Source organism: Dipteris shenzhenensis, chromosome 6 (assembly GCF_047967505.1).
Source record: "Dipteris shenzhenensis isolate YYH24624 ecotype China chromosome 6, Dip_SZ_1.0, whole genome shotgun sequence".
NCBI classification, from domain to species: Eukaryota; Viridiplantae; Streptophyta; class Polypodiopsida; order Gleicheniales; family Dipteridaceae; genus Dipteris; species Dipteris shenzhenensis.
The window spans coordinates 16,752,767-16,824,855 of NC_141601.1; the positions used below are offsets into that span (position 1 = coordinate 16,752,767).

The following is a 72,089-nucleotide window of genomic DNA, read 5'->3' on the forward strand; positions in this document are numbered from 1 at the left end:
TGTGTCTACTACTACAAATTGCAATTGCATCCAGACTCACTGAGTAGTTTCTTGGACTAATATTCATGCACTCTTTTCTTCTTACTTTAGGCATTTCCTCTTCCTTAGGATCACCATAATAGAGGATATTTTCTCACCAGATCTCTCACTCTCAGACTCCCCTCCAACATTTTTCTGCAACAACAAAGGCTACCTTGATAGGAGCTTCATAGACTCCCCCGCAACCCCTTCTAACTTACAAGCCTTCCATCGTAGAACTCCACCATGGCTTTATCTTTCTTCCCCATTGTCTTCCTTGGCACATCCTTCATTGGATCCAACCGACCAGATAGATGCTTGTGCATGCTGGGAGTCTTAGCACCTCTTGCCAGTGCGGCGTTCTTAGACTTACTTGGATAGTTCCACGTAAATGACTAGTTTCCTTACAAATAAAACATGAGATGAGAAAAGGCACCAGTTGTACAAGCACCACACCATCAGGAAGGCTATTTCCATGAAGTCTAAAATCTCGTGACCTCTATCTTAGAGGCTCTAAGATTTATTAAGGCCAAACTCCTTTGTTAGCACTGGCTCTTCTAGAGACAGTGCTTTAGGATCGAGTTGAGTGGGAGTTTTGTGACTATTCTTAGTTTCTTAGGAGTTTTTATTAGGAATTTCTAAAATTCTTAACCTCACTTTTAGATGGCTCTTGGCTTTTCACCTTTTAGCTTATGTGTGGTTGTTGGATTTTCAACTTTCAGCTTGTGTGTGCTTTTTACCCCCCTCCAACATGGCTACAAATCAATTCAGGGGCTCCACTCTCCCTCCATGCTTGAGCTCTCCCTAGAATAATTGCCTTAGGTTCCTCCAATTGCAAGTGTTAAAGTCACTTCAAGCTTTTTGGTCACTCATATAGGTCTCGCATGTTTGTTTGTGAGGAAGGTGCTAAAGCCGATTTGCCCGCTAACTGTTGAAGCCGTGCCTGGAAAAAAAAATTGCTATCCATAGCCATTTTCCAAAAAAGCAGGTTCACCTATTTTTAAAAAATTTGTTTTCCTAATGAAAGGGCTTTATGCCTGCTAACGGGTTTAATGCCTACTGGTGAAGAGATTGTTGTCTATTGGATCTGTTTAAAAAATAAAGCCAAAAAAACCCCCAGAAAGTTGACATTTACAGGTATCGTAAAACCTTCAAGAAAAAATAATGCCGATTTACCCTTCAGTTTTAAATTATAGTTTTTCTTTTTAAAAAGGCAGTGGCTTTGTAGTTAGTGTGAGAGCATGCAAATAAGTATAGAACCTTAGCAAAGCCTAATGGATCTTGTGAGTCCTCAAAGCATTTCTTTTTTATTATTTCTTACTAACAATCGGTAGTGTCTAAAGACCCGTAAAACCCATAAGTTGGAGCCAAGTGCTTTCATGCATACATGCACCCTTGTTCTAAAATGGAGGAATGGGGAGAACCTTTCCCAAAGAATTCACTAGCCTCACAACAGGCCCAGCTAGCATAACAAGCAAAGAAATTTTATGCACACTAGACAATGATGGAAAGTAAACTCATCCACACTAAAAGGACTCATCCACACTATAAGGACACGATCATGGAAAGTAAACTCATCCACACTAAAACACCAAGACCATCTCTTTGACAAAGAAGAAAGACTTTTTGACCAAACTCATTATGGAGAACTCAACAAAGCAGAAAAAGGGTATGCCCATGACAAGTCGCTTATGTTGGTTGTGGTCTCTAAACGGCCTTAGAGCGCATTTCCACAACATTATGTTTAACATCAGAGAGCTTTTAGCCTTGGAGATAGGACAAAGCATGGGAATGAGACAAACTCTATGAATTTCTTGTGACTCCAGCTAGATTGGAGTTGAAACTCGTTGTATTGTTTGGCTGCAACATCTCGAAAATTGGGCACAGATGTTCGAACATACATTTTAAGCTCATCAATAACTCCGGAACATTGAATTCGGTATCGTGAGAATGCCCTCTTAGAGGTTGTTCTCATGGACCGCCTACACTGGCTTCGCAAGGATGGTCTCGTCACATTATGGGGGTCGTCCCAGTGGCCATCTTATACTTATCCTGTTAGTTCTTAATAATCATTACCTTTACCCAGTGGGTCTTTTACTTATCCTGTTGGTCGCCCTCAAGAGCTGGGCTAGAAAGCTTTGTCAATCTTTGTAGATCCTTTCTATGGGGAGGTCCATCTAGATTGTCAAAAGTGAGGTGGTCATTCTACACTAAACCCAAAGGCAAGGGAGGTTTGGGTATAGTGGATATTGAACAAGCTACCCATAAGCTCTCAGTCTCCTAGATTGTCAAAGCTATTCTTAATCCCTTGAATATTGGGCTCAGCTTTTACTCAGAAATACTATCCATATTAGTCCTCTCAGAGCGCCTAAGTGGAAAATGTTTCCTCTTCTTTTTGCCCTTTGCTGCCTAGAATCATGCACCACAAAAGGGAGCCCTTTATGGAGGTCTCTTTGGTCTATGTTTGAGAAAATTAAGAGCTTTATTGTTTTCTCAAGTAAGGTACCTTTATGGATCTTGATTCTAGTTGGGTCTTGGTTGTTTTCAAAGATAAACCTTTGAATGATGAAGACCTCATTAGAGCCAGCCTCCTTTTCAAAAAGGGATTACAATGCTGGGGTCAGCTTTGGAACAAAGGAAATCTAAAGTGGAAAATATGGCATGAAATCCAAAGGGAATTCTCTCTTGTTAACAACAATCAGCAGGGCCTAGTTATGAACAGACTCGCCCCCTGGAAAGGGGAAATGCTATGGAAGGGTAAGTCTCAATTGGCCCACATGAAAGACTTTAGGTGGGTCATGGACAACTCTTTATTTTTTCCCATCCCTACGCCAAACTTCTACCATTGATGAGGTGTACAAAGAACTTAACAGACCCTGGAAGCTTGGCGATAGTGCGGCAACTTGGAAGAGTAGATTTGAGAATATTTGAACCAAGAGCATACTGCGGCAAAAGTATTCTCTCTTATGGATGATTCTTCACATGGTTGTGTGGAAAAATCCGAGGAGCCTAAGAATTGGGAAAGGGGACGGACTTTGCAAAAGATGCCCAGGGGTGAGAGAAGATATTTCCAATCTCTTTGTGGCTTGTCTTCATGCATGGAAAGTTTGGAAACTTGTTCACTTGGTTATGGAGGAACCCTTAAACTAGAAGGCTATTCTTTTAGGGGATTCAACTGAGGTCAAAAAGGATTTGTGGCACCCAACAAGAGCACATGCTGTCTGGTTTATCTGGATTACTCGAAACAATTTTCAGTTTAATAAAACTATTTTGTTTGCTAATATTTTCTTTGTTGAATGGTGGGACAGGAACAAAAGCGTTTTCACAAGGGAATCAAATTGTACAATGAAGCACACACTCCACTAAACATGGAGTTCAAGTTGCATGCCCTTAGCTATCTTGAAGACTCTCACACTATTGTGGGTAAAGGTGCCTATTCAAGCTGATCAACATGTCTCAACCAAAGGGATTCCTTTGAATGCTACTATTGCCCCAAATTCCTCGACTAAGGCTATAGGGAGCCCTCCCTCTACTAAACCTTTCTTCAGAGTCCCTTGTCTAAGATGACCCTCTACAAGATCTCCCCTCCTCATTGCTCATGGCCCTAGCTTCAAGGAGACAGATACTACTGTGGAGGAGACTGGTAAGTTTATTGTTGCTAATACCCCCAAATCTACTCTCAAGTCTACTGTGCATGATCTCTCCTCGGGAAAAGGAACATGCTACGGTGTTCCTAATGATAACAAGAAAGAACCTGCAGCTGACCAGAAAGTCAAGGATGGAGATGCCTGAAAGACAAATTCCTAAAGTCTTTTGTTTTAGATTCTAAATCTTGGTAACATTTCAGTTGTGAAGGACTTGGTTTTGGCAAATCTTTTATAGATTCCTATGATGTAAGAAGTTGTTATGTAAATAATGTACAACTTTTCTTTGTGCAAAAAAAAAAAACAAGAGCCATATTATGACCAAAATAAAGAGCAGCAGCATAATAAAAAATTGGAGCAAGCAATAGGCAACAACAAGATCACAACCAATGGAAAGTCTAGTAGAGTAGTGTGGAGGAGAGAGAGAGAGAGAGAGAGAGAGAGAGAGAGAGAGAGAGAGAGGGGGGGGGGAGAGAGGGAGAGAGACTTACGTTTTGCTTCTAACACTCTACCAAACCTAAGGAGCATGCAGATGAAATAATGTCATCTCCCTATAGAAATGTTTGCGCCCGCTCAGGCTCACAAGATACCTCAACCTACTGAGAACGCTATCTCAGTGTGATGAATTGGTGTTATCTTAACATGCTAAGCTAACCCTATTCGAACATGGGGGTGTGTACAACTATTTTGGGAAGTTTTTTCTCATATTTGGTTGGTCACACACACGCGCATGCGCACGCACAAACACACGCACATGTGAATGGTAGAGAGAGAGAGAGAGAGAGAGAGAGAGAGAGGGGGGGGGGGGGGGAGGGAGGGAGGGAGGGAGGGAGGGAGGGGGGGAGAGAGAGAGAGAGAGAGAGAGAGAGAGAGAGAGAGAGAGAGAGAAAGAGAGAGAGAGAGAGAGAGAGAGAGAGAGTAAAAGGGAGAGAGAGAGAGAGAGAGAGTAAAAGGGAACAGGGAGACAAAGGAGAGTGGAGAAGAGGAGAGAGAGTACATGTAAAATGAGAGAGCAAAGGAAGGGACATGGAGAGAGAGAGAGAGAGGCCAGAGTACACTCACCATTTTTGTGCAAGCTCACCAAAAGATGTTCACAAAAAAAAATCCCCCTTCTCCATCCAAACAACACACAACATGCCCCAAATTGCAATAATAATCCAGACTTCTAGACATATTGGGGGATATTCTCGCAAAAGTCTCTCCCCTCTCTAAATCCATTCTACTCCAAGTGCACCACTCGCATATACATCACTCTTATTTGCAGCCAAAGCCTTAGCAATTATCTTATAAGAGGATTTCAGTAGGATTATTGGCCACCAATGCCCAACCTTTAATTTGTTTTGGCTCTTAGGAAACACCTTGACTAGAGGTGCATCGACATCTTTGGATAAGTATGCCTTACTTACTATAGTATTTGCCATTACCACCAAATCCCATTCAATACATGTCCGAAGGCAAAAAAAAAAACTCAACATTTAAGCCATCAAGAACTGGGGATCTATCCTTCTCCATCACTAATAACACCTCCCACAATTCCTAAACAATGAAAGCCCTAACTAACCCTTGTTGTTGATCATCTAGTGCTGGCACTTTCACATGCTCCAATACATTTTCCTTCCATGAGACATTCGAGCCTCATGGCCTCCCGCAATGTTGCTCAATTTAATCTTAAAAACCTTTGCTATGTGCTAAAATTCAGTTACTAAGTTTCCCTAACCATCTTGCACTTTGTCCACCACTGTCTCTTTCATGCTTCCTCTTCACTATCTAGAATTTTAACTTGGATGGATAGCCCCACTTGACGATCATAGGTGCCTACTCAAAATCTGAGCTCTTACAAGTCACCAAGCCTAATTTCCTTCTATGTTTCCACCAAAATGATGGAGATGTTGAGATATCGAGCTCCACTCGCGATATGCCAGGGTGACTGTAGTGCATTTATGTCACCGACCTGTTAGCTGGAGATGCGGTTGGTACACCGCCCATGAATAATAGCTGGATGACAGCTATCCTTATCTACACTAGTTCGTGGCTCAGTTAGTATGCCACCTTAGTTAGTTGAGTTTGGTTTGAGACCCACATATAGGGTTCCTCTATTTCTTTGTACTTGAGTTCTTTTGGCTTTCACAACTAAGAAGAGGAAAATTGTTTTCAGCCTCCACCTTTGTGTGTATTCCCCCATTGTGCATGTGAGAAAGCCGCAAGTGAGACTCCTTCCCTCTCTCCCACAATCTTCACAGGAGACACATGGGTCTGTATACTACTAATCTTATAGTATCCCTTACCTTGAAAAGCACCCCATCCTCACATGCCTTTTAGGTTTTGTCTACCTAATACTAGTCTGTAGCCACACACAGCACTCCTCTAAAGGCAAGATCCCACGTGTCGTATGGGTCCCTAATACCAGAAGCACATTCTCTCCAGTTAACCTCAATTAGATCACAAAAAGCATTACTTTGAAGATGATCCTTTCCAAACTTAAAAGGGACATCAGGAGACCTTCCTACCCCAATTGGTAAAGAAAAGCTCCACAACAGTGGAAGATGATTCAAAATGCAGGTATGTAAAACTCATCTACCACCCATGGGGTCTTCCATCCACTACCACTCCTCGAAGGTACAAAACCTATCTATTCTCCCTGTTTCCTAGTTATTCCACAAAAAACCTCCTAACCCCTCAAAGATAAGCTCTATACAGTCCACCAAATCCCAATCTAAGCAAAGCTCACCTTGATCCCCAAACAACCCTCAACCCAAATGAGAATGATCCTCTGCACATTCAGTCATGGTCCAATCGCCACGGTCCAATCGCCACCTAGGATCCAACTGCACCTGGACATTTTTTGGCCTGCCCTTTGGTTAGAGCCTTACTAACGGTTCGAGTTTTGGAAAGCTAAAAATGGTGATTATATCTATTTGTTGGGGTGAGAATTTCCTATCGGTTGCTAGCAACTTTGGTAGGCTGGTATTTATGATTTTGGTACAAAGGTGATTGTTCCAAGTATGCTCCTTGTAAGAGGCTTTAATGCATGCATTTAAATAGTGACTTCATCCTCTCTCTCTCTCTCTCTCTCTCTCTCTCTCTCTCTCTCATTCATCTTGTTGACTTTTGGACCATTTGCATTTACTACTCTTTATACACTCTTTCCTTTTCATGCCTCCAATTTTATGCTCTCTCTTAAGCATTTCACTCACCCACAGCAGGCCTAATGAATGATAGATATATATCATTCACCTTGTTTTCATTTGAATCTTTTTTATTAGGCTAATTTTCATTTGAATCTTTATGATTGGGCTAAGTTGCACTTTTTGGCCTTGCTCTGGGTAGTAGCCTTAGCAATGATGCAATTTTGGGAAAGTCGAAATGAGGCATTTCTTGAACTTTTGGAAGTGCATTTTTCCTATTGGCTCTTCTTCATTGGACTTTAATGCAGACTTTAAAGTGGTTGACTTTCTCTCTCTATCACCTCTCTCTCTCTCTCTCTCTCTCTCTCTCTCTCTCTCTCTCGTTCCTTCTTTATCTCCTAAAGTCTTCTTACACAAGATCTCCACCTTTTCTCCCACACCCTCCCTTCTCTCTCTCTCTATCTCTCTCTCTCCTCCCCTGCCCCCCTTTATCTCCTCAAGTCTTCCTCCACACCATTTCCACTAGATTCCTTTTACTTTTTTGATCTTGGGCAGGCCTTATGATGATTGAATATCATTCACCTTGTTATTAATTTAACCCTTGCTAGCAATCAATCCTTTCTCTAGGACTGTTGGGCGCATAGACATTGACTGCATGGAACACAAAACTGGATACAGACACAAAAGTAGCAATAAAGGCCCCCTCCCTATCTCAACAGCCTTAGAGGGCATTCCCGCAACATTATGTTGAACGTCAGAGAGCTTTTTGCCTTGAAGATAGGAGAGAGCATGAGAATGAGACAAACTATATGAATTTCCTGTCACTCCAGCTAGATTGGAGTTGAAACTCATTGTATTGTTTGGCTGCAACGTCTCGAAAATTGTGCACACACGTTGGAACATACATTTTAAGCTCATCGATAAAACCGGAGCATTGAATTTTGTATTGTGAGAATGCCCTCTTAGAGGCCGTTCCCATGGAGCGCCTACACCGGCTTCACAAGATGGTCTCGTCATTATGGGGTTCGTGACTCGTCCCTATAATCACCTTCCAAAAATAGGATCGCTGTCTTCGGGCCACGGTTCTACCTAGGACCTTCTACAATTGTCTAGTGGTGATGTGGCCGACTCACCATCTTGCAGGCAGTCGAAACTACGCAGCAGTCCAACCCGACGTCGCCACCACTGGCATCCACCACATCCCCTACGTTGTGATCGGAACCTTACGAAGAGGGTGTCGCACCTTGGTTCTTGGCACAATGGGGATGGCCTCTTACTTGTCAAATGGTGAGAAGGCTGCATGCTCCCACCCAAATGGGTGGGAGCATCCATTTGGGAAGAGAACTCAACTTGGCTTTGCATGTTGGACATCATCCATTTGAGCTTGTATATGACCAATGTTGACGTAAACGGGATCATTTGAGCTTGTATACAAGCTCAACATTCAAATAACATAAACGGGACCAAATACAAGCTCGCCTCCGCTATGTTGCGCTATTTTTCGATTGGGCTGCTTCGCCTATTCTAGCAGTTATCGGTCGCAAGGCAGCATGGCGAGAATGATTTTTAGGCTGATTCTATAGCTAAAGGGGAGCATTTAGAAACCCCCGCGTGATGTGCAGAATAGGTTGGGTTTGTAAGTTCTGCTTTCATTAAATGCCAACATGTGTAGCAAATGGGATTTGTAGCAAGCATCTATTTTTTCAAGCCTTAGCATGAACCTCCGCGTGATGTGCATAACAGGTTGGGTTTGTAAGTTCTGCTTTCATTAAATGCCAACATGTGTAGCAAATGGGATAAATGCTCCCTTTTAGCTATAGAATTAGCCCAAAAATCATTCTCGCCATGCTGCCTTGCGATCGGTAACTGCTAGAATGGGCGAAGCAGCCCAATCGAAAAACAACGAAACACAGCGGAGGCGAGCTTTGTCCGCATAAGAGGCCTTTCACCTGGTGAGACACTCGAAGTATCAACCGCTGTGAGACGTCAGCCTAGAGTAGACACATGGGTAGACGAAATTGTAGACAACTACGCTGACGATACCACTAACCAGAGAGTCTAGACAAATGTGAATATATTATTAAATTACAGTCATAGACACCAATAATGGTCCTGTGGCCCAATGGATAAGGCGCCGGTCTACGGAACCGGAGATTCTGGGTTCGATCCCCAGCAGGATCGTTTTGGTAATAGCCAAAAGATGACAGAATGAGATATATTTTCCTTCTCATTTTGCCCGTGTCCATTGGCTTTACATAAATCACATGATACTACCTTACACTTTGCGTGTGTCCCGTTTACGTCAACATTGGTCTTGTACAAGCTCAAATGGATAATAGATCTCAAATCGAAAGAGAACTCGGGGCGCTGCCTGGAAGGTGCAGTAGCGTCCTGAATGTCTTGGCTCATACCGAGTTTAGGCTTCAGCCCCTCTTTGTCATCTTTTGATCGAGCTTGAGCGAGTGATTAAAAGCATCAAGACATGCAATAAAAGTCTGCTTGAACCCAAATGCAAGACTAGCTGGGAGTTCCCGGGAGAACGCTTGATTTTGCAAGTCTTCCATCTAACATACGAAGGGCGAATCCGCAATGGGTACATGGCTATACTGAACGAGGAACAAGTGTATGATATCGAGAGAGAGAGAGAGAGAGCTATTCCAAACTAGAAAAATGGATCTCGAGTTCCAAGTACACATTATTGTTGATTAGTTATGGCGTCACACTTTAGGCCGCCCCTCTGTAGTCATTCCTTCGCCGTGGGCAGAGATGGAGATGCTGTCCACAAGAGGTTCCCTCAGCTGAAGGAGGTTCAGGAAACTCATATTCCTATGGAGGAACGTTTAAGTAAGCTTCCTGTGTTTAAGATAAACAAATTGATACATTTGGACGTGAAGCGTGGGAGGATGGTCGATGCTCGCCATCTGTTTGACAGCATGCCGACGCGCACTGTGGTGTCATGGACCATCATGATACTCGGGTATGCCAAGGAAGCAAAGGGTGCACAGGCTTTGGAATTGTATGCACGGATGCACCAAGAAGGTGCCCAACCGAATGATCGAACCTTTGTTGGTGCATTGAAGGCTTGCAGTAGCCTTGCAGCACTGGAAGAGGGGAAGCAAATTGACGGGAATTCTGTGAAAATAGGGTGCCTGGCAAAAGGAAGAGCCATTCACTCCCAAGTAGTCAACGGTGGATTCGAGTCAGATGTATTCGTGGGAACCACGTTGGTCGATATGTACGCAAATTCTGGGTGCATGGAGGATGCGTGGCATATCTTTGATGCACTGACCCATCGTAATGTAGCTACGTGGAATACCATGATCCTGGGGTATGCTGAGCATGAAGCAAATGTGCTGGCTCTGGAACTGTATGTACAGATTCACCAAGAAGGTCTCAGACCCAATGATCGAACCTTTATTGCAGCATTGAAGGCTTGCAGTAGCCTGACAGCACTGGAACTGGGGAACGGAAATTATCTGAACATAGGGTCTCTTGTGAAAGGTAGAGCCATCCATTCCCAAGTACTAAAAAGTGGTTTTGAGTTGGATGTATTTGTAGGAACCAGCTTGGTGAATATGTACGTGAAATGCGGGAGCATGGAAGATGCACATTGTGTCTTTGCGGCTTTGCCTCATCGTAATGTGGTTACATGGAATACCATGATCCTAGGGTACGCCGAGCGAGAAGAAAATGTGCTGGCTTTGGAAGTGTATGTGCAGATGCAGGAGGGAGCCTATCAACCCGATGATCGAACCTTTGTTGGAGCATTGAAGGCTTGCAGTAGCCTAGCAGAAGGGGAAGAAGTGACGCAAGTTGGCGAGCCAACTGCAAAACTAGGGTGCCTCATGAACGGTAGAGCCATCCACTCTCAAGTAATACACAGTGGTTTTGAGTCAGATTTATTCATTGGAAACACCTTGGTGAATATGTATGCAAAATGTGGGAGCATGGAGGATGCACTGCGTGTCTTTCATGATTTGCCTCACCGTAATGTCGTTTCATGGACTAACATGATTTTGGGGTACGCTGACCAAGAAGACAGTGAAGAGGCTTTCAGACTTTATGCACAAATGCAAGAGCAGGGTCTGTCACCAAACAATGTTACCTTCGTCGCCATCCTGAAAGCATGTGGTAACACAGCAGCTCTGGAAACCGGAAAGGAACTGCATCTTCAAATTAGTATGGTTGGTTTCGAGACTATTGCAAGTGTAGCAAATAGTCTTATTGTTATGTATGCTAAATGTGGGAGCATGGATGATGCCCAACAGTTGTTCGATGCATTGCCTGCAAGGGATCTTGCTGCATGGAATGCATTAATTGCAGGATATGGCCGCCGAGGAGAAAGTGATCTTGTGTTCCATTTGTTTGAGACAATGAGGCAGGAAGGCGTACAGCCAACAGGGTTCACATTACTTAGCATTCTCATTGTTTGCACTCATGTAGGTCTGGTGGATAATGGCCAGGAGTACTTCAAGTTTATGAGCAAACGGTATGGCATTATCCCAAGTATGGAACACTATACTTGCATGGTTGATCTCCTTGGCCGTGCAGGCCAAGTGGATGAGGCAGTGGCAATGGCCACGACAATGCCTTTTCAACCTGATGTTGTTGTATGGTTTTCCATATTGAATGCATGTCAAAAGTGGAAGAATGTGGAGGTTGGGAGGCATGCATTTACAAATGTTGTGAGATTAGATGAAAAATTTGCTGCAGCGTATGTCGTGATGGCAAACATATATGCTGGTGCCCAGATGTGGGAGCATCATGATAAGATCCAGGTAATGAGAAAAACTGCTCGAACATAGAGCGGCCAGGACTGAGCTGGTGGAATAGTGGACAACATTTGTGATATTTATGGTGGAGGATAGGGACCCCCAATCCAAAGATGCATTAATGCCCACTTGCGAGCCTTCAAATGAGGTAGACATTGGGCAGAAAGATTTGGCATTGCATCTAAGGGGCACGTTCCCACCTGTGAGCCCCCACATGAAGAGCATGAGAAGGGAAAGAGGGGAAGCCACGTGGGCAGAAGAGAGTGCTGCCACAGAGGCAGATCTGAGAGAAAAGAAGGGGTATCTATGCAAGGAAGGCTGCCACATGGGCAGCACATAAGAAGCAGCCAACGGGGCTGCAGTGTAGCAGCTGTATGCTGCAGGTGTGGCAGCCAGGTGGGCAGCTATGTATGCTGCCACATGGCTGGAGCCCAGGCCAGCCACATGGGCTGGTGGGTGTTGGCTGTGGGCTGGAGAGCCCTGCAAATAGGCTGAACAGAGGCCTTTCGTAGGGACTCGAGCTGGTCAGCAGAAGGCCCTGACAATGCAGTTGGATAGGGCAGAAAAGGGGTCAGCTGCCCAATGGAGTCGGAAGGGCATGCAGATCGGCCTTTCAGTCAGTGATTCTGGGGGGTTGAGGCTGCCTTGCCCTAGTGGATCCAAGAGGCGTCCTGCAGCCCACTGAAGCTCAAGGAGAAGAGCACGGAGGCTGCCAGACTTCCAAGGTGCCAGGAGGAGGTGGAAAACAGCAGACTGGTCCAAATCAAGGTGGCACCCTGCTGCTTGGTGGTGTGCACCGAGATTGCCATACATTGCCTGGCTGTCTTATTATAATTGAGACCTTTTTGCATTTGTTTTGGTTGCACATTATATCCATCATTTATATCCCCTCTAAATGTGAAACAAGGACTCTTAAAACAACCAATAACTTCCTTTCCATCTTATTCGTTACCAGCCTCTTGCCTGTATCTGGGTATATATATCCAATGTCTTTGATATGTATGATAGGTGTGATGGATATACCCATATGGTGTCCTCCTCTTGCGAGTCTCCATGTTGCCTCTAACCTGGACCTCATTTGCATGTTAAGGATGTGTGTGAGGGATCAAGGAGTGTGATTGTATTCGTTTTCCAGTATAGTGCCGAGGTTCCAACCGTAGCTTCTGTGATTTTCCAGACCTTCATTGTTGGAGAGAGAGAGAAACAGAGTGCAGCACGCATCATAGTCTTGCATAGTTCTGCAGATTCAAGTCTGAAGCCCTTTTCAAGACCTGCACCTTGAGGAGTTCTTCAACAGGCATAGTTCCGAGAAGATGTTCATTTTTGGCGTACTCCCATTTCCAAGATAAGGATGTTTCTCGAGATCTAGCAATTCTCAATTGGCAAACAATTTCTCTGTCTTCTATTTCCGTTTCAGAGGAAAGCAGTGGTTATCTTTTCATCAAGCTTCGACCTTCAACACCGATTATATTCTGTGACATTTGAAGCTATCCGTAGCTGGGCTACATTTTAGGCAGTAACACACGGCCTCAAAGTCCTTCAATGACACCATAGAAAGTATTTTTCAAGCTTCTGTTGTCCCTCCGTGCATAGTTATACAGAGGCTCAGCAGATCTCTGCTCCTCTGCTGCAGAGGATTTCTGGTTAGTATTCTCTCTTTCAGATCTGTACAGCTCTCCCGGTTAGTACATTTCCACTGTTGGTGGGCATGTCGACTGTGCATCTCCATTCCATCGTTCAAGTATTAGTGATCAAGTTCTGTTGCTTTCTTGGTTTCGTTCTGTGTCATTCTTTCGGTAGTCTTTCAGTGTCTCAGTCGCAGCCACAGCTTAAAGTGCTGATTCACTCCATAGCTCCATACATGAGATTTGGTTCTGGTCCGCTCGAAGGCAAATTTTGGCGAAGATTCGGACCCCCGCACTTTATTCCATTCCAGCACAGCTCTGACGCAGCTTTCGGCCACATCATCAAGGCTTTGTCACAAGTACACCATCAAGGCCAGATTCCAGATCCATCATCAATTCAGATCCTCTGTTGTCATGTCAGTAATCCGGATTCTCGGTCCCAGATCCAATTCTGGCAGGCAAATCGCATTCTGGTCCATTCATGATTTTGGATCCCGGCATAGCTCGTAGATCTTGATTGACCTCAGCTCAATTCTGGGTAGTTGTCATTCCGGATCCCGGTCCCATTCCCGATCTTGTTTTCGTAAGCTCTTGTATCCTGCTTTCTATGATACATAGAAGGTCCAATCCGACGTTATATGCAGACCTGCTCATTCCCGATCCAGCGGAGTCCTTGGTACAGATTCAGAGTGACAACTTATGTATTCTGAGGTACATTCCCAGATTTTTGGTTGCCACATCTAAATGCATTTCCCAAATTTGCAGTTTTTGCAACGTTCTTGTTTGGACGTACACGGGACCAAGTGATGATTAATTAACGGTGGGGAGTCGTCGCGGGGATCGGACGGTCGCGTCGATTTGGCTGTCCGGCAGGTTTTTAAATGCTATATACTGTTGAAAACCAGTGATTCTCAACGAACCGCAGGATAATAGGCTAGTGGTTAGATCTTGCCCTCTAATGTAGAAAGTCGCGGGTTGAATACCTAGTTGTGAGTAATTAATTAGGAAGTCAGATGATTAAAAGTTTTAAAGCCCCCCTTAAAAGCTCAACCGCTCAAAATTTCCGACATCTACGGGTCATTGATTAGGGAATCTCCTAGGTCTTGAGAGGCTCTCTGTTCGAGCCCAGCCTTTTCTTTGTGGGAGTGTGCCATCCATAGTTTAAGGTAATTTGCGACAGACTGTTAGTCTATCGCGGCACTGGGTATTTAAAGTAGATCTAACGCTCTTCATCTAACAGTCCATAAATGGCACACAAGGTGAGCCATTGGATCAACTTTGAATATAATAGTTCATAAATGGCAAACCACTAGATCAACTTTAAATCTAACACAAGCCACTAGATCAACATTAATCTTCTAACCACGAGTGACCCCTCCCTCAGGCATTCCACGCGCACGAATAATCTGGTGTCTGGGATTCTAGGTTGAAAAGTGCTCGGAATTCGGCTTGTGGCCGGCGTGGGGGAATAATCCACAAGCTGGCGTGCGGGAATAATCCGGAGTCAGGGATTTAGGGTTAGAAAGGGGGCTCGGAATTCGGCTTGCGGTTGCATTGGCCACTCACCGGACGATTCCCCTATACGTCCATTCTCGATTCCAAGCTTCAATTCCACATCGGCACACTCATACCTTGATCCACATCATCGTACCTAGAGCTTCCATTTTAGATCCCATATTACATCTTGGATTCCATGTCATCAATGTCACACTAGTGCCACATCAGTAAATTCCACACTTGGTGCCATGTTAGCATGGCCGTTGAACAATTTCTGGTGCAATTCCGTTCTATTGACCAAGTGTAGTTTCAATTTTCAGTCCTTTGATCCAATGGTCACAATTTCATGATTCCTAACACACAATGTGCGTGCTTGCGCGCACGTGTGCATGTGTGCATGTGTAATCCTACCTATCCACTGTTACTCTTGCCAACAAGTTCATTCATGTTCTTTCGTAGTACGCAAGGAGAGTGAATAATAGTCCATCCTAAGGCGTAGAAAGGGACTAGTTGCCCTAAAATTCCAAAAAATATATAAAAACAAGTGTACCTACCAATCCTTTTGTTGACCCTTGTCGTATCTATTCATGATCCAAAGAATCGTTTCGTAATGAGCTTCATGATAGTCCTCTTAGAGTATCCCCTTCTTTGGTTGATAATCCAAGTATTTAAACAAGATGAATGTAGATTCAATAGGCCTGTCAATCACAAAATTGAATGCAAGGCACTCCAAATGCAAGAACTCCAGCATGAAGTAGAATGCTAGTGCCCAAAAGATTGGAGGAATTTTTGAAGGTGCATCACAAAAGGTGCGGGCATCAAGGTAGGGATTAGGGGGATGCTTGAGAGACAGAGAGAGAGAGAGAGAGAGAGAGAGAGAGAGAAGAGAAGAAAATTAGGCAAAATAAGTGGTAATGAAAATATTAAGTTGAGCATCATTATAACATATATGGTTGGATACTTAAAAATGGAATCTCATAATAGATCTTGCAAAATACAATTGTGGACAATTAGAATGTGAACATCTAGAGAAGCACGATCACACAAATTATAGCCATTAAGCTTTCATATCTACTTGTAAAAGATATTTTGACCTTATTTTGAATGCTCAAAGGCCCAATTGATAGCCAAGAAGTGTTCCAACTCAAAGAGTCGACCTAATCTTGGCAAAAAGAGAGCAAGCCACACTCAAACCAATAGTCTTAATGCACGGCTGATAAACGACTTTAAATCCTCTAGACAATGGGCTACCCATAGAAGGTAGCTTAGACAATGGACTGCCCATCGAAGGTATAAGAGCACAAAAGTCTAGTTGAGTGCATGTCTCACTATCGAACCGATGCATGGTTTTCGGAATGCTCTTGAAATGGCACAAATGTTCATAGACTCAAAAGTCCTAGCAAAAATAGTTTGTGGTTTGAGAATTCAAGCTAGAGTTACTCAATCTCCTTGTCCTTTAAAACTATCCAAAATCTTGCAAAGGTGTCTTGAGCCTCAATCAAAAAATGAACAATTATCACTGTAATTTTTTGCATTTGATGCTGGGTACTTTATATGAGTATTGTAGTCCAAATATAATTTTGTATATCTAGATTACGCCTCACTAATAGGTCACCTTTAGTTGTTATGTGTACAATGTCTTGTACCTTGAATTTTGTTAGATTTGGAGTACCTAAGCAAATATCAGATTTGTAGAGCAAATTGTAGACTCGCATTATGGTGTGTATAAGCTTGTGTTTCTTGTAGATGGCACAAAAAAGGCTTCTGCCTTCTATGTGCTCGAAAGGTACTAATTTGATTGATAATAGCATCCTTGAATACAATTTTCATGCTATAATATAATAATTGATGCAAGGAAGCATCACTGACAAATACATTGTGTAGCTTTAATCAAAAGCAAGAAGCTATTAGACACAAGATGAAGTTTGGATTATCTAAATGGATGGATCTAAACCAATTTGAAACAAAGTAGCCTTTGAAAATCAATATCAAATTTGTGAGGCTAGCTAGTATTGGATCTACCTAGATCCAATAGGAATGCTCAATGGCTAGCTATTGTGACATTTCTCCTCATTGGCGATACTCTTTCTTGCTATACATTCGTCATGTTTATACCCATGAGTAGGCAGTATGCATGCCGAAGCACTAGAGGTATGTCACAAATGAGAGACAATTGAAGAATGATTTGGGATTAGTATGATAGTTATCAATGATGTTAGGACAAGGAAGTGACAAGGAACACTATTCAACAATGGGAAGTGTGATGCCTGTCATGGATCAAATTCATGATTTTTATGGGCTAATCCCTTTTTCTTTTCTTCTTCAAGGAAGGAAAAAGAATTTGTCAAATTGAAAGTTCCAAGCATGAAAGAAGGCAACAAAATAAAGAAAGAAAGCAAATAAGAAAGGAAGAAACTAAGCAAGGAATCTAGCTGCTAGCAAGAAAGAAGGACACACTCTTATGAGCCAATAACGATACAAGTGACCGAACAATCCTTTAGCCAAAAAAAGCTACATAAATAACTAATGATTTTTAATCATGGGGTTACTTTGTGTAATTGTTTGTAGTTTTTTCAAGTCCTTTCAAACAATATTGTTAAGGTAGAATGAGTTGCTTATTGTTCCATGCTTATATGAATGGTCTCATGCACATTGATATTTGACATAATGGATTTTGATATTGAGATATTGCATGCATACACTGATGCATAAAGCAACACACATGCATGCACAAGCATGAACATTGCAAGCATGCATGTGCCTACACACACGTGCATGGACATGCGTGCATGCATCCATACACACATGCATGTACGTGCACATGCACACAAAATAATTCCATAGTGTCTATACAAAGCAGACATCTATGCATTTATCCATCAAGTATAACACAATTTTATAACATGTATTGGTGATTATTTTGATTGGCTTTCCCCCCCATTTTTTCCTTGTAAAAGGCTTGCAAGAGCCATGATGAGTACCCTTCATTCAGCAAGATTGTACTCCATAGCACCTACACCTACCATGGTGGAGTAAGGTGGACCACATTTAGCCATGAAAGAAAGAGGGTAAGGGAGAGAGTGCTTATGGTGGTTGCCGAAACGGTCAACTGAATATCTAGTGTATTGGGGTAAGGTTCAACCACACCTGCAAGCCAACAAACCTGAAAAAGATTATGTGAGATAATGAGATCTCCAAGTGTTTACTTTTGCAATTTTGGAATCCCAATGCAACTTGCCTTTATATTCATGTGAGGTGCCAATTGTATTGGAGAATTGTACAATGCGTATCTATGCTTTGGGGCCTTTTCTTTGAAAACTTGTATGGAGATGTGAATTAGATGTGTGGGTACTAGAAGCACAACAAGAGAATCAGCTTCAAGTAGGAGGCAAGCTACTACAAATGTAGCTGGTAACAAAAGGGCCTCACTCGATACTGTGCACAATGTGGTTGATAAGACTATGGTTGGAGCTATTGGCGCTAATGCAAGTCAAAATGAATATTCACAACTACAAGTGGATGCAACATCCTCCCCGCATAATGCTCATGAGAATTGGTACAACCAGAGCCTTTATTGAAGCTTCTCAAGAAGCACAAAGGAGAATAGAAAATAGTGGGTGTGAAAAGATAAGCCTAGAATGGGAGTTTGCAATCAATGTGCATGACAATGGTCAATGAAAATCCAAAGTTTTCCATGCAGAAAAGTAGTGTGTATTTATTGCTTTATATCATGTCATACATCAAAAATATAGGACCAAAACTATCTGTTGTGGCTAAAAGAGCCCTTACATCCTAAAGAACAACAAAAGTATAAACTCCTAAAGAAGTAAAGAGTGACATTTCAAGGATGAAATGAAAAGCTGGAGGTTTCTTCCTTGAAATCTGAGGTAGCAATAGCAGAGGTGTCTGAAGAGTGTCCCTGGGAAACAATAGTGTTAGTAGAATGTCCATGAGCAGCATAAAGGCCCTGGAGAGGGTCAATAGACATAGATGACAAAAGGGCCAGAACCATGGATAGGGTCACCTACTTGTCTTTGTGAATAAATCAATTGCACTCTACCACAATCCAAGGGCAAGCATAGTTGCTCAACAATTGAGAGAGAAACTAGAGTCAAGTTGAAAAATACAAAAAAAATTAATTTGGCAATTTATAAGCAATTAGTCTAACATCATATCTACCATTGTTCCAACACAAGCTCAAACTCCAAGCATACATGCTCCCATAAGTAATGAGGCTACTCAATTCCATTTTAGTGGTATTGGTGCAAGCACACCTAAATTAAGAAATCAAGAAATACTGGCATCTACATTTCAATGGTGTTGGTGCAAGCTCATGTCGATAATTGGGGACACCAGAAACACTTTCATCTACACTGTGTAGAACTAGAGTTGCTAGTGGGAGTGCAAATCATAGCATGAGGCAACCATTAATCATAAAGACTATGAGATTCAAGACCTTCACATGGTTGAATATATTTTTGGCTGATTGATTTCGTGTTTTGGTTATCCACCGAGTATGGTCCTAATGTTGACATGCAAAATGCATGAGATTTCATTGTGATATAGTGCAAGTTTCAAACCGCCTACTTATAATACCTTGCAGACAACTATACTAGACAAAGCATACATTGAGCACAAAGATCACACCAAAAATATTATTGCATAACACAAGATGTTCTAGAGAAAGTGATGGAAGAAATATCATTTTCCGCTGCATAGTGTTAGGTATCTCTTTGATTCAGAGTACCTAAAATGGTTGCTAGATTCATGAATGATTTCCATAAGGTGGATTGATCATACTATCCCCACAAGACCGTGCATTCACTAGGTGTTATAATGAGCTAGCCAAGTATTGAATACAAGGAGGGTTTATTTGCATCTATTAATGTACAAGCAGTAGCCAAAACTACAAATGCACAAAAACCATAGATGATCAATCGTGCTAGTTGTAAATTCCTATGTCCACTTGCCATGAGGATTTTGGCACAACATGATCTAACTCAGGTGCTGAAAGGGAATTACATCAACTATAGGTGCATCCATAGTACTATGAGAAACATACTCCTAGAAGATCGAGCTAAGAAGCTTGTATATATTTATTGTGGTCATAAAATGTTAGCTATCTTAGGAGATGTGAGATATGAGGTACAAGCTCCAAAATGAACATATGATGTTGCTTTGGATCCCACCCTTGTGGAGAGGTTCCTCCATCATTGAAATGGCCATTGCAATCCAAACAAATGAGCATAATTGTGAGGTGATTCAAAAACGATAGGTCTGAAACGGGTTTAATGGGTTTTGTAAATTGTATGAGATGTGTTTCATTAAACTGTGAAAATATGCACATTTATACCTAGCTTACGCATCATGTCATCATGGATGTTTTTATCAAAGGTATATATATATATTAATATAAAATCTTGGCGAAAGTTTATCGAGCTATTTTTTTTAGTTTCACAATATTGATAGCATATAGCTCAATTTTGTATATTTTCTTCGAATTTTGAAGTAAAATATGTAAATCTTGGTGAAACTTCCCATTTTTCACTTAAAAGTATCAAATCTTGGGGAATGTTTCAAACATTTTTTTTAAAGGGCATACAAACTTTCGACACCAATATAAAAGGTTCTCTTCTTTATGAAACTAACATGAAAAAATCATCCCTACATGTCATATACAAAAATATGCAAATAAAGATAGTGACTGCATACATGAATAAAGTATTGGTCATAGATGAGTAGAGTTTTGCACGATTACACCGCTACAACTAGCCAGTGTGGTAGCAAAAGTCAAGTGATTGCGTATGACGCACAAGAGTCATCAACGATATCCCAAGGCCTCCATGAAAACAAACAATAACTCTAAAAACATCAAACTATAAATGAAATCCAAATCTCCCCTGTCCTATTATCTACAAGCGACAAATAAAAAGTGAAGCTTCATCATCATCCTTCTCCTCACCTGCATCCATGCCCTCAATGGCCTCTTCCTCGTTGCTACTAGCACTTCTAGGAGACTCCTAATATGCATCTTCATTTGGCTTATTTTTGCACTACTTTCTTAGCAAGCGAACCTAGGGAAAAGTAACTTCATTTGAAATGGGTGTCAAACATATGAGACATTGCCACATTTTGTATGAGTTACTTAAACCCAAGCCCCCAAGTGCCATGATTCCACAAATAGTGCAACTCAATGAGAAGGTCGCCTAGGTCATCGAGGAAGCAACACAAGAACCGACCCTTAGAAAGGGGGTAGTTACACAAGAACCTTACTCCAAGCCCATGCCCATGCCATCAAAGGACATCTTACTCCCGAGAGCACCCATAGTTCTACCCGGACATAACCCGCCTACTATAGCAAGGGTCGTGGTACCATAAGAACCTGTTAACGCATCGATTACAGCCACACAAGAACCTATTTCCACACCTGTTTTCGCACTAGTTATAGCCACACAAGAACCTATGTATCCTACCTCAAGGGAGTTCCATCTGAGTGAACGCCGCCGCGCTAATATACCCCTGACAACCAGGATGAGGCACAAACTCAACACGTGCTCTACTTGGTTGATGTCACGTTATTCGGCCGCTCGACATTCGTCTCCATTGCATCCCACATAAGCATCAAGTCCAGGTCTAGGTGAGTCTGTACGGTAGGCATATCACCACCATGCACCAATAGCTCACAAGTCCCTAGTATGCCAATGCACCCACTCACACGGTCAACAGCATTAGGTGAATATGGCTAGTACATCTCTTGTGCATTATCTTCATGTTTTACATTCTTGCATGCTGACCTCACAAGTCCACGTGATGTCTAGTCCATTCACCTCATGTTTCCCTTTGCACTACACCCTTGACATCCACCACCCCCCTTTTTCCCCTTTTTTCCTTTTGCCCTATTTCCCTTGTCCCTTGCTCTTTTCTCTCTCTCTCTCTCTCTCTCCCCCCCCCCATTCTTCCTTCCCCACAACCCTCCTTATCTCTCTCTCAAATTTTGACAATTGCTATCCCAGTGGCCGTTGCCTTCCTATTATCCCGCCGGCTGTTGCCTTCCTGCTATTCCATCGGCCATTGCCTTCCTACCATCCCACTGACCATTGCCTTTTTGCCATCTCGCCTGTCGTTGCCTTCCTGCCATTCCCACAGCCCGTTGCCCTAGCTTCTATCCTGTCAACCCGTTGCCTTCTTGGGATTCCACCGACCATTGCCATAGTTCCCATTCCACCAACCATCGCTTTAGCTCCTATCCCCACGACTTGTCACCTTACGCCATCCCCCCGATCGTAGGGATACCAAAAACTATAAAAGGACCTCCTATTCCCCCGGGTTGTTGCCTTAGCAAAAACAGTGAAACTCTGTCGAATTTCTACCAGACTTCCCCCAACCTTTTGCCCTCTTCTAGCTTGCATTCTAGCCCCCAGTTAATGTCCTCAGCCTCCTCCTCTTCCATTGATTCTCTTCTCATGCAACTTCCCTCCTTTCCCATGGATCCTAAGAATGAATTTTTCAAATTCGAGATAGAGCTTGGCCTCCATCACCCAATTCCACGGCTCACTGGCCCCTCCGAATCCCAGAGTATGCCCTCAGGGACCATTTGAATGCCCTCCAAAATTCTAGTAGAGGACCTACAAGCGGAGGAAGAGATCTCAACTCAGCAGGCCACTTAGGATCTACCAACAACAAAACTAGCGCCACTCCCTCCAAGTCATCTAAAAAGTGATTTCCAGCCCCAACGCAAGGAGAATACAAGATTGTGTGGTCCCAGATGCACTCGCCACTTGGAGAAGCCTGGCTGCAGCAACTCAACGGATGCGCCATCCACTCCCAATATGCCTACAAGGGACACGACTACACCCTCCACTGCCACAATGCAGCTACATATCAAGCACTCAACGATCCGGAGGTTCAAGCCTCTCTAGCAATGACAGGTCTTGGATTCATGGCGAACTGCCTCCCCTATCACACTTGGACATGAAGCTATTGGGCGAATTCCTCCAGGCCTACAACTCCAACACCAACATCGGCATCCTGCGTGTCGCGACAAGCAACCCCTACTTCTACCACCTCAATGTGGATGTGGTGTGAGCCGCCTTCGGCTTCCCAGTCATTGTCGACAAGTACGCGTAGAAGAAAATGATGCCCAAGGCCCTCGGCTAGATCTGCATATATGATCGAAAAAAGAGCAAGGGGTGCATCCACTTCTCTGAAATTATCAAGCTAGAGTTGAAGAAATCCGCACATGCACTCCAGTGGTTGTTGACCCAGGTTGAGCATACGGATCACCACCAATCCAATGTGCCCAACATTCTGGCAAGATTGACAGCCCTCTAGGTCACCAATTGGGTAGACTATTTCTATACCCAGATTCAGGAGGACCTCAAGATGCACGGCGAAGTCCTCGGCAACCCTATGCTCTACATGTCAGTACTCTACCATATGCTACAGCAGCAACAACTGCCAATTGGATATGGGATGGTTGACAAAGCCACCATAAAACCCATGCCAGCCCCGATGAGGAGGAGACAGAGGTCATACCAAAGCGATCAAGGACAGAGCTGAGTGCCACCCCTGCTAAGCGCCTCGCTCAGCCACCCCTCCACAATCAGCTGCTCGCCCAGTATGAAGACCGATGGGTGCAAGAAATCCTACACAGATAGCACCGAATGGAGCACTCTGATCCACACTCCAAGGGCAAGGCCGCACCCCAAGACCCCATCCACGTCGATGACCTCCCTGGGGATGACACTATCCACATTGGCCTCCACCCCAGAGCCCAAGACACTCAGGCCACCCCCTTTGCACCCCAAGTCTCGGCCTCAGCTATTGCCCACCCTCAAGAGACCACCTCCTTTGTCACCGGCTCCTTCTCGTCCCTATAGGCACGGCTCGCCGAATCCCTTCAATTTTGTAGTGCACCCCAGTATCAGACTGCGAGTAGTTACAGCACCATGTCAGCAAAGCAGCTCTCCCACACCGATCAGATGGAGCTCCAACTACTTGATGCGATGGCCCAGCTCCCACAGTTGGCATGAATGATTCTGCAAAGGCAACATGAACATGCCTTCTAGCTCTCCTCTACTCTTCTCCAGGCACAACTCTTTGCGTGCGATAGCCATACGCTGATGGTCACCACCCAAGCTATAGGGCAAACCGCCCTCGACAGAGCGAAAGAGTATTGCAACAAGGCCAAAGAGCTAGAACTCTCCATCAAAAAGCTCAAAGATGAGCTTTCTGCCAGTGAATCCCTAGTCCAAACCCTCATGCACCAATTGGACAAGGCAGAATCTAGCCTCCACATCGCAGAAGAACACAAGGCGCAAGTTGAGGAGCAGCAAGCAAGACTCAAGGAGGGATCCGACTGACAGATCCAGACCCTCCAGGATCTCTTGGCATAGGAGCGTGCACTCACTATTACCATGTAGGCAAAAAATGAGCATCTACGTACCTCTGGCCACCCAGAGGAATCTACATTGGAAGATAGGGAGCAACCGGAGTTCCAGATGTAATGGGAGGTCTCCACCCAACTCGCCATATACATTCTCGTCCCATGCACCATCCCCCAAACCCTACAAATGCACTTTGATGCCCTTCATGTACAAAACCTCACCGCCCAGTGCACTCCAAACAATCCTTCGCCGTAATCGCGATCATTATCGCCCCATCCTCGCCATGTCATACTTCTCTCTCAATCTTTAGCCCGCCAGCCTCTCCTTTCTTTGTCCCTTTGACCTTCAGACCCTTGCCACCCACCCCATCTTGTTCAACTTCCAAGCATGGTGCCGGGTCATCATCGAGTCCACCAATTATCCATCGGACGATGACATGATGCAACTATCCAAGCCCGATGAACTCAGCCCATGGGTCTTCACTCCCAACAGCCTCCAAGCTAATATCAACTAGATGCATACCTACAATCGGGCCTCAGCGGTCCAAATGCAAGGGCACCTAGTTGCATACCGCTCCACCATCTACCATCCTCTCGGCATAATCATTCTGTATAACCAAGTGCTACAAGCTCTAGGACTCTCTTAAGTCCCTTGGTCAGCAATTTTGAAACAATCCACGTACCATATCTCGAAGTAGTCACCAAGGAGGAGGGGCAAGAAGCCATAGCACTCTTCAACTCCACCGCCCCCCCGGTTGAAATCCCACAACCGCCTCCTGCTAATCTCGCCCAACCACCCCAACAAACTACCCATCCCGTCCCACCCCCACTCCCCCGCACAAACCTCCCCGAGTACTACTCCAATTCCTCCAATACAAGCTCTACATAGCACAGGACCTCCCAATCCATCTCTCCAATGCCCTTGTTGACCTTCCAAAAGAAGCACCAGTAATGAACTTCAGCAGAATATCTGATACCTCAGGCAGCGCGTCCCATAGTGGTGACATCTTAACTGGTCCCTTTGAGAATTTTGTATGAAGTGGACTCATCTGATAGCTCTTTTGTTAGGAGGCCTTCTAAAGGTTCGAACTTCTCTTACTTGTTGTGAAGCTCTTTCACTTCACATATAATACAGATCTCTCCTCCCCCCCCTTTTTTTTAAATTAAAAAAACAAAAAAAAACAAGAGAGATGGCTAAAAGTTTGACATAAAACATAAAAGCTTTAAGATGAGAGAGAAAGTAAGCAAAGTTTGACATCAAAACATAAAATCTTTAAGACGAGAGAGAAAGTAAGCTTTTAAAACTCCCCATTTTTCTATTAAAGAGGGAGAGAGGTGTGATCTTACATCATGCAACATGAAAACAACTGTGTATGGAAATCTACAATGCTTATGCCCCTTGCAATACCATTCTGATGGATAGGATGCGCCTACCTCAGGATTCTACGTCAGTCCTTATAAGTTCCCCATATGAGGGGAATCCAATTAACATGTGAAGACAGGATCTGAGAGAACCTGGCTCATCCTTGTATCAGGGTTCATTGCTGGGCATTGTAGTGACCACATCTGGTGGACAGAAAGTCCATAAAGTACAATTTGCTGCAATTGTAATTGCCAGCCACATTATGGCTGGACTTTTGGCTGACTTCAGGTTAGCCACCAAGTCAGCCCAACTTCCAAGATAACCCTAGCTCGGTCTAATCAGGTCGGGCTGGGTTGGGCAACAAGGGAGCCACATGGCAAGGGGCAGGCCTATAGTCAACCCAGGGTAAGAGCCTTTACAAGGGGTCACCCCCTCTCCTCCTTATTCCCTCCTCACCTCCATAGTGAGACTTGTGTAGCTGCTGACCTCCAGTCTGGTGGGCATCGGTTGAGGAGTACATCTAAACTTGTCCACTCTGAATTCAGCCTGCCTTGGGGCAGCACATTACAAAGGAAGAGATCTTCTTTATTCCTCCACTGTTTGTATTCAGCTTTTGGTACAGTAGTCTTATGATTACTTGCTTCCACCATATGCATATGTGCATCCCTCTCATACACTTATCCACTAGATATCTTGAACAGAGGATGCCAGTCGTGCACAGATACTTTAGGCTGGTAACCAGCAGTCTTGTGATTACTCGCTTCCACCATACGCATATGTGCATCCCTCTCATACACTTATCCACAAGGTATCTTGAACAGAGGATGCCAGTCGTACATAGATACTTTAGGCTGGTAAACAGTATTTGGTGGGTTAACAGCTTGATCCAGGAAGACAGAAAACAAGAAGAGAAATAAGATGAGTGCCGTGCCTCCCCAAATTATCTGATAGCAGTGGAATGGCTACACTTGCATTTTGTAGTCATCAATTGTCCCCACAAGAACACTTTCCGTCCTTTAAATTGTGAATGCAACTCGCTCTCTGCAAATAATATTCCGATATAAAAGCCATAGCCTTGTGACAATCATTACAAAGCCCTAGATTTTTTACTACACGTATGGGTGTTCCTTTGGGTGTATTGATTAGGGCACAAGCGATAGCCAGCTTCTCACTGTGCCCACACAGTGCATCTTCCTTGTCATCATAACGTACTTCCTGTAACACACTGTTGAAATCAGATATATATCCTCCTCCTATTTTGCAAGACATTTCTTTCAGCTTTGCATATATCTCTTTGCTTTAGAGATGTGTCCTATCCCCGACTGCAAATGTACGCACCATTCCAGTAAGGTCAGTCCACCAGCTCTGTCCTGGCTTCTTCCATGCTTGTACGTTCCTTCTCATGGCATGGATCTTATCATAGTCATCCTGCATGTGAGCTTCAGCATATATGTTTGCCATCAAGGCATAAGGTGCATGAAGCTTTTCATCTAATCTCACCACGTTTTCAAAAGCATGCCTTCCAACCTCTACATTCTTCCACTCTCGACAAGCACTTAACACCGTCAACCATACTGCAACATCATGTTTGAGAGGCATCTTCTCTGCCATTGCAACAGCCTTGTCCAGTTGGCCTGCACGGGCAAGGATATCAACCATGCAGGTATAATGCTCAATCATTGGAATAATGCTATACTGTTTGCTCATAGTCTCAAAGTTTTCTTGACCCTTGTCCACTAGACCGTCATGACTGCATACAGTGAGAACACTAAGAAATGTTAGCCCATTTGGCTGTATTCCTTGTTGCCTCATTCTTTCAAACCAATGAAACACGAGATCACTCTTTCCCTGACGGGCATATCCTGCAATCAATGCACTCCAAGCTACAACATCCCTTTCTTTAGGCAATGCATCAAACACTTGCTGGGCATCAACCATGCTCCCACATTTGGCATACATGTCGATAAGACTGGTTGCTACAATTGCAATGGTCCCATAACCAATCCTGTTAATTTGAAAATGCAGTTCCTTTCCAATTTCCAGAGCTGCCGTGTTGGCACATGCTTTCAGGATTGCAACAAAGGTGACACTGCTTGGTGAGAGACCTTGCTCTTGCATTTGTGCATAAAGTCTAAAAGCCTCCTTATTTTCTCCTTGCTCAGTATATCCCAACATCAAGTTAGTCCAAGTAACAACATCACGATGAGGCAACTGATCAAAAATGCATCGTGAATCCTCCATGCTTCCACATTTTGCATACATATCTACTAATGTGCTTCCCATTAATATATCTGCTTCAAATCCACTCTTTACTATTTGGGAGTGGATCGTTTTACTTTTCACCATACACCCTGTTTTCACAAATTTCCCGGCGATTTGCTTCCCCTCTTCCAGCACTACCAGGTTGCTGCAAGCCTTCAAGACGCCAATGAAGGTTAGAGCATCCGGTTGTACATCTTCCTGGTGCATCTGTGCATACAATTCCAAAGCCAGTACACTTTCTTCTTGCTCAGCATAGCCCGAGATCATTGTAGTCCAGGTAATCACATCACAAGGAGAGTAATTGTTAAAGACACACCGTGCATCCTTCAGAATCCCACATTTCACATACATATTCACCAAGGTGCTTCCAACAAACACAGCTGACTCAAAGCCACAGCGTACCAACTGGGAGTGGATGGCTCTACCTTTCACCAGGCACTCTGTTTTCAAAAGTTTTCCATCCACTTGTTTCCCTTCTTCCAGTGTTGCCAGGCTACTGCAACAGTTCAATGCAGCAATGAAGGTTTGAGAATCCGGCTGAACACCTTCATGCTGCATCCATGCATACAATTCCAAAGCCAGCACACTTTCGTCTTGGTCAGCAAACCCCAGGATCACGGTTGTCCATGTAACCACATCACGATGTGGCAATTCGAGAAAGACATGCCATGCATCTTCCATGCTCGCACATTTTGCGTACATATCCAGCAAAGTGGTTCCCACAAAAACGTTGGATTCACAGCCACTCTTCACTATTTGAGAGTGGATGGCTCTACCTTCTAGCAAGTACCCTAATTTTCCAAATCTCCAATCAAGTTGCTCCCCCTCTATGAGTGCTGCCATACTACTGTAAGCCTTTAATGCACCAACAAAGGTTCGCGCACCAGGTTGAACACCCTCTTGCTGCATCCGTGCATACAATTTCAAAGCCAGGACACTTTCTCCTTGCTCAGCATACTCCAGGATCATGGTATTCCATGTAATAACATCACGATGAGGCAATTCATCAAAGATACGCCATGCATCCTCCATGCTCCCACATTTCGCATACATATTGACCAAGGAATTCCCCACAAATACATCTGACTCAAAGCCACATTTTACTGCTTGAGAGTGGATGGCTCTGCCCTTCACCTGGCACACATCAAGTTGCTTTCCCTCTTCTAGTGCTACCAAACCACTGCAAGCCTTGAATAGACCAACAAAGGTTCGAGCATTTGGTTGGACACCTTCCTTGTGCATCTGTACATACAACTCCAAAGCACAAATACTTTTTTCTTGCTCAGCGTACCCCACGATCATGGTGGTCCATGTAATTACATCACGATGAGGCAATTCCGCAAAGACACAACATGCATCCTCTATGCTCCCACATTTTCCATACATATTCACCAAAGTATTTCCTACGAATACAATTGACTCAAAGCCTAGTTTCAGTACATGAGAGTGAATGGCTCTACCTTTTGACAAGCATCCTATTTTCATGGATTTCGCACCAGCTTGCTTCCACTCTTCCAAAACTGCCAGGCTACTGCAAGCATTCAATGTGCCAACAAAGGTTCGATCATCCGGTATCACACCTTCCTGGTGCATCCGTGCATACAATTCTAAAGCTTGCACACCCTCTTGCTGCTTGGCATACCCCAGGATCATAATGTTCCATGACACCACATTGCGCATTGGCAGGCTGTCAAACAGATGGTGAGCATCCACCATGTTGCCACGCTTCACGTACATATGCATCGAATTGTTTATCTGAAACACTGGAAGGTCGTTTACACGTTGTTCCGTAAGGGTGGAAATTTCCCCTCCCGTGGGCTGGGGCGATCTCTTGTGGACGGCAGGTCCATCTCTGCCTGCACCAAAGGAATGACAGCAGAGGGGCAGTCTAAGCAGACACCCCATCAGTAAGGAAGACGCAAGCAGAGGGCTACCCCTTAAGTATTACAATTGTGCGTTTCCGCATTGCATTCATTCAGGACGACTCTGTACTGCGTATTGTGATAGGATTTGTTGGGCTGCTGCAATCCATGATCCTCGTTATTGTTTCTAACAGACATGGGCTCTCGTCATATTTGGGTGATGCTGAAGTTGAATGTCATGATGGTGAACGTGAAACTTATCCTCGAGTAATCTGTGCGAGTCTGCAGCAAATATTATGTTCGTTAGAATGAAGTATCACATAAAGTGAAGGTAAAAACAAGGTGAATGATATCTAATCATTCATAAGGCCTTCCCAAGATCAGAAAAGCTAAAAAGAATACACTGGAGATGGTGTGTGGAGATGGTGTGTAGGAAGACTGCAGGAGATAAGAGGGCCTTCCCGCGTCACGGCTGAGGCTAGAGGCTGCTGGTTCAGCATTCTAGGAGAACTAGCCCAACACAAGCCCCTACTGACTGTGCTCAAGCTCACAAAGCATTCAGATACATAAAACATCCAATCCGAGTCCCGTCCCCTCGTGCTTGCTGTAGGAGGTTAAATCTGCTTTTGCAGCGTGTTACATCTTGCAAACTGTTTCAACAAATGGCATGGAGGATGGAAGGAGATGGGCCAATCAAAGTCTTTGGGCATTGGACTACTGAACCAGCATCCCTGCAAACACCCTTGCTGGGCTAGCAATCCAATGCCAGAAAAACTGATCTCCAGCATTATTAGCAGCCATGGGGACGTGGAATCTTGCTGCTAGTGGGGCTGGCATAGCCCTGCTAGCCTGCGTGGGGAAGCCCTCTAAAGGAAGGAGAGAGGGAGATAGAGAGGAGTTGGACCAATCATAAAATTTAAGACTTTCAAAAACTAGAATGCTTGGCCAGCTCGAATATAAACATGTGTAGAAGACTTACTGAGATTAGACATAAATACATGGATTAGTCATATGGATTATGTATTTGAAAGTTAAGTGAAAATTGGAAGTGCTCATACGGTTATCATTTAAAAAATAAAATAAAAAATATGGATAGAAAAGGGGATCCCAATTTTGAACTTAAGTTGGATGTTCCTCTATTATAATTCAAAGTAGATGTATGTTAGTTCTCAAAACTACCCTAAAGTGGAGCTATAACCAATGTCTATTAAGCCATACAGGGTTGTGTCTATTGATAAGACAAGAAGATGGCTATTTGTGTAAAGCTGAGATAAGGCATATTATACTAGTAGCATGAAGACTGTAGTGCTCAATTTATGTCTTATAGCTACCAAGAGCAAAGGAAATGCCTTGCATGACTCTGGTGCTAGCTAGGGATGTGAACATGTGGAGAAGTCATATTAAGTTTATACATGAGTGGTATGGAATGTTTTCCTTACTAAAAACACAATTATAGATATGCGGAAGGTATAGTGAGGTTAGACATTAATGACATGGACTAGTCATGATATGCAAAGATTTTCTTGATCACATCACCACTAAGCGACAAGATTATGCACTATGCTAATCTTCATTTCTTTGATTAGAATTTTTGATATGCATGATAATCAACATGGTAAATAAAATATTGTTTTAATGTCTATCTCATAATCTTCACATATTGTTTTTTATAGAGATCCATTTGTGCTATGTGTACCTTGTAAAGAATATATTCGTCTAAAGTATGATGTTCGTTTCAAGTTTGCAAACTCCAGCAAAAACATATAGAAAGAAAAAAGATTAGTAGGTTTGGTATGGAATGCTAAAGCAAAATAAATGTGCATGAGAAGAAGGTGCTCATTAGAATGCATGCACAAGGATGGGGAAGAGAGGGGAAATGGGAAAAAAAACAAGAAAATCCATACATAGCATATGGCGGAGAGCCAGCACAACTATCTTTGTAAATTTATAATCATAGGGGAACGTACCTTTCCCCCGTTTCTAAAAAGATCAGCACCAGTGTTGGAGGTGTAGCACATGGGAGAGCTTATCCAGGGTTGGATGTGTTTCACAAAAAATAGAGTAACCTTGCAATGTCATATTTACATGGAGTATCAAATGTGTCTTTTGGGTTGCCAAGTTTGGTATGCTTATTAGCTATTGAATAGTGCTTGCAAATTAATAAAGATGATTGAGTGTTAATGTTTGAAAAGGCAATTAAACCTGCTAATATGTGACACTAATAAAACGTTAAAAAAGTCCAACATGATGATGATAAGGCTTATGAAGAGCGTGTTCAAAAACTGACTTACCTGATTGAATCAATGGTTTAAGAGTGAAAATTATCTTAGCACAATAAAATAGTAACATCATTTGTCCAGTGACTACAATAGCTCATCAACGTCAATCTAAATATGAACAACAATACTTGGCCTTACTTCATGCCCATGCACTTCCAATAAGTATTCTTGGTACACTAAACTCAGTTCCCTTTTATTTATTTGTTATATTGCACCCAAGCATGGTGTTTTTTAGACCGGGGTTGTTTTTAGACCTACATTCTGTCATTTCTCATGTGAGATCTAATACTTTAGAATGCACCATATAGCTTTATAGGATTTGAAAATTTCATAAAAGCCAAGTAAACATTTATGAAACCAATTATGTGCACAATTAAAACTATAAATCTGGAGTGGTTGGCGACGTGGAGACTAAATTGGCCGTCTCTGTCTAAGACCTTGACCTTGCTGAGGCCAGTATAGCTAGGAGAAGCTCGCCGCTTATGAGCCACTGTTATGTTGTCGCCCCTAAATTCAGGCTCTTGATGCATAGGAGTGCCACTTATGACACCCTCCACCATCCTCAACGTTGTTGTAAGGGTTGGGCTTTTCCCTTGCTAAGCTCGCCTCGCAAGGTTCTCTGCAGTAGGGCAAGCACCATGGTACTTCCCTCAAATGAATGCGTGTCTCTTGGTGCTTTGCAACAACGCATTAGCCAAGTCACTGACACATACATCGTACAGATTCAACGCCCCCTTAAATCCTTCGACAACCAAAAAACTTGCATTGTACAGGCTCAATAAGATTTGTCATGGGCGCGTGCGATATGTCCTCCGTGTCCTATCAAGAGTAAAGTATAGTGAGTGGTTCATTTGCAAAATTTGATGGGAAAATAAACTTTTGTATTTGTGAATGGATACTCACACCAACAAAGTGCTTCCACCAACATGGATATCGAACATGCCACGAGTTCACAGCCAACATTCCATCACAGGGGTGTTCGAATCAGAAACCTTCCCTGTGCCCCACCAAGCCCGAATGTACCTTTGCTATGTGGTTGCATCCTCCTCTACCGATGCACACCTCCACAATCGGCACATGCGTTTGTGCTCGTCTTGGAAGTTCCTATGCACATACTGGGAGGTGTGGATTTATAGGCTTTGCTCCCAATGGAAAAGGCAAGACCTTTTTCAGCCATGCATCATGTTCTCTAGTCCATTATTGAACACTGTTCATACTACCCTCTAGTTCGTGCCAGCCATTATTGAACACTGTTCATACTACCCTCTAGTTCTCTAGTCCATTATTGAACACTGTTCATACTACCCTCTAGTTCGTCTGCCATGAAGCCTTTAGAGTCTACAGTGATCCGGATGCCCACACTTCTCCATGACATCATTTAGCTTTGATTAGAAAATGATCTGACCCTTAGTGTCCTCCTCTTTCATCTTGCACACTGCAACAGTCATCAACTATTGGACGTTGCTTCATACAACTAAAGTTAGGCATAAGCATCATCCTTTCGGTGCTAGAGGGAATGAAGGAATACTAGCATTTGCCTTACCTCGGATCATATATGTGAGCAGCCATCGTTGTCCACCCGCATAACACCGTACATGGTCAAAACATATGTAGCTATTTTGTAGATCTCAACCACCAGTGTAGCGCATTGGCTTCACCAGATCTACCTCCGAAGCAAGCCCTGTTGTTGACATCTTGAAGATAAAGCATCTGCTTTCATCATCGACCGCTCGACCGGGGAAGAGGCTCCTATGGAAAAATCTGTAAGCACATCTTTGGTTCAGCTTCAAGAGCCTAGACTCCATCCCTTCATCACTTTCAACACAAGCACCACGTACCATATGCTTGAACCTGAGCCAAGTTGTCCATTCGACTGCGTGTTATGTTGCTTCTAAGAATGCAAAGAAAACACATTTGCATGTAGTTGCCATTCGGTTGGCCCTGTATGGTTTACCTATGCCTTTGGACAAGAGGCTCCAACTCCTCAAGCATTGCCATCAACTCCCTCCCTCTCTCTCTCTCTCTCTCTCTCTCTCTCTCTCTCTCCCCCCTCCCTCTCTGTGCCTCAGAAAGGCCTCTATATTTCCCCCCTATCTTTCTCTTTTTTGTCTTGTAATGAGGGTTTTTGTGCCATGAATGTAGGTCTTGCAAACCCTACCTTTGTACCATATCCTCAATCCGCATCCTAGCAAGAATGGCATCACCCGTATTCAAGCGAGATGACATCGTCATCTTGTATGATGACAAATACGATCCCGTGGCTCAGACGTGCATTCGTCAAACACATGAGTCGGAAGGCATTCGATCCGATGACGTTGGTGTCATGATTTCATGCATGTATGATAAGTCCCCATTGAAAGGAATTAACAAGGATGGGGTTGAAGTGGACCTCAAAGAGAACGTGTTACTCGTGTGGCCCGTTAAACAAGTGGTGACCTCTTCTATCATGTCCTTCTTCCTTTGCATCAGCTTAGAGTGGGCTTTGTTGGATTTTCTTGAACCCATTTTACAAATTTTTGTGAATAGATACTTGATGATATAGCCCAACCTAATGATGAGGACATGCCTCCGACTGGGGGTGCAACTTCTGCAAGAGGAAGACTGCATGGTCCCAGGGGTGCTACTTCAATGCAAGGGGGGGTGGATGAAGAAGGACAATTCATCTTGATCCCTCGGACGTGCAGACTTATCGGTGCATCATCAATGGGAGGCCTGTCCTCAGAACTCCGTGGAGCCTTGGCAACATCTGCTGGGGCTACCGCTGGTGCTACTAAGCGGGATTCCAAAGGAAAGAGGAAACTTGTGATGCAAGAGAGTTCAATCAAAGAAGAGGAGGAGAAGGAAAACGAGGATAGTTCCTCCAGTGAGCGTAGCGAAGGCGTGAGCACACCCTCTTCTTGGGGGCAACATGGCAAAGGTAGAGGTCGACGTGCACCAAAGCAACTGGCTAGAGACGAGTCCGAGGACGATGAAAAGGAGGGTGTCCTTGGAGAGATGGCACTGAGCGCCTCCTGCGACAAGACAATTGTGCGGGAGTGCATCGAGGACCAACTACAATCATTCACTATGAGTAGTTTGGTCTTTTGAAGGTCTATAATCTCAAGGCACAGAGTTCGTAGGTGGAAAAAAATATCCCAGAGAGTACAAATACTTGTGAGCACCACCTTGCGTAGCGGCAAGGACAAAGCAACTCAACTTTACCCCTTCTCACTTGAGTGTGATTTAATAACAACCTAGAATGCCTCTAAGGCTTTGGCCTAGCCTAGTGGTTTGGGTATTGGGCTTCTAATCCCCAGGTCATGGGTTCAAATCTTATAGGTTGGGGCCTAGTGTCCTAGCATGTTGTTGGGTGTGTGTGTGTGTGAGTTGACCACAGCTATGGACCCTGTGCCCACTGGTCCAAGGCAGGTGCCATTGATAGAAGCTCAGGTGGGTGAGTGTTGTGTGGAAAGAAAACCACCACCTAGGATGGGCGGGCACTCGAGTGTTCACAAAACCTATGAACTATATACAATGAACCTGTAACATTTTCATTTTTGCCTTTAAATTTAATTTTCTCAATTGTGTAAAATCTGCAAAATTGTAGCAAATTTAGGACCTATTTCCACTACCAGCAGTTAAATAAAGCCCCTAATAGAATATTTTTTAAGAGTGGTTTCCCACTAGTTTATTTAAACATCCATTTAGTTAAGACAAGTAACGGGTCCCCTAAAATTTAGTTGAATTTTAAGGAGTCTCAGACAAGTTTTTAACTTGTTTGCAGGGAATAGTATTGCCATTGCTGATCTATCGGGAGGAGTCATTATGGGATCACATCACCATCGTTGACCTAGTAGAGGAGACATCATGGGATCACCATCACTGATTTGGTAGAAGGAGCCATTATGAGATATGGTGGGCATCTTTTTGGCTTTCTTTTCTCTCTACAAATGCTAGCATCTTCAATGGGATCAACTCGGGCATTGCATCCATGCTATAATGAAATGGGGGAAGCCGATTAATCTAAATGTCATGACTGGCAAACCATGCAGTAATGCATGCATACCATGATGTACCTACCCCACTCTCTGCTAGTCGTATGGAAGACTCTAGTGCCAGCCTTGGAAGTCTCTCGCAAGGTAGGTCCCAAACTCTTTGGAGGAATGTCACTATCTAAAAAATGGTATCAACCTGGAGAGGGTTCATGGCAAACTTTGCACATATTATCTGATGGGCGACCGAGGGCTTACTCTGAATCATCCTAGAGCCCATAATCACCTATGGCCGCTCAAAAATCCTCCATTCTACTGCTGAAATATCACACCCCCAAAAAGGTGCCGCATACATGGCAGTCAGCCTCACTAGAGTGTTGAAAAGCCAACACTTCGTCAGTGGATCCTGGAAGTGCACTTGGAAGCACTGTCGCTCTAGTCGAGCCAAAGCATCGCGTCCTCATGTGAGTCGTGCTCTGGTTGCGTGGGTCATCGTGAAAATTGGCCTGTGAAAACTACACCCAAATATGTGTAGGACTACACAAGCTATGTTGGTGAAGCACTGTGTAAGAGGTGTTGAAGATCATGACCTTGGTCTTCCTGAGGTTAACCATCAGGTGTCTCTCTTGGAGGACTATGTCATTCACGTATAGATCTATATAATCAAGTCAACCAGTGGTGCTCCCTTGCCTCCTAGATGGTCTATGAAAGATGTAATTTCATCAATGTAGAGCCTGAAGAGAGTCGATGACAGAGGGCATCCCTGCTTTACCCCAATCGTGCTCTCAACCTAGCTTGATAGACCTCCTGGGACACAAACTCTCCCTCTGACAAACTCGTATAGGCTCACCACTCCCCAGATCAGAACCTCTGGAGATGGTGGGATTCCCCCCTCGAAATGAGCTGATCACCTCATCCATTCTGTGGGTGAGGAAGGCCGTTGCTTACAGCGTGTTAGTCACCGCCGTGAGATCTGTTGTGCCTCGAGTGATGTCAAGTGGCCAAGGGATTTCTCACGTGTGAGGTGAGCTCTCATCTCTCTGCACTCATCATAATACCAAGGATTCTACGGCATCTTCCCTAGTAAGGAACGTGCAAATCGAGTCATGGGGAGACCTAATGGTTGCGTCCATGGCCACTTTGGTAAGGGTGTTTGAGGCGTGGGCATGGTCTACATCATCTCCAAGTAGTAGGGCTAGAAGCCCCTACACTAGGTTGCTCACATAGATGAGGGCGTGGCGTGGACCCTCCCTGTGACTGGCATAGTGGTAGAGATACAAAAGGCTAAGTACGAGTGATCAGCACCAAGTGGGGGAGGGAGGGGGGAGGCGGCACAATAAAGTCATACATCTGTGAGGTAAAGGCCAAGGGACCCAATAGGTAGTCTACTGTGCTTGTCCCTCTGCCATGCGGGAAACAAGTGAGACCACCAAATGATGGCCATCTCTGTAGAGCATTGTAAATGATCAAATCATGGTGGACAGCCCCTAGCTCAAGTAGACGTCATCCATACTCTTTCATCTGTGGTGCATCTGCAAAGTGTCTCACTATCCCAAGCTCAACTACATCTAGTTCTCGTACTATGAGGGAATTCGTATCAAAGTCCAACAGGCCCACCTGCTTATTCCCCGTGCGTGCATTGAAGTCACCAAGAAGGAGGATGTCCCCTTGCCTGGAGGATTCAATGATATCATCTTGAATCGGATGGTTGAGTAGGGCTTGTAGGTCATATTTAATCATCATGGATGCTTTGTTGAGGATATGAAAAATAAAGGTCGCTTGATAGCAAAAGGGAAGAAGAAGGGCAAGATGTTTATGTTGGATGCAGACATGCCTGAATTGAGTGTAGCAATGTTTGCACATGGGACCAGTGTAGTTGCAGATATTGATATCTGGCATAAACGCATTGGTCATGTTAATGTACAATGACTTAAATTAATGCAGGCCCAAAATATTGTTGCAGGATTGCCTAAGTTCAAGGTTGCAGAAATGCATAAGGTATGTGAAGCCTGTCAATTTGGAAAACAGGCAAGGAAACCATTTCCTAGACATGTTCAAGAGAGTAACAGGCCATTGGAATTAATCCAATCCAATGTGTGGACTACTAAAGCTGCATCTATTGGAGGTTGTCATTATTTTGTCACTTTTATTGATGACTACAGCAAAAAGATTGGGTGTGTTTTATGAAAAAGAAAAGTGAAGTGTTTGGGCATTTCAAAGCTTTTAAAGCTATGGTTGAAGAAGAAACAGGCTTGAAATAAAATGCCTAAGGTCAGATGGAGGGGGAGAGTACCTCTCAAATGAGTTAGCAAGGTTCCTGCAGGAGCATGGCATAAAGTAGCAATATTCATGCAGTCATACCCCACAGCAAAATGGACTTGCATAAAGGAAAAACAGGCATATTGGAGAGGTATCTCGTGCCATGCTCAATGAAAAAGACCTGCCATATTATTATTGGGCTGAAGCAGTTGCTACAGCAGTCTACATAATGAAAAGGAATTCCACTGTAGCAATACATGGCATGACACCAGAGGAGAGGTATACTGGTAGAAAACCAGATATTTCTCATTTGAAAGTTTTTGGTTGCATTGCCTATGTTCATGTGCCAGATGAGTTGAGATCCAAGTTGGATCCAAAAGCTGAGAAGTGCATCTTCTATAACCCTTCTACTCGTAAGTTTACAGTGAGCAGAGATGTTATTTTTTATCGGATGAGCAGCTGGTATAAACCAGTAAATGTGATTCATGATGTAGATGCAAAAAATGGTAATGCTGCACAGAATTCACAGCAGCAATCACAAAATATTAGTGGACCTGTAGTGTCCTCTAGCAGTGGTTCACATACTTCGCCATGGATAGGCAGGTTGAGATCAGGAGGATCTCCTCAAAACAATGTAGATAGTGGTATGCAAGTATCACGAAAAGGAAAAGAGAAAGTAGATTAGCCCATGGTTGATGTGAATGCAGGTCACTCTTATGTGGATGGTGAATCCAGTGGCTCAGAACAGAGCCTTGATGATGAGTTGGGTATTCCTTCTGTTGTTACACCTAGAGTAAAAAAGACAAGGAATGTTTTGAGAGCACTTGGTAGTGAGCCTATTTTGTGCAGGTCTACCAGAGTTAAGTATCATGTGGATAGGCTAAAATATGGTGGATTTATAGCCATTCACTATGCCTATATGGTCAAAGTGATACATGAACCAGAACCCACTTCTTTTGAGCAAGCCATGGGAAAAGAAAAATGGGAGAAAGCCATGGATGCCTTGGAAGTAAATGCTACATGGGAATTGGTGCCTTTGCCTAAAGACAAGAATGCAATTGGCTGCAAGTGGGTTTATAAGGTGAAGCAGAATGCAGATGGTTCTGTGAACAGATACAAGGCAAGATTAGTTGTAAAGGGGCATGCACAGACATATGGCATTGATTATGAAGAAACATTTAGTCTGGTTGCAAGGATGGCAATCGTAAGAGCAGTCATTACTATGGCTGCATCAAAGGGATGGTCTTTACATCAGATGGATGTAAAGAATGCCTTCTTGCATGATGATTTGCAAGAAGAGGTCTATATGGAGCAGCCACCAGGTTATGTGCATGCTGTTCATCTTGAGTTTGTTTGCAGGTTGAAGAAAGCCTTGTATGGCTTGAAGCAAGCACCCAGAGCATGGTCTGAGAAGATAGGACAGTATCTTGTCACTATTGGCTTTCAGATTTCCAAGGCAGATTTCTCACTTTATGTGAGAAAAACAAAGAAAGGCATTATGTTGCTTGTCATTTATGTTGATGATTTGATCATCATAGGTGATAGTGATGAAGATATCCTTCATGTGAAAATGCTATTGAAGCAGAAGTCTGAGATGAAGGATTTGGGAGAGCTGCGTTATTTCTTGGGCATTGAGGTGATTAGATCCACAAGTGGGATATGGCTCTTGCAGAGGCAGAATGGATTGGACATGTTGTCCAAATATGGGATGACAGGCTCTAAGCCTATTTCAGTCCCTTTGGAGCAGAATGTGAAGTTGAGCACAGATGCAGGTGAGCTTCTGGAAGACCCTACTATGTACAAACACATAGTAGGAAGTTTGATTTATATGACTATTACAAGGCCAGATTTGAGCTATGCTGTTGGGTTGGTAAGTCAATTTATGCAGGCTCCAAGGAAACTGCATTTGGATGCGGCTAGACAGATACTGAGGTATGTGAAGTCCACATTGCAGTATGGACTATTTTATGAGACTGGGGTTCAGATATAGTTGCATGGATACTTTGATGATGATTGGGCTGGTAGTATTTTTGATAGACGATCTACCAGTGGATATGTGTTCTCTTTTGGGAGTGCTGCAGTTACTTGGAGCAGCAAGAAACAGCCTACAGTTGCCTTGTCGAGCACAGAGGCTAAGTACAGGGGTGCAGCAATGGCTGCATGTGAGGCAACTTGGTTGCATGAGCTACTTTATGATATGCATCAGTCTACAGATGGGCTAGTTGTCATTTATTGTGACAACATGAGCAGTATACACTTGGCAAATAACCCAGTCTATCATGCTAGAACAAAGCACATTGAGGTGCATTATCACTATGTGTGGGAGAAGTTTCTAGTAGGTTTTATTGATCTAGTTTATGTCAGCACAGAGGATTAGGTAGCTGACATGTTCATGAAGGCATCGGGTGCAGAGAAGCTGCGCAAGTTTAGAGACCTGCTTGGTGTACAAGAATTGGGATTGAGCTCGAGGGGGAGCATTGAGATATCGAGCTCCACTCGTGATATGCCAGGGTGACCGTTGTGCATTTATGTCACCAACTTGTTAGATGTAGATGCGATTGGTACACCACCCATGAATAATAGCTAGATGACAGCTATCTTTATGTACTCTAGTTAGTGGCTCAGTTAGTATGCCACCTAAGTTAGCTAAGTTTGGTTTGAGACCCACATATAGGGTTCACCTATTCCTTTTGTACTAAGAGAGAGTTCTTTTGGCTTTCACAACTAAGAAGAGGAAAGCTGTTTTAGCCTCCACCTTTGTGTATATTCCCCTGTTGTGTATGTGAGCAAGCTGCAAGTGAGACTCCTTACTTCTCTCCCACTCTCTTCACAATTTCACCACATCTTGAAGCTTTGATTTGCAATCGGTCATTACTACTTCCATGTAGTCTAGCATCTACTTTCTAGGTAAATGTTTGCTTGGGTGTAGCTATTTTTTGTGAGGCTCGGGGCATTTTTGTATATAGATATTTTGCCTGACCCATAACATATGTATTGCTCAAGGGAGTCGATAAAATTTATCTTGAACTTGTAGTACACATTCCAATCTTGAACATGAGACCAAAAAAGTATGGAATAAAGATTTGGAATAGGAACGTTAAAGCATTACAACTGCTATGTTTCATGTGAAGCATGCATCCTGAAGAGTATAGGATATAACTATTATTAAAAGATATCACAATTTTATTTCCTCGTATACATGCAACCAAGTAATCATACAAAAGTACACTACATGAGCTTCTCATTAATCAAAGGATGCACCTAATTCAGAACATTAAATGTGGTTTTAGGAGCCTCCAATATTGTGCCAAAATTATGCACACCCATTTGAGGGCACACTCCATAAAGTTTTCTTGTTTTGTTGAAAACCAAAACCAATTGAATAAATGGAAGCCAAACTAGTGGGACTACTACATGGTAGTCTTAAAACATTGATAGTTGGTGATATTGCTATCTAGATTTTTCCTAGAATGGAAGAATTTGAAAATGTGCAATTTGTGCATGTACAAAGATCTTTCAATAATTCCAACACTATTTATAATTTTGTATTGGTTCTTTTTATATGCAATTCCTTGCTATATGACTTATAAGCATGTCAAAGGTCATTGCAGTTCATAGAATGGAAGAATTTGAAAATGTGCAATTTGTGCATGTACAAAGATCTTTCAATAATTCCAACACTATTTATAATTTTGTATTGGTTCTTTTTATATGCAATTCCTTGCTATATGACTTATAAGCATGTCAAAGGTCATTGCAGTTCATAATATACAACATCAAATTCAATAGCGTGCCCTTTGGCCTATTTGTATTCATTTGGGCTACATTGCACTTGCTTGCAGGCAATTGGTATGTCCAATTTTGTTGATGTGTATTGCCGGAGAGGGGAAACCATGGTGCAACAAGCTGGGACTGCAGAAACCCAGGAACAACCTCCCGCCAAAGGTGGAAGCAGCAAAGGAGGAGACCGTAGTCATGGACGCGAAGGCGAAGGACAGGGTGGTCCTCGGGCAAAGACCTATTTTTTCTGCTTAGGGGAAGGCCAGTGGCAGGATAAATTTCTAAAGGCTCAGGTATGTGGGATCAACAGAACTTGGAACGACAAAAGATGGTGGGCATAAGAAGCACATTAACCAGCTGATTTATATCTCTCTTTTTCAACCATCAGGATGGTTTTAGATGATCACAGTCCAAGCCAACCCGTGTATGACCCAAACCGACCCATAAATTAAACTAAACTAATTTAATTACTAGTAAAACAAGCTAATTTATCTACTAGGAAATACAATAATTTCAACCATCGGGTTGGTCATCAATTATTTTGGTTACGAAATATATTTTTGTTTATTTTCTCTTCAATTACACTTGTTTAGGACAACCACATAACTCCTATATGACCTGAACTAAATTGGTCATATATTGCATGATGTTCCAGCCACTCTTGCAATATATTCCAGCCACTCTTTTTATGATAGGCAGCCTAGAAGGAAGTTTTCCTTTTCTAAGCCCTCATTAAGCCATGTGGCGTGATTATAGGTGTTGATCTTTATGAAGATCCAAGGGTTTAAAATGTGCTTTCTATTTGTGAGCTCTTCTTAAGCCACGTGTATAATTTTAGGCCCTTGATTTTAGATTGGTTTAAAGGACTAAAACACTCCTTCCAAATTTCACCTAAAAGCATACTTTTTTATTCATTCTTCCCACAAATCTATTATATAACGAGGGAGATAATTGCATATTTTCTTTCTTGCCATCACTTGATTGCGTAATTGTTGGACAAAGCTCACGACCTTGTTACTACTGAAACTCCAATTGAATAATGATAAGGATTCAGGTCCAATTTGGAGTTAGAGCCATGACGGAAAGGCTACCTACCGCAACCTAGTTTGAGTGCTCTGAAGGTAGTTTGACTTTAGCTTACCGCAACCAAGGCATCCCAATAGAAAGCTGTACTCTAGGCTGGGTGCTTCCATATTGAGCACGATGAATGACACGATGAAGTCAATACCAACAACCTCCATGCACACTGCGTTCAATCTTCCCAGCAGGCGAACTCGCCGCTTAGCCGCCATCCGAACCAAATATGGTGCCAGCTCTCATTTTGTCCATCCCATTTTCTAGCACATCCTCAGGGTCACAATATTCACCCCAGACCCTCCATCGACAAGCACGTGTGAAAAACTTCGACCGTGTGCCATTGCGAAAATCATTGGTATCCGCATATCTATGATAGGAACTAGTGCGACGACGACTAGCACTGATGCTACATGGAAAGCTTCCACCTTGCGTACTACTGTCACTCTGATCAATGGCTGTATGAGTTTTTTATAGAATTGTGACACCAGTTGCAGCAACCGTCCCAAGGAGACTGGAAGCGCCGCTCTAGGAGATCCTCCATTCCTGCTTCAGCTAGCTAGGGAGTGCCGTACCGGTTGCGCCATCGCTGTTCCAGATGGCCCTGGTTTCGAAATCGCCTTAAAAATTCGAGCTTGATATCCTACCTGGGATGGCTCTTGCATCGCTGCGAGATCCGGCACTGCCTTGAACTATACTTTCCAAACTTTCTCCGGTCTCGGAATAGGTGCCGACACTTTGTCCTTTGGAGCCAAATTGATCACTTGTCGTCTCACCACTTCTTGAATAGGCCACTGGAGTAGTGCTGGTTTCTTTCTAGATTTGCCCTGCATCACTCTGCCCGAATGAGTTACGACGTTTACATTGGGCGAGATGGCTGGGTCAACTTCCTTAATCTATACCATTGGCGGACTGTTTAATTTTGGACTATTTCGAGTCATGTGATTCTCCTAAACCAGTCCTTTGGTTGGAACAACATATATTTTACTAAGATTGTATAGGTCCAGATGCCACCTATGCAACTGTTCTAAACTAACTATGTGAATTTTTTTTGTTTTGTAGTATTGAAATTGTTTTATATTCTAGTAGCTTGATTAGTTATTGTTCTAAACCAACCTAGTGGTTGGAATACCAAGCTGGTACACATTAGACACCAGATATGTAACTGTCGTAAACCAAACCCGACGGTTGAAATTATTTTATTTATAATAGTGATTTTTTTTTGTTTTCAAGTAGCTTGATTGGACTGTGTTTTTGCACATACCTATGTTTGTTCTCCTCATACTAGTGCAGAAAAAAAAGTGTTTAGTTTCTCAAAATTTAATTTCTCACATGTTGGTTGAGCAGACAAAGTTGTCTAAAGTTTATGGCTCAGAACCCTGACTTTCCAATTGGGCAAAGGAGCTTTAAGCATTGTAAGCCCTAATACATCAAGAACCTCAAAGACTAGATTGTGTGTTGTTGTAAAACATACATAGACTTTGAGCTGACCCAACAAGCTTTGAATGACTTAAGATCTGGTTGTGTTGGAGCATTGCTCCTCCATGGAGATAGATGTCCATGTCTCATAGGTGAATGTGCAGTCTGTAGGCCACTTTAATCTTGAAGCAAATGAAAACTCCAACCTCAATAGACAAGAATACACAAGAATCACTCTCAAGGACACTTAGATCTGAGATAACAGACAGCAATAGCACAACCAAAACACCTTGTAAAAACAGGCTTAAAATTTTTCAAGTTGATGTTAACGTTAAGGCACGTTAGACACACACTCTCCTATAAGACACCTTTAGACACTCGCAAAAAATACTAAAAACCCTAAATACTTTGAAAATTGGACAACGCTATCTTCTGTACATGCATGGCTAGCTTGCTGCAAACCCGATGCCACGCTGGTCGCTAGCTAGTGAATCTGGACCCTTATCTTGACTCTTAACTACAATGCTAAGTGTACTTCTAACAGCTAGCAATGCTAGTAAGTTGTAACCAAGGTCCAAATCTGATACAATGATAAAGTTGGAGAGAGGAAGTCACAGAGAGAATGGAAAGGGGGGGGGGCCGAGAGAGAGAGAGAGAGAGTTCGCGTGAGGGTAGAGGGACAATACAAACACAATCTACAACTAGTTTATTCAATAATACACGTTTTTACACTAGCTTTAGGGCCCCATTCAGGGTTTTCCCCTTTTAGCCTTTTGTAGTCCACTTTGGACAGTTGTCACCGAGTTGCCTCGTATATAAGCAACTTGGACTTTCGCATGTTAGGATCGTTTGATTGAGTTTTTACGCACACTACTGCCATGGCCAAAGGACAAACAATATTCTGTCCAGGAAAACTGCTTCTGCATGGCCCAGCACAGCAGATTCCATTGCTGGATAGATCTGATGCTTTGGAGGGCACAACTGTACATGCAGGGTGAGCAACGGCCTTGTGCAACCATCACAAACTGCAAGTATTTTAGGATATCCCCTTCGTGTAAAGATAAAGCCATGCCACCTTCTCACTGTGCTGAGAGAATCCATTTCCCTTTTTCATCATCACATGTTTCCTATAAAACAGCATCCAAATCAGGGCCCTCAATTTTGGAAGAAAAATGTTCCAGCTTTGCATGTATGGAGCATCTCTTCTCCCGACCACAAAATATATGCACGAATCCCTTTGTCAGTCCACTCTAAGAAACATTTCTTACTACATGGACCTTACGAGTCCTTGCACAATGGAGCAACAGCATTGCTGTCAGCCAAAACATCTGCTGCCTGAAGATTTTAATCATATACCACCAAAATTTTCAGGCTCATGGCTCCACCACATTTTTGAAGATTTCCACTGTTGCCATTTAGTCATCCACATGGCTTGCATGGCTTGCACAGCAATTATGCAAGTAGTGCTTACTAGTCAGGTAAAATATCATACTGCTTGTTCATAGCCTGGAAGTACTCCTTGGCCTTGTCCAATAGAGCCACAAGATGCATACTTTAAGCCCAAGAAATGTGAACCCGATTATATCCATTTATGTGTAGATTAAGTCACACCATATTTACTATGTTCACATAGTCCATTTTCCTGGTTCATCCCCACATGTTCCTGTAACTCATTATCTAAACCAGGCAACAATCCTTCCTCCATTGGAAACTAAATCTTTCAGCCTTCTGTACATGTATCCTTGCTTTGGGAAAGTTTTCTCTCCACAGTAGATTCATCCACAATCCCTGAAGGTCAGTCCATCAGCTTTGTCCCGACTTCTTTAATGTTCAAGCTACTTTCTCATTCCGTGAATCTTATCACAGTCTGCCCACATGTGAGCATCAGTGTACATGCTACGAGAAGAGTTTAATCTTATGTCACCACAGTTTCAGACACTTTCAACTTCTCAAGCATGCAACACAGTCAACCAGACAACACCAGGCAAGGCAGCTTCTTCACCATCATTACTCCCCCCTTGCTATGGCCTGCACGGTCCAGGATATCAACCATGGAAGAAAAGTTGTCCCGCCAGACTCGAGTGACTGCATACAATAAGAAAATGGGTGTATGGCTTCCTGCCTTTTTCTCTCTCGAGCATGAGAAAGACATTCACTCTCTCCATGGCAAACCAGGGATATATGTATCTGCTTGTGTCTATGGATTAAGGCACAAGCTATAACAACTCCTCACTGTGCCCACAAGGGCCACTTTCCTTTCTCACAATCGAACGTTTCCTCTTGTTATACAGTCAAAATCAGACATGTCCTTCCACTGTCATGCAGTGGAACTTATCACAATCCTCCCACATGTAAGCATCAGCATATATGTTTGCCATTGAAACATATGCTGCATGAAGATTTTGATCTAGTCTCACCACATTCTCAAATGCATGCCTTCCAGCCTCAACATTCTTCCACTTTCGACAAGCACCCAACACAGTTGACCAAATGACGACATCAGGTTGGAAAGGAAGCTTCTCTACAATCGCCACTGCCTCATCCACATTGCCTGCACGTCCCAGGATATCAACCATGCAATTGTAGTGCTCAATAGTCGGGGCAATGCCATACTGTTTCCTCATAGCCTGAAAGTATTCTTGACTCTTGTCCACTAGACCCACATGACTGCATACCGTGAGAACACTAAGGAATGTGAACCCATTTGGCTTTATGCCTTCCAGCCTCATTCTCTCAAACAAAACAAACACGAGCTCACTCTCTCCCTGGCGGGCATATCCAGCAATCAAGGCACTCCATGCTATAACATCCCTTGTGGGCAATGCATCAAACAATTGTTGGGCATCAACCATGCTCCCACATTTAGCATACATGTCAATAAGATTTGTTGCCACTAGTGCATTGGTCTCGAGACCACCTCTGCTAAGTTGAAAATGCAGCTTTTTCCCAGTTTTCAGAGCTCCGCTGTTGCCACATGCTTTCAGGATGGCAGCAAAGGTAATATCACATGGTGATAGCCCTTGCTCCTGCATTTGTGCATAAAGTCTAAAAGCCTCATCGTTTTCTTCTTGCTCTGCATACTCCAAGATCATGTTTGTCCAAGTAACCACATCCCGGTGAGGCAAATCATCAAAGACACGCCGTGCATCCTCAATTCTTCCACATTTTGCATACATACCCAGCAAAGTGGTTCCCACAAATACGTCAGACTCAAAGCCACTTTTTACTACTTGGGAATGGATGGCTCTACCTTTTTCCAGGCACACTATTCTCAAATGTTTCCTGTCGACTTGCTTTTCTTTCTGTGTTGACAGGCCGATGCAGGCTCTCAATGCACCAACAAAGGTTCGAGCATCAAGTTGAACACCTTCCTGATGCATCCACACATATAGTTTCAAAGCCAGCACAATTTCGTTTTGATCAGCATACCCCAAGATCATGATATTCCAGATTACCACATCACGATAAGGCAATCCCTTAAAGACACACCATGCATCCTCCATGCACCTACATTCCACATACATATTCACCAAGGTGTTTCCAACAAATACATCTGCGCCAAAACCACTATTTAATACCTGGGAGTGGATGGCCCTACCTTGCACCAGGCAGCCTATTTTCCAGAATTCCCCATCAACTTGCTTCGCCTCTTCCAGTGCTGCCAGGCTACTGCAAGCTTTCAATGCACCAACAAACGTTCGGGCATCCGGAAGAACGCATTCTTGATGCATCTGTGCATAGCATTCCAGCGCCAGTACACTTTCTTCTTCTTCAGCAAACCCCAAAATCATGGTATTCCATGTAACCACATCACGATGAGGGGATGTGCCAAAAACGAACCATGCATCGCCCATGCTCCCACATTTTGCATACATATCCACCAACGCATTTACTACAAACACATCCGACTCAAAGCCTCTCTGCACTACCTGGGAGTGGATGGCTCTACCTTTCATCATGGATCCCAGCTTCACAGATGTCCCATCAATATGCTTCCCATCTTCCAGTGCTGCCAAGCTACTGCAAGCCTTCAAAGCGCCAACAAAAGTTCGATCATTTGCTTGGACACCCTCTCGGCGCATAAATGCATAGAATTTCAAAGCCTCTGCACTGTCTTCTTGCTCAGCATACCTTAAGATCATGGTATTCCATGTAACCACATCCGGTTGAGGCAATTTATCGAAGACATGCCATGCATCCTTCATGCTCTCACATTTTGCATACATATTGACCAAGGCATTGCCCACCAACACACTTGACTCAAAACCACTCTGTACTACTTGGGAGTGGATGGCTTTACCTTTCGTCAAGCATCCTAATTTAGCAAGTTTCCCATCAATTTGCTTCCCCTCTTCCATTGCTGCCAAGCTAGTGCAAGCCTTCAATGCAGCAATGAAGGTCTGAGCATTTGGTCGAACACCTTCCTCGTGCATCCAAACATACAACTCCAAAGCCCGCACACTTTCTTCTTGCTTAGCATAGCCCAGCATCATGGTAGTCCAGGTGACCACATCTCTATGAGGCAATTCATCGAAGACACACCATGCATCCTCCATGCTCCCACATTTTGCATACATATTGACCAAGATGGTTCCTACGTATACGACTGCCTCAAAGCCACTTTTTACTACTTGGGAGTGGATGGCTCTACCTTTGAACAGGCCTTGTATTTCTGCAGATTCACCATCTTCCTTATTCTCTTTCAATGCTGCCCCTAGAGTGCAAGCCTTCAATGCACCAACAAATGTTCGATCATTCGGTTGAACGCCATTTTTGTGCATCTCTGCATACAACTCCAGAGCCCATGCACCCTCTTCTTGGTTGGCATATCCCAGGATCATAATGTTCCATGACACCACATTCCGTGTCGGCATGCTGTTAAACACCTGGCGAGCTTCCACCATATTGCCACGCTTCACATAGACATTTATCAAATTGTTTGTTTTAAACACAATATTCTCGTTTGAACGTTCCTCTGTAAGGGCATTAATTTCCTTACCCGTCTTCAGCTGAGAAAAAGTCGTGTGGACAGGATTTGCATCTTTTACTACGTCATACGAATAACTGCAAGGAGACAGCCTAAGGTGTGCACCCATCAATTAAGGAAGTTGCAAGCACCCAAACAAGACAAGATCGGTGCACCTCAGTCAAAGCAAGATCGGGGCGCAGAGAGCCGCAACCGTGAAGAAAACGACGGTCCCTGCGTAAGAGGACCTTGATGCCAAAATGGAGCGCGTCTGACCACGAGTTTTGGGATGGAAGGGCTCTGCCGCATTCCAACTGCCAACAGCCTATTCTCGTCTCCACCAAAAGCTCTTCCCCTTGCTAGCCCATGTACCCATACCTCTTGATGTAAGGGATCAGGCACTCCGTCTCTCAGTTCATCAACAAATCCTTCTGTGAAACCAGCTTGGAAATTGTTCCCCGAGGCTCGGATCGCCATTTCCAAGCTGGCCGATCGTCCCAACCAATGTTTACACTTGTAATGGAGAGCGGCTCAGGCTGGTTAAACACCTCTTTGGGGACTTGAGTCCCTCACTTGGATGTGCACACTTTCCGAGCAAAAACCTACGAGCAGGAATGTCCGTCCGCCAACCATGCTACTATACAATTCTTTTTTAATTTCTCATTTATGAAACCATACACCTACTTATTTTTCATTATAACCTTAATTTTAGAGAACATCATCTATACACTTTAGAAACTCCTATAACTACCTCCCAACCATACTCACTTTTGAGGACTATGGTAATTTAATCAATTTAAAAGAGTTTCCCTAATCTTTAGCAATCCCATATTTGAAGCTCTCATATAACAATGTATATCATATTCCTTAGATGGGAAACCTCATACTTGAAGCCATTATAATCGATCATAAATTAATCTCTAATACATTATCGAATATGGGAAGGCAACGGAGGATTTTCAAAATATTCCTAATTCTTCAAACCTAAGTACTTTTAAGAAAATGTGGTCCCTCATGAAATCCTTCCTACCATAATATGAATTAGGGAGAAGTTGTAACTCTCATATACATCTTGAAATTTTTAATTTATCTCTTTTATAACTATAAAATTTATAATTTTAAGCTACCATTGCATAGATCATGAAATTTTGAACATTTTTCATTTTTACAGCTCCTCAATCTGAGCTAAGGAGCAAAAGTTATGACCCCTTCTGCATAGGCTCTCCAAGGGTATTCCACTGGTGGAATAGGGTTGGGGCAATCTCTTAAGGTGGCACAATACCAGCCTGCTTACCCTATAGGTAGCCAAAAACTTCATGGTACCATCTAGCATGTGTGCACATAGGAGTTGTGAAATGGTAGGTTAGGATCATCACTAAAATCACTGTCATTTATTAAACTGCATAGGAAAATCTTCAGGGTAGTGAGATTAGCAAGGTTTTCTATCTTTGAAAATGATTTTCTCTCTTTGGTCAATAATTATTTAGAATGAGTTATAAGATGAGACTTTGGAATTTAATCCTTCACCAATTGGCACTTTACAACATATTTGTTACATCGGAGCACCAACATTGTTTGCACATTCGGTAAGGGTTTTAAACAAGGGCCATAGCTAAGGATTATATGCCATACCTAGTTAATTGCAAGCATAGGTAGGATGATGATATCTTAAAATAATGGCGCTAAAAAAAGTTATATTAGCTAGCTAAGCTAGCTAGAAAATAACCAACAAACTTGAGAAAATTCCCCTTTATAGTGGGGGGAAATCTTTTGGCGAGCTTTTTAATGTGAGCTTTTTTACCATTTCCTTTGTTTTTGCGAGCTTTTTTTAGAAATCCATACATGTTTTTGTTATAAGAAAGATGGGGAGGTTAGAAAGAGGGGGAGAGAATATAGGATATGTTCATTTTCATAGCATGTGGGAGGGGTGGAAGAGTGTATACTATGCACAAGGGGGGGGAAGGATATGAGTGGCAGTAGGAGGCAAAAAATTATGGAAGATATGTCCATGTTCAAAGTAGAAGGGAGGAACTATGGGAGATATGTACATTTTAAAAGTGTATAATTTGAAACTTTTGACCTCATATTTGGATTCCTCGTCGAATTCCGGTCATTTTGAGTACCAACATGACCATATTCTGATAAAAATTGAAAAAATGGTGTTTTTGTCATTTTGGCCTGTTTGGGGCCTGTTTTGAGTTTAGCGCAGACTCAAAACAGGCCCCAAACAGGCCAAAATAACAAAAACACCATTTTTCCAATTTTTATCAGAATATGGTCATGTTGGTACTCAAAATGACCGGAATTCGACGAGGAATCCAAATATGAGGTCAAATCTGTCAAATTATACACTTTGAAAATAAAAAAATTTCCCACATGCTCTCCCTTCCCCTTTACATTTAGTAGATGAACATAACTTTCACATTCCTCATCCTCTCTCTCCTCCTTGCACTCCTCTTTGCATACCTTATAAGTTCCCCCTCTACGTTCTCCACTATGATAATGAATATATGTTCTAACTCCCCTCCCCTCCCTTCTCCATGCCACCTTACCCATGCGCCTGTCCCTCCCCCTTTCCTTTATCTCCCCTCCCCCCCTCTCTCCTCTTAACTGTAACCACAACCCAAACTTTCAACCCACCCCACTCCATGACCCCCCCCCTCTCTCTCTCTCAGGTGAATGAAAAGCTCGCAATATTCATGAAAATTGAAAAAAAGCTCATGACAAAAAGCTCACTGAAAAATCACACCCTTTACAGTGCAAACCATTTTCAAGGTACTTTCCATCTAGAAAGTACACGCTAAGGGAGCTAATCATTTCAAATGGTTGATATTGGTCCCATGAGATTCCGAGAGGAAAGTGTTAGTAAAAGGTGATTTATCAAGTAGTTTGTTTACCTCATCTCTCACAATGCAACTAGCCATGTAGGCTCATTTATGCCGCATTAGCTAGATTGGAGCCACAGTGCTTTCACTCACATTTTCATAAACTCAATACCAAGTCTTATTTGATTCACTTGTCTACCCAGTGAGGATGTATGGCAGTCCCTGGTAGATAGACCTATCGGAGACAAGTTGGTCCAACTTTAGGTTGTACCTCTTGCTTTGGTCCACATTAGATCATATGAGTAGAGTTTGGGGCTACCCATCCATAGCTTGATGTAGTCTTCAAAGTGATCACTTATCTCCATAGAGTCAAGGACTTTGGCACTATTGATATCCAATATGTAGAGTACATTAGCTAGCCCTAATTTCATTTATGACACCGGAGGTAAAGGAGCCGGTATGCTCGGATATGCAGATTTGATGGATAGACTACTACCATTTCAATATAGCCTTGAGGCTCCTCTGATTCTGCTCACCTCCCAAGACGTGGCTCCACTCATACAAGACTTGGCTAGCACCTACTGAGCTTTAGATTCATCTCCCACACACATTGAGGATCTAGATTGGATAGTTTCAGGTATCTTCACACAAGCTACGAGTTGAGGCAAAGGGCATCCCATGTGAGAGCTGGATCTGCACTTTATGTGATATGCAGGAGACTGATACTGAGGATCATTTTTGCATTCATGAGTCCTATGTACTATGAGATTTGTGGATAGTATTACTATCCTTTCAGAAGAAGCTTCGGTGCACTCAAAGATTTTCTAGCACCGTGATCCTGATTAGAGATGCATGGTGGTATTCCTCCTCGAGACCCAAAGACAGTCATACAAATTCAGAGGAGAGCATAGGATGGACCGTCAGAGCCTAGTAAGAGGATGATCATGGAATTTTTCTCTGGTTGCCCAAGCCAAGGCAAAGGCAGTAGGGGACTAGAGGTGGCAAAGAGCTAGAAGGGACTAGAGGTGATTTAGAGCTAGAGTGCACGACTTGACAAACACAATCCTTGCGTGGACAGACTCCACAAGCACAGCCTAGGATAAACCATCAAAGCTTAGTCAGAGGACAATCATGGACTAACCCAAGCCAGCAGGGGGCCAGAGGTGGCAAAGACGACTTGACAAACACGAACCTCGAGTGGACAGACTCCACAAACACAACCTACAGTGAGAGTGAGCTTCCTCTAGGAATTATAGAGGAGGAAGGAGGTAGTGGCACTTATTAGATGATGAGCTTCCTCTAGGAGGCTACATAGGAGAGAGGGACCCTGATAGTCTAGACAACAAAGGTCCCTCATTGCTTTTTTACTTAGATTGCCAACGAGTAGCAGAAGGTAAGCGGACATCACAAAGCGATCGAGACCCATCAAATAGAACCTTAATATGAACAAAGATATTTAGTTTTACCAATCTACGCCACCACTAAGGTGAAATAGTGAATACATATCCAATCCATACTTGGAAAAGTTGAAGCCATTCACCCTCAAATAGGCTACTAGTTAAGTCAGAAAGGAGCCGAAAAGGATGCGAAATAGATGCTCTTAATGGTGGAGAAGTAAACCACTCACAATCATGTAGAGGCATCTACCAAAATTGTATTGTCCTATAACATCCACCAACACATTTTCATTGCATGCCATTGTTCTTTCAAGGTTTGAAATAATTCCACTATTGTGAGAGCAACTTTGATGCATGAATTGATGGATCATTGCACCTAACCCAAACATAAAAATGAATATGAAGTATGTGTGCTTGCAAGGCATGTATGCACTCTTCTTTGCATCATGTTGCGCAAAGTCAATACAGCTGCAACATGGAAACTCTACTATTGTGACAGAGAAGGTAAGGCCTTTAGCAATTGAACTTGCACTCCATATATGAAACATATGCACCTCATTAGGGATGATGATATCCTCTTTCATAACCTCCCATTCCACATCATTGCCTTCTCTATCCTATCTTTGAATTCCTTACTTAATTTTGATCTCCATTTGACAATATTTCCATCATCACAAGGTGGTCGTTACTCTATTTCCTTGTCACACTTTAGCACCTTGGAAAACATTATCAAGGATAGACCCTACTTTCATTCTCTTCTTTTGTTAGAGAGGCTCCCCTAGCAATCTTCCACACGCTTGGAGAATTTTGAGGAGCATCTTGAATTGAACAATCCACTTTCCATGTGTGGCTAATTGATGTATTTGCAAAACCAAATGAGCTACTTCTTGATCCCTTTTGGATGTTGCTATCTACCCTTGAAGCATGGTGCATGCACTTTTTGTTTAGCCCCTCTACCCAGTGGATTATTCAATGCTCCACACCTTGCACATGTATCTACCAAGTATCCAAAGCATGTGATGGTCTATGTGGTTCAATTCTCCGTATTTCCCAGATAGCATCATGCATGTCCTCCTCTTTGCAATTGTTGGCAGTTGGTTGACTTGAATGCCTTCCAAATGTCAGACTTTCTTTTTTGAGCAAGGACTCTATTCATCGTGTGATTGATATTTATTCCAGACAATGATTGTCAATCTAACTCTCCTCAACAGGGAATCCCAAACCCCTCTTTCTTTGTTTTGTTAAAGGTGTAGACATTGGTCTCTTGTGTTCAGGGCTGCCTCCTCAAGATGGCCTCTGTCGAATTAACAAATTTATTTCTCTGTGATTTAGTAGAACCACCCTCTAACACACGTTGTCTCATAACATCCAGATCCGGTCCAGTACCCAAGTGTTTTCCTGAGATGAATGCATGATACTGGGCACTTGTAAGGCAATCATTGCAAGATTCATAATGCACACTTCATAAGAGAAAACATATTTTCATGGTCCGATGCTTGCTCTAATTCTTGAAGGCTTATTTCATATAGATTCACTGTAGCAATAAACTTAGCATTGACTTGTTGCATTAAGAACAAGCTCCCCCACTGACTCACACAAATGTCCCAGAAAGCCATCCACCCCACTGTTGGAGAAAAGGTAGCTCTCCATCCTTCACACGAGATGAAGACTAGAACTCACTTATTTTCTTTTTCCATTCAGCTGCACAAGGTTCTATGGTTGCACTTCTTCTAATTTCTACATAAAGATTTGTGCTCTTCTTGGACCTATGATTTTATGCATCATCTTGTATGCTCAACCATACTCATTTCCCAATAAAGACAAGTTCTCACCGTGCCCTCCATTTCATTCCGATGCCCTCCATAGTTCTGAACTTGCACCTACACTATCTGCCATAAATACTCAAAATTTGGGTTTCTCATACCCGCATCTATTCGTTCAACATTTCCCAAAATTGCAATTGCACATTCGATTTTTGCACTTTAAACTCACACGTTTCTATTGTTCGTAGTTCATGTACATATGGATCATAAACATGAGCGGCCATAGTAGCCCAACATTGAACATAAATTCACCCATATCCCAAGATTTTGTTTAGGCCTCATTCTACTTACCAGGTCAACTCCAAAGGTAGGAACAATAGTGGACATTTAGAAAATGTGAGGTTGACTGCTATCGTGAAGCTAGCTAGGAAACAATATGCTTTGCAAGAAAGAGTGCACCATTTCTTCAAATCTAGAATTTGATCAAGGCCACCATCGCCTATGAAAGAATCCTTTCTTGCACACTCATAGATATCTGATGATGCCTACAATGGCACAATGGAGTAAGTGTTTTAAGCACTTCATTGAGCCTTGACTCATCTAGCTCATCATGTAGCACCCTCTTTAACCACTATCAACCACTATCAGATCAATTGTGTCACTGAAATCTCAATGTTCTTGCAGGATGGATATGGAGCTAGTTTAGCTTCCACCCGCTTACTTTTCAATCTTAGTTCTATAGGGCGATCATGCATCCCCATGTGAATTACACATCTTGTTAATTTGTTGCAATCATGAGATAAGCAATAGTAAATCAATGCACTACAAACAAGCCCATAGGGCTTTTACTTCATTTGTGTTGGTGTGTGATTCACATTACGGCTATTAAAGGAGGGGAGGGAGGGGGAAGAGAGAGAAAGGGAGGGGGTAAGAGAGAGAGGGAAAGGAAGAGGAAAAGGGAGGGGAGGGGGAGGGGTAGGGGTAGGGGGAAGGGAAGGGAAGGGGAAGGGAAGGAAGGGGGGGGGGAGGGGGAGAGAGAGAGAGAGAGAGAGAGAGAGAGAGAGAGAGAGAGAGAGAGAGAGAGAGAGAGAGGGGGAAAAGAAGGGTAGGGGAGGGGGAAGAGAATGAAGAGGGAAAAGAAGGGGAGGGGAGGGAGAAGTGAAGGAAGGGGGAAGAGAAGGGAAGGGGAGGGTGAGGAAACGGGAAGGGGAGGGGAGGGAAGGGGAGGGGATGGGCGAGGAAGAGAGGGTAAGAGGGATGGGTAGGGGAGGGTAAGGGGGGGAGATGAGGAAGGAAGAGGGGAGGGGAGGGAAGGGGAAAGAGGGGGGGAGGCAGTCATAGCACACAAGAGGGGAGAGGAGGGAGAGAGAGAGAGGGGAGAGGAGAGAGAGAGAGAGAGAGAGAGAGAGAGAGAGAGGGGGGGGGGGGGGGGAGGGGGAGAGGGACGTGTCCGTGGCTGCACACTCCCCACTTCCACTTCCTAAAATGCCTTCTTGCCCCGTTGCCCTGGAAAAAGAAGTTTGTTTTTTTTAAGGCACGCGCATAGCCGCGGCTACACGATTTTGTGTTTTGGAGGGCAAGGGGGAGCAAAAAGACAAAAATAAAGGGGAGGAGAAGAAGAGGGAGAAGGGAGGGAGAAGAGAGAAGAAGAGAAAGGAAGAGGGGAGAGGAAGAAGAGAGAAGAGAGAGGGAGAGGGAAGATGAAGAAGAGGGAAGAGAGAGGGAGAGGGAAGGGGAGAGGGGAGAGGGGAGAGGAAGGGGAAAGCGAAGGGAGGGAGAGGGGAGAGAAGGGAGGGAGAGGGGCAAGAAGAAGGACGGGAAGGAGAATAGCCTCCTTTGGGTTATGGAGAGGCTTATGGGAGGTCAATATATAAGCCACCAAACCCTAAAAATTTCAAATCTCCTTCTCTTTTCCCTCTCCCTCATTAGAATTCAAACTTCCTCTTGTCCCTTCCCTATACTAGAATTCAAACTTCCTTCTGTCCCTTCCCTATACTACAATTCAAACTTCCCTTCCCTCTCCCCTCCCATCTCTCCCTAGCCCCTACCCCCCCCTCTTTGCCCTTGCCCACCCCCCTCCCCCTCTCCCTCCTCCTTCCTCTCCTTCCCCTCATTCTTCCCTCCCGTGTCCTTGCTTCCCCCCCTTTCTTCCCTCCCCTCTCCCTCCCTTTGCTTTCCCCTTCCTCTCCCCTCTCTTTTCCACTCTCCCTCTCTCTTCCCTCTTCATCAAGGTCACTGGTCGATTGAGATTTAACCTCAGCTATCCATTCGTGCGACGTGCAACATATGGAGATAGGATAGATGGATACATGGAGAGAAGTCAAAGGAATGGGTGTGTCGAGTGCAGATGTAGAGCTCATCCTCATCTACAATTTGAGATGGAAAGCTCAAGATTCTGCTTCTTGCAGCTCAAGATACCCTCTCTTGAGTGATGTTGTCCATTCTTTGAGTGATTTTCAGAGTCTTTCTGAGGTTGTAAGGTCATGTACGGTTTTGTGAGTTTGTAAGGAAGATTGAGAGTACCATCAAACTTTTTAATGCTGAAAAACTCCTTTTCAGGAAAGGCATGACTCTATAAGCAAAAGTTCCCCAAGGTGTGACAAATGATGTCTTCTTTTGATCTTCCTCCTGAATGCGAATTTGAAAGTACCCAGAATACCCATCACATATAGAATACATCTCATGCCCTACTACTTGGTTTATTATTTCATCTTGGAATGGCAAAGGAAAATGATCTCTCTTAGTGCATGCATTCAAAGGACGAAAGTCCACACAAACCCACCACTTATTTCCTTTCTTTGGTGTGACAACTATAGGAGATATCCATTTTGAATCATCAACAAGAAAGATGAATCCCGCCTCAAGAAGTTGTGTTACCTCTTTCTTTAGTGCCTCAGCTTGGATCATTCCCAATCACCTTAAGCATTGCACCACTGGTAAGAGATATGGGAAATCATCTAACATATCTAGGTACTAGAGCTTCTCACTTCCTAATAGAGAATCACCAGGAAGCTCTTCATTGTGTTGGCATCGTTTTAGTGTGCTCAACATCCTCCACATGAAGTGTCTCTATAGGATCTTCTTGCACCACCACCTTGTTCCTTCCTGACACATCTCGATCAGCACCAAGACAAGGACTAAAGGCCACTCCTTCAACCTCACACTCTGAGCTAGACTCCTCAGAGCTACACCTTGTCTCTTCTTCTTCATCGATTAAGTCAAAGCTCGAACTCTTTGATGTTGAAGACTCCTCCTTGACAACTTCCTTTTTGTGACTTCTGATGTTGTAGTGCACCTTCTTATCATTTCCTTGCAAAATCAATTCTCCAGTATCCCAGTTTTGAATAGCCTTCACCTTGTGTAGCCAAGGCCTTCCCAAAATCAATGGATAGGCATGTTCATCTGGCTTGGTAAGGATCACCTAATAAGTAGTCGGCACAAAAAGTCCACATACATCCACTTCTAGATTCTTCACAACTCCCAAGGCCTTTATCCTAGTGTTGTTAGCCAATTTGATGCAATAAGGAGAGGTAGTACTAGAGTATTTTGAATCAGCATCTATCATGGTCTTCTCACTCATGACATTAATCGATGCACCTCCATCAATGTACACATTAGAAATCACTTAACCATCAATGATCACATCAACCACAGGTACATCATCACCAACATCTATATCTACCTTTTGAACAACAGGAATGGAACTTTTCTTCTTTTTCTTCTTTGACACTCTTGTGCTTACTAGTTTTCCCCATTCCTTATGTAGTTTTGGAGACAAAGCAAGTAATTGACCAAAGGTGATATGAGCTTACTTTTCTTTAAGGTCAGACAACAAGTCATAGCTTCCAATGCCTTGTCCTAAAGGAAAATCTAACTGGCTAATTCCCCTTCTAGATGCCCTCTTTTTCTTATTACGGTGTTCCTCTTCCTGATGTTCCTCATCTACTTCTTCCTTGCTTTCTTCTTCTTCTTTTGCTTTACCACGCCCCTGTTTAGCCATCATTACCTCTCTTTCCTCATCCCCTGAAGAAGCTTCTAACAAGGATACTTGTTTTTCTTCTTTCTTTCTCAATCTAGGACACTCGGGGCAATAGTGACCTTTTTCATTACATTCATAGCAAGTGGCCCCACTCTTATCTCGAGGCCTATCCTCACTCTTTGGTGCTCTAGGTTGTCGTGCATTAACCAAATGCGATTTCAAAGCAACAAATTCTGCCATCAAATGGGAGATATTATGATCTAACTTAGAGGACTTTGGTACATGAGGAGTGCCCATTACCTCCACCTTAGAAGTTGAAGTTGTTGAAGACACAAAAGAGGATTCGATCTTTAGAGAAGCTTCTTTCTTGGTCACAATGCGAAGTGCCTCCACGCATGTTTTTGGATCTGTACTGATTACTTTTGAGCGAAGACCAAGGCTCCAAGGCCATAACAAATTTGCTCATCTTTAAGTGTTCCATCTCTACGAGACTTTGAGGGGCCGATGATGCAGATGCCAACGCCTACCCTTTCATACTTTGTCCATAAAGTTGTCCATGAGAAAAGAGAAGGGCAAGAATATCTATGAAATAGAACATACATTAGACAAAATGCATTATTTGACAAGATCGTAAGTAATAAAGGTACTTACCAAAAACATTGTGGAGCGAATCTTGTGATTACTCCCTAGGTGAAAAGGTTCGAGCTCTAGTTGTTGGGCATGTGTCCCTCCTACGCTCTTCCTTTGTTGTGTGCCAATCCTCATGATATGCATGAAGCCGACATGCTACTAGTATACCTTTCATGCATCCGAAATCTCCAATTCATGGTGGGTCATCACAGCTCACATGTGGTATCTGAATCACCTCCTATCATACTATAGATGCTTAGGCATAGGAAAACATCCATGGAGTGTCCAAACCTATGGGCTTGATAGCATTGTGATGCCAAAAATTGATATTTTTAATTTGACATTGGTATTGTTTTTCTCTATGTTTGCTAAGAGTTTGAGTATCAAGTAATAGCCTAGCGGCTCTCACTCATTTCTATTTTCTAAGATATTGTATGGGATTGAGAGGATGAGTGGAATGGATCATTGTAAATACCATGGGTATGAATGATAAATACCTTGGTATGGGGTGAGAGTTATTTGTGTATGGGATATTATGGGGTTTTTAGAAAATAGGAAGAGTGAGTCATATAAAGAGGTGGGCTCATGTCCATGTGTTCCAATAATGTAAGAGAGACCACATGAAAGGCGTGTGGAAGGCATGTGGAGGAGTGTGGAGTCAAGAGGAATCCTTCTAGAATTCCTATGTGGAACAAGGAGGATGTGGACATATGGAAAAGAGCCCTAGGGTCCCTATGGACTCCATGTGGGGAGACTCTTGACTTTCTCAATATTTAAAGAGTCTTGAGCATCTTTTGATGGGACACATGGCAAGAGTAGCCAAAAAGGACATGGATGGTGACATACGGGCTTATGTGATTGATGGGGAAAAGAATCTATAGGCAAACAATTGTGAATGGGTGAAGGAGGGTGATAAAATCTTTATAAAAGGAGCCCTCCTCTCCCTTGTTCATCATCTCTTCCACCATTAGGGCTCATGTTGCTATAGCTCTAGTCTCCTCAAGCCTCTTCCATGAGCCTTCTCTTCCTCTTGTAGATATTCTCTTATGTAGACTCTTGAGTCCATCTCTCTCTAGTTCATTCTCTCTCGATGACTAGTCGTGGAGCTTCCGCTCCCTCTTGCACGTATGAAACCTCTTTTTCTTCCTTGTGTTTATAGTATTTTGAGTTGCATTGGAGTGGAGTCTCACTCTATTGATAATGAAGATCACTTCGTATTTCATCTCTTGAGTCTGTCTTCCTTTTTCTTTCTTTCAAAGCCTTAAAAGTTCTTTCTATTCGGCCGCTCATTGCACACACATGGTGAATCCATTTCCTGAGCCACCAAGGGATTTACTTACCCTCTTCTAGGAGAAATCTATGAGTGGTGGATCGTTGATGAAGGTGGAGTCTTGAGGGAGCATCCTACTCAAGCGAAATTAGCATGGGTGGAGGGCAGTTTTTATGACAGTTTGACCCCCTGTTAGTGTTTTGCTCATAACTTTCCGCTCGATAGTCCGATTTTGATGAAACTTATATCAGCATGAAGCTCTCTGTAAGCACATGTTTGTGTGTGATTAGATCTAAATCAAATACTACAGCAAAAAGTTAGGAGTCTTTGTGTTTCACAGTCTATTTTCATGACAGTTTTTACTCTCGTCTAGTAAACTGCCCATAACTTTTTGGCTGCTTCTTTGTTTCTTGCGAAACTTATATCAATGCAAAGCCCATCTCAAGGTGCATCTTTTTATATGTTTGAATATTTGATATCATGTCTCTACTAAAAGTTATAGGCATTTGTGTGTAATGATAGTTTGTAGAGTGTTTTGAGCTAATTGTAAAGGTATCTATGAAAGAGGTGCAATGTTTCCTCAAAACCTACCCATCCAACCCAATTTGCCCCTTCAAACTCCTCCATATATATCAGTTCATGTCATGTTAAGCTGCAAGATCTTCTTTCAACAATGTATTGCTCTTCTCTTTGGTGCAGACCATAGCTTGCTTAGATTATGGCCTCTGCTGATCCTTTCCTTCTCCCTATGCTTGAGTACAACATCACTTGGGATGTTACCATCTTCATTCTCATCTAAAGGAGGAAAGTATGGTGTGGTATCTTGGCATAAAAGCTTCTTTTTAATGTCCCTTTCTCAGTGATAAATATCTCTATCACTCAGTTTGAAAGCAGTAGGAAGTGAGGAGGTGCGTGAAGTTTATTATCCCCAACTTAATGTCATATCTTTTGGTGGAGATGTTGAGTACTGGGACATGAAGTTGGGGGTAATAAAGTTCATGCACCTCTTCACTTCCTGCTGCTTTTGAACTGAGTTGAACTGAGTGACAAAGATATTTATCACTCAGAAAGGGACATTAAAAGGAAGCTTTTATGCCAAGATACCACACCATACTTTCCTCCCTTAGATGAGAATGAAGATGGTAGCATCCCAAGTGATGTTGTATTCTGTTTTGAGCTAATTGTAAAGATATCTATGAAAGAGGTGCAATGTTTCCTCAAAAGCTACCCATCCGACCCAATCATCCCCTTCAAACTCCTTGATATATATCAATTCATGTCATGTTGAGCCGCAAGATCTTCTTTCAACAACGTATTGCTCTTCTCTTTAGCACAGACCACAGCTTGCTTAGACTATGGCCTCTGCTGATCCTTTCCTTCTCTCTACAAACTATCATTAGACACAAAGGCCTATAACTTTTAGTACATACATGAGATCAAAGATTCAAACATATACAAAGATGCGCCTTGAGATGCTCTTCACATTGATATAAATTTTGTATAAAAAAAAGAAGCGGCTAGAAAATTATGGGCGGTATACTAGATGGGGGTAAAAACTATCAGGCTATCAAACACAGACACTCATAACTTTTTGGAGACATGTGCCTTGAAGAGAGATTATGCTGATATAAGCTTTATCAAAATCAAACTACTGCAAATGATGTTTTCTTTTGATCTTCCTCCCAAATACAAATTTGAAAGTACCAAGAATACCCATCACATACAAAATACATGTCATGCCCTGCTACTTGGTCTAGTATTTCATCTTGGAATGGCAAAGGAAAATGATCCCTCTTAGTGCATGCATTCAAAGGATGAAAGTCCACACAAACCCACCACTTATTTCCTTTCTTTGGTGTGACAACTACAGAAGATATCCATTCTGAATCATCAACAAGAAAGATGAATCCTGCCTCAAGTAGTTGTGTTACCTCTTTCTTTAGTGCCTCAGCTTGGATCACCCCCAATCGCCTTAAGCGTTGGTACATAGTAGGGTCTTCCAGAAGCTCACCTGCATTTGCGCTCAGCTTCACATTCTGTTCCAAAGGAACTGAAATAGGCTTATAGCCTGTCATCCCATATTTGGACAGCATGTCCAATCCATACTGCCTCTGCAAGAGCCATATCCCACTTGTGGATCTAATCACCTCAATGCCCAAGAAGTAACACAGCTCTCCCAAATCCTTCATCTCAAACTTTTGCTTCAATAACATTTTATAGCATCTATACCCTTTTTGCTACAGAGAATAACCAATAAAGATGCACTTCTCAACTTTTGTATCAACTTGGATCTCAACTCTCATCTGACACATGAACATAGGCAATGCAACCAAAAACTTTCAAATGAGAAATATCTGGTTTCCTACCAGCATACCTCTCCTCTGGTAATGGGCACTCCTCAGCTACCAAAGTCTCTGAGTTAGATCATAATATCTCCCAATTGATGCAGAGTTTTTTGATTTGAAATTGCATTTGGTTAATGCACGACAACCTAGAGCACCAAAGAGTGAAGATAGGCCTCGAGATAAGAGCGGGGTCACTTGCTATGAATGTAATGAAAAAGGTCACTATCACCCCGAGTGTCCTAGATTGAGAAAGAAAGAAGAAAAAACAAGTATCCTTGTTAGAAGCTTCTTTAGGGGATGAGGAAAGAGAGGTAATGATGGCTAAACAGGGGCGTGGTAAAGCAAAAGATAAAGAAGAAAGCAAGGAAGAAGTAGATGAGGAACATGAGGAAGAGGAATGCTGTATTAAGAAAAAGAGGGCATCTAAAAGGAGAATCAACCACATTCAGACTTTCCTTTAGGACAAGACATTGGAAGCTATGACTTCTTATCCAACCTCAAAGAAAAGGAAGCTCATATCACCTTTGGTCAATTACTTGCTTTGTCTCCAAAACTACAGAAAGAATGGGAAAAGCTAGCAAGCACAAGAGTGTCAAATAAGAAAAAGTTCCATTCCTATTGTTCAAAGGGTAGATATAGATGTTGGTGGATGATGTGATCATTGATGGTCAAGTGATTTCTAATGTTTACATTGATGGAGGTACATCGATTAATGTCACGAGTGAGAAGACCATGATAGATGCTGATTTAAAATACTCTAGTACTACCTCTCCTTATCGCATCAAATTGGATGACAACACTAGGATAAAGACCTTGTGAGTTGTGAAGAATCTAGAAGTGGATGTATGTGGACTTTCTGTATCGACTACTTGTTAGGTGATTCCTACCAAGCCAGATGAACATGCCTATCCATTGATTTTGGGAAGGCCTTGGCTATGCAAGGTGAAGGCTGTTTAAAAGTGGGATACTGGAGAATTGATTTTGTAGGGAAATGATAAGAAGGTGCATTACAACATTAGCAGTCACAAAAAGGAAGTTGTCAAGGAGGAGTCTTCAACATCAGAGAGTTGGAGCTCTGACTGAACTGATGAAGAAGAAGAGATAGGGTGTACATTAGGAAAAAAGGGAGCTCATTTTGGGGCCTTTTAGAAGAGAGAGAAAATAGGCTCTCAACCAATTAGGAGTGGGCCAACGTAACGTTGAAAATTCAACAAAAGAAGATGAAAATAAGAAAAAGAAATAGTACTATATGTTCGTAGAAGCATGTCACATTAATGAGGTGATCAGATTTGAATCTTTAAAAAATTTATTTTTTGTGCAAAATTTGGTGATTCTGACATCGCAGACGCGTCCGAAACGGCCCAAAACCCTAAGAACGGCACTGGAAACGTTGGAATCGGACATCCGGAGGCCCGGAAACGGCCAAAAAAGGCCGAAAAATGCGATTTGCAGCAAAATGCGATATGGCACTTTTGAAATTTCAAAAGGTGCCAGATCGCATTTTGCTGCACATCCCACTTTTCGGCCTTTTTTGGCCGTTTCTGGGCCTCCGGATGTCCGATTCCAGCGTTTCCAGTGCCGTTTTTGGGATTTTGGGCCGTTCCAGACACGTTTGCGGTGTCAAAATCACCAAATTCTGCACAGAAAAGTGTTGGCTTTTATATGAACATTGAATGTAAAGCATGTGAAAGAATATATTTATTCCTTTTCACACTGACATTTCTCACGCAAGTATCCATATTTTCTTGCTTTTGTAGAGAGAGAAAAGAGAAAATAGTGAATTTCTTATAGGGCCCCAAAATGAGCTCCCTTTTTTCCTAATGGCTCGGAGGAGTCTAACTCACAGGGTGAGGTGGAAGGAGTGCATGTTGAGATATCGAGCTCCACTCGTGATATGCCAGGGTGACCGTTGTGCATTTATGTCACAAACTTGTTAGCTGCAGATGCGGTTGGTACACCGCCCATGAATAATAGCTGGATGACAGCTATCTTTATGTACTCTAGTTAGTGGCTCAGTTAGTATGCCACCTTAGTTAGCTGAGTTTGGTTTGAGATCCACATATGGGGTTCACCTTTTCTTTTGTACTTAGAGTTCTTTTGGCTTTCACAACTAAGAAGAGGAAAACTATTTTCAGCCTCCACCTTTGTGTATATTCCCCCATTGTGTATGTGAGAAAGCTACAAGTGAGACTCCTTCCTTCTCTCCCACTCTCTTCACATGGTATCAAAGCTCGGTTCGTGGTAAGGAGCTCAAGAAAGCAAACCAAGTTTGCGGTGTCCTAGTAAGAGGATCAGTGTTGCTTTCCTTTTTTTTTTTTGAGTTTGGGAGCAAATCTCTGCAGGTAGCACAGCCAAAAAGTACAAGAGTGCATTGTCTCAGATTGGGATGCCCTTCGTAGTGTGGCAAAAGAGCAATACATGCTACAGGTGTAGGCAAAGCCCTCAGTGAAATTATTTTTTTGATTCGAGGCCATTTCAAGGCCGATTTTGGTGGCAGAAGTTTTCTGCAGGCACTCAGGAAAGTTCCCTATTTTTGTTGTACGAATACTGTTCTGCAGGTTGGTGAAAAGTTGTCATAGAAATTACATCGTATGCCTGTGCACAGCAATATTAGGAGTGACAGAATCATTCTTATTGCCTGTTGATGCATAATCATCACTAGGAAGTGACTGTGTGGTCAAATACCACTTTTGTCAGTTTTGCAGATTTACCCTTGTGAGGTAGAATTTGTGTTTTTTTGCAGTGAAAATATTTTGCAATGTTCTGTAATGGCATCTGATACTCTTTCACAGATTGTCACTAAAAAGCTTGACAAGAACAACTTCCAAGCATGGAAATTTAGAATGACGAATTTTCTTAAGGGAAAAGGCTATTGGGAGTTCATTACTAGAGCTGAACAAGAACCAGTTATTCCTAATGTTCCCAATCAATAGGAGTTGTAGGCATTTAAAGGCTGGCTTGAGAGAGCCAGAAAAGTTATGTACTGGTTATCTATCAGTATTTCATATTCTATGATTGTGCATATTTAGGATGCAAGCACGTTGAAGGAGGCATGGGATACTTTGACAAAAATGTATAGCACAAATATGCAAGCCAGGAAAATGTAGCTCAAGCAGGAGTTACATAATGTGCAAAGAGAAAATATGAGCATCAATGACTACCACATGAAGGTGGAAGATGATGATTTAGTTTCTGTGACCTTGAATGGTCTAGGGAAGGATTATGCACAATTTCGAACATCTATTGCCATCCGTGAGATTTTGAGGAGTTGATTGCTCTTTTATTTTCTGAAGAGTAGAGAAATGGTGGTGCATCTTCTTCAGGAGGAACTTCAAAAGAAGCTGTCTTCTACTCAAATGCTAGAAGAGGTAGAGGCAGAGGTAGAGCAGGCCGATTTCGAGGCCATGGTAGAAATCAGAATATGTAGCAAATTCAAGAAAACCAGTCCTATGGAGGAGGACATGGTAACTTTAGAGGCAGGGGGAGCCAAAGAGGTCGTGGTGGATGGCAGAGAGGCCAAAATGCAAACAGCAATGTTGAATGCTACTATTGTGGTAAAATGGGTCATATGGTTAAAAACTGCTATAAAAAGTAGAATGGCATCATCCACCTTAGAAGACACAAAAGAGGATTCATCTTTAGAGAAGCTTCTTTCTTGGTTGCAATGCAAAGTGTCCCATGTATGTTGTTGGATCTTTACTCATTTCCTTTGAGCGAAGACGAGGCTCCAAAGCCATAAAAAATTTGCTCATCTTTAAGTGCTCCATCCCTATGAGACTTTGAGGGGCTGATGATGTAGATGCCATAGCTCGCAAAGTTGCCCTTTCATACTTTGTCCATAAAGTTTCATATTGGATTGCCAATGGAAAGTCCATCTCACCCTCTCCTTGATAGAACCGGTCCAACTGCAACATCAAAGCATTTGGCAACTCCACTACCCAAATCTCTGCTTCATTATAGCCACCACTTGGTCCCAATCCTCCTTGGTAGATTCCGGCAAGGCCTCATGCCAACTCAAGGCTACACCTTCAAGAAAATCAGGCAAAATCTCTATCCGGTCCTTCATGGACCCATCCAGAATGTTGGCATCCTCGAACAAAATCCCGAAGATAAGACTCTTGGTCTTCCCCTTGGTCCCTCAAAACACTGGAATCTTCACCATGATGAAATACAAAAAGGAAACACCAAGATCCAAATAATATCCCAAACAAGATCCAAACAAGATCCCACAGAGACTTAGTATACCAAGACCAACTTATTATCCATAACCACTTGTTGAAAATCTTCCACAATGTGATCCTCAACAAAATCTTCAAAAATAAGTGACCAACCAGCACCATGAAAACATTATGTATACATGCATTCAAGAATCACCCTTGTCATCATTGGAAGTGCACATAACAGCTTCAAGATATTGTACTCTTCATCATTTTCATAGCAAAAGAAGTTCAAAGCATTGAGAATCACCACTCCACTATTATAGTCAAAAACTACCCAAGGACTCAACTCTTCTTCACACCAAGCCACCAGTGCATGAAACAATCCCCAATCTATCATTGTGCCTACTGTCGTCATTGTCAATTCACCAACATATTCAAGAGTGCAAACATAAAGGATATGATCATGATGACCATGCAAATAGCTTGAGCATCACCTTCACAATCTTCTAGCTCTCTTAAACGGGCTACAATCTCTTCTAACGGAGTTCTTCCAGGCATCTTCTTTATCACATCAGAAAACACATGCCTATACTAGGCATAACATGCAATCAAGTACACTCAAGACTGTTTAGTAAGGTGAAATGAATCCAATACCAAACTACTGTGATGCCAAAAATTGATATTTTTTATTTGGCATTGGTATTTCTTTTCTCTATGTTTGATAAGAGTTTGACTATCAAGTGATAGCCTAGTGGCTCTCACTCATTTTATTTTCTAAGATATTGTATGGGATTGAGAGGATGAATGGAATGGATCATTGTAAATACCATGGGTATGAATGATAAATACCTTGGTATGGGTTGAGAGTTATTTGTGTATGGGATATTATGGGGTTTTAAGAAAATAGGAAGAGTGAGTCATATAAAGAGGTGGGCTCATGTCCATGTGTTCCAATAATATAAGAGAGGCCACAGACAAGCCATGTGGAAGGCATGTGAAGGAGTGTGGAGTCAAGAGGAATCCTTTTAGAATTCCTATGTGGAATAAGGAGGATGTGAAATATGGAAAAGAGAGGGTCCCTATGGGATTCATGTGGGGAGACTATTAAATTTCTCAATATTTTAAGAGTATTGAGCATCTTTTGATGGGACACATGGCAAGAGTAGCCAAAAAGGAATCTACAGGAATCTACAGGTATTTATAGGCAACAATTGTAAATGGGTGAAGGAGGGTGATAAAATCTCTAAAAAAAGAGCCCTCCTCTCCCTTGTTCATCATCTATTCCACCATTAGGCCTCATGTTGCTGTAGCTCTAGTCTCCTCAAGCCTCTTGCATGAGCCTTCTCTCCCTCTTGTAGATATTCTCTTATGTAGACTCTTGAGTCCATCTCTCTCTAGTTCATTCTCTCTCTATGAGTAGTCTTGGAACTTCCGCTCCCTCTTGTACATATGAAACCTCTTCTTCTCCCTTGTGTTTATAATATTTTAAGTTGCATTGGAGTGGAGTCTCACTCTATTGACAATGAAGATCACTTCATATTCCCTCTCTTGAGTCTCTCTTCCCTTTTCTTCCTTTCAAAGCCTTAAAAGTTCTTTTTATTCAGCCGCTCATTGCACACACATGGTCCATCCATTTCCTAGACCACCAAGAGATTTAGTTACCCTATTCTAGGAGAAATCTATGAGTGGTGGATCGTTGATGAAGGTGGAGTCTTGAGGGAGCATCTTGCTCAGGTAAAATTAGCATGGGTGGATGATAGTTTGACCCCCTATTAGTGTTTTGATCATAACTTTCTGCTCGATAGTCCGATTTTGATAAAACTTATATCAGCGTGAAGGTCTCTTCAAGGCGCATGTTTGTATCTAATTAGATCTTGAATCAAATACTACAACAAAAAGTTATGAGTCTATGTGTTTGACAGTCTGTTTTGATGATAGTTTTTACCCCCATCTAGTAAACCGCCCATAACTTTCTAGCCGCTTCTTTGTTTCTTACGAAACATATATCAGTGCTAAGCCCATCTCAAGGCTCATATTTGTATGTGTTTGAATCTTTGATATCATGTCTCTACTCTGTGTCTAATGATAGTTTGCAAAGTGTTTTGAGCTAATTATAAAGGTATCTATGAAGGAGGTGCAATGTTTCCTCGAAACCTATCCATATGACCCAATCAGCCCCTTCAAACTGCTCGATGTATATAAGTTTATGTCACATTGCACCACAAGATCTTCATTCAACAATGTATTATTGTTCTCTTTGGTGCAGACTGGCTTGCTTCTACTGATCCTTTCCCTCTCCCTATGCTTGAGAACAACATCACTTGGGATGTTACCATCTTAATTCTCATCTAAGGGAGGAAAGTATGGTGTGGTATCTTGGCATAAAAGCTTCTTTTTAATGTCCCTTTCTCACTGATAAATATCTCTATCACTCACTTCAAAAGCAGTAGGAAGTGAAGAGGTGCGTGAAGTTTATTACCCCCAACTTCATGTCACATCTTTTGGTGGAGATGCCGGGTACTATGACATGAAGATGGGGGTAATAAACTTGACGCACCTCTTCACTTCCTACTGTGTTCGAACTGAGTGGTGATATAGATATTTATCACTGATAAAGGGACATAAGAAAGAAGATTTTATGCCAAGATACCACACCATACTTTTCTCCCTTAGATGAGAATGAAGATGGTAACATCCCAAGTGATGTTGTACTCAAGCACAGGGAGAGGGAAAGGATTAGCAGAGGCCATAATCTCAGTAAGTTGGTCTGCGCCAATGGGAATTGAGGTTGAGTGGATGGACAAGTTAACCATATGCCCATTTTAGAAAGTGTTCAACAACCTTGAAATATTGTAGGCTAGTTCTTCAAGTGGATTGCATGAACCTTCAAGTAACACTTATTTCATTAATTTTGGACTTGTCAATGTACAAATTCATTTTTACATATACTTTTGGACTAGTTTTCAGATAAAATTTAAGAAAAACCCAATCTTCAAAGCACATATAAAAACATAAAAACAAGCATTTTTTTATATATTTTTTAAGGACATGAAACTAAAATTATAAAATTTAACGCAATCTAGATAAGTTACATGAAAAAATAAGATTAGGTTGTTGTAAACTCTCTTAATATTTAATGGTGTTAATAAACACCTTCAAAAGTTAAGCCTGAGATAAGTTACACAAAAAAGAGTGGTCCATTAATTGTAAACTCACTTTATATTTATAATAGTGTTTAGGAAACACTTTCAAAAGTTACAAGTGGAAGTAGCAAACTCTCACAATATTTATAATTTAGGTGTTGAAAAACACCAAAAGTTACAATAAGACTCTCATTGGTTTGGAAGGCAAATTACACCAAAAGTTACAATAAGACTCTCATGGAAGGCAAATTTATTTTCAAGACTACAACCATTCAATTTGATGAATTTTCTATTTTCAAGTCCTTAGCCTATGTTGTAAACTCTCTTAATATTTAATGGTGTTAATAAACACCTTCAAAAGTTAAGCCTGAGATAAGTTACACAAAAAAGAGTGGTCCATTAATTGTAAACTCACTTTATATTTATAATAGTGTTTAGGAAACACTTTCAAAAGTTACAAGTGGAAGTAGCAAACTCTCACAATATTTATAATTTAGGTGTTGAAAAACACCAAAAGTTACAATAAGACTCTCATTGGAAGGCAAATTACACCAAAAGTTACAATAAGACTCTCATGGAAGGCAAATTTATTTTCAAGACTACAGCCATTCAATTTGATGAATTTTCTATTTTCAAGTCCTTAGCCTAAATTCAACCCATTCAAGAGCTGAGCTCATCTCATCCTCATCGATGTAGTTAAAATTATAGAAGAGAAGTAAGGATTGATGAATTTTCTCTTGCATAACACTTTGTTTATTCCGAATGGCTTGCGCTTCCTCGGGGGGAAATCTTCCATAACGAGCCACACGCGAAGATATCTCACTTTGAAAGTCTATCAACTCTCTCCTATATGACTGCAATTTATCTATTTCAGTAGTAGCCATACTTATTTTTCTTTCCTCTTCCTTCTCTAAGCCCTTCTGACAAGCAAAGTCATCCTTCTCGTACTGGGTTAATGGAGCTGGATTTTGCTTTCTCTCCTCTCTCTTTCCTTGGTTCTCGGCAATCCATTCTTTGAGGCTGCTAATGGCTTGCTCGATAGAATCGATTACCTTAAAAAGATCCATAATGGCTGCAAGATGAAAGGAGTATGCTTGAGAAGAGGAGGTAAGGCTACGGGCAAGATGGAAGGAGCAAGCTTGAGGAGAGGAGTAAGGTAAGAAGAGTAAAGTGGAAGAAGTGTGGAGAGGAGTAAGGTAAGAAGAGTAAAGTGGAAGAAGTTTTTGCTGCGGGTGAGATATAGAAGATGAACGAGGTGAGGAAGGTAACGAGAGTG

The 72,089-nt window shown here is 42.6% G+C and overlaps 3 protein-coding genes and 1 non-coding gene across 4 annotated transcripts; 2 read left to right on the forward strand and 2 right to left on the reverse strand.

Annotated features, from left to right (window-relative positions):
• The first annotated feature begins 8,895 nt into the window (after positions 1–8,895).
• Positions 8,896–8,968, forward strand: TRNAR-ACG (transfer RNA arginine (anticodon ACG)). The gene has a single exon. It is a non-coding gene; the product is annotated as a tRNA-Arg (tRNA).
• Positions 8,969–9,498: 530 nt separating this feature from the next.
• On the forward strand, positions 9,499–11,592 carry LOC147900862 (pentatricopeptide repeat-containing protein At3g16610-like). The gene has a single exon (XM_087376385.1). It carries the CDS (start codon positions 9,499–9,501, stop codon positions 11,590–11,592), a length of 2,094 nt encoding a protein of 697 aa, XP_087232511.1.
• Positions 11,593–25,405: 13,813 nt separating this feature from the next.
• On the reverse strand, positions 25,406–30,061 carry LOC147900863 (pentatricopeptide repeat-containing protein At2g33680-like). Its single transcript, XM_087376259.1, has 2 exons — positions 29,956–30,061; positions 25,406–29,835 (listed from the first exon to the last, which is right to left on the reverse strand). Exon 2 carries the CDS (start codon positions 29,594–29,596, stop codon positions 26,729–26,731), a length of 2,868 nt encoding a protein of 955 aa, XP_087232385.1. The 5' UTR covers positions 29,597–29,835; positions 29,956–30,061; the 3' UTR covers positions 25,406–26,728.
• A 14,999-nt stretch (positions 30,062–45,060) lies between these two features.
• On the reverse strand, positions 45,061–49,914 carry LOC147900864 (pentatricopeptide repeat-containing protein At2g33680-like). The gene is made up of 2 exons (XM_087375897.1): positions 47,934–49,914; positions 45,061–47,585 (listed from the first exon to the last, which is right to left on the reverse strand). Exons 1-2 carry the CDS (start codon positions 49,429–49,431, stop codon positions 46,633–46,635), a joined length of 2,451 nt encoding a protein of 816 aa, XP_087232023.1. The 5' UTR covers positions 49,432–49,914; the 3' UTR covers positions 45,061–46,632.
• Between the last annotated feature and the right edge of the window lie 22,175 nt (positions 49,915–72,089).

Coding starts and splice junctions, on each gene's coding strand:
- LOC147900864 (XM_087375897.1), bottom strand. CDS start 49,431: ATGGGTGCACACCTTAGGCTGTCTCCTTGCAGTTATTCGTATGACGTA. Junction 47,586..47,933: donor AATAGGCTGCCTGGTGCAAG/GTAGGGCCATCC, acceptor GCCTGGAAAAAG/GTAGAGCCATCCATTCCCAA.
- LOC147900862 (XM_087376385.1), top strand. CDS start 9,499: ATGGCGTCACACTTTAGGCCGCCCCTCTGTAGTCATTCCTTCGCCGTG.
- LOC147900863 (XM_087376259.1), bottom strand. CDS start 29,596: ATGGGGTGTCTGCTTAGACTGCCCCTCTGCTGTCATTCCTTTGGTGCA.